Source organism: Arachis hypogaea, chromosome 8 (genome assembly GCF_003086295.3).
Source record: "Arachis hypogaea cultivar Tifrunner chromosome 8, arahy.Tifrunner.gnm2.J5K5, whole genome shotgun sequence".
In the NCBI taxonomy this organism is placed as follows: domain Eukaryota; kingdom Viridiplantae; phylum Streptophyta; class Magnoliopsida; order Fabales; family Fabaceae; genus Arachis; species Arachis hypogaea.
The window spans coordinates 26,573,698-26,645,786 of NC_092043.1; the positions used below are offsets into that span (position 1 = coordinate 26,573,698).

At 33.3% G+C, this 72,089-nt stretch overlaps 5 protein-coding genes across 7 annotated transcripts in view; 2 read left to right on the top strand and 3 right to left on the bottom strand.

The window, feature by feature from the left end:
• The first annotated feature begins 5,649 nt into the window (after positions 1-5,649).
• Positions 5,650-7,381, top strand: LOC112706636 (uncharacterized). The gene has a single exon (XM_025758043.3). It carries the CDS (start codon positions 5,930-5,932, stop codon positions 7,052-7,054), a length of 1,125 nt encoding a protein of 374 aa, XP_025613828.1. The 5' UTR covers positions 5,650-5,929; the 3' UTR covers positions 7,055-7,381.
• A 1,317-nt stretch (positions 7,382-8,698) lies between these two features.
• On the bottom strand, positions 8,699-12,926 carry LOC112706637 (uncharacterized). The gene is made up of 12 exons (XM_025758044.3): positions 11,938-12,926; positions 11,581-11,783; positions 11,309-11,506; positions 11,144-11,215; positions 10,932-11,027; positions 10,757-10,836; positions 10,603-10,681; positions 10,325-10,535; positions 10,024-10,220; positions 9,813-9,921; positions 9,604-9,693; positions 8,699-9,493 (listed from the first exon to the last, which is right to left on the bottom strand). Exons 1-12 carry the CDS (start codon positions 12,413-12,415, stop codon positions 8,796-8,798), a joined length of 2,511 nt encoding a protein of 836 aa, XP_025613829.1. The 5' UTR covers positions 12,416-12,926; the 3' UTR covers positions 8,699-8,795.
• A 3,378-nt stretch (positions 12,927-16,304) lies between these two features.
• Positions 16,305-18,411, bottom strand: LOC112706638 (serine/threonine-protein kinase UCNL-like). The gene has a single exon (XM_025758045.3). It carries the CDS (start codon positions 17,677-17,679, stop codon positions 16,507-16,509), a length of 1,173 nt encoding a protein of 390 aa, XP_025613830.1. The 5' UTR covers positions 17,680-18,411; the 3' UTR covers positions 16,305-16,506.
• Positions 18,412-39,491: 21,080 nt separating this feature from the next.
• LOC112706639 (RNA polymerase II C-terminal domain phosphatase-like 4) lies at positions 39,492-45,064 on the bottom strand. Of its 3 annotated transcripts, none has more exons than XM_025758050.3 (11): positions 44,736-45,064; positions 44,290-44,416; positions 43,974-44,172; positions 42,543-42,685; positions 42,034-42,110; positions 41,844-41,956; positions 41,315-41,495; positions 40,469-40,758; positions 40,174-40,359; positions 40,047-40,082; positions 39,492-39,928 (listed from the first exon to the last, which is right to left on the bottom strand). In XM_025758050.3, the coding sequence occupies exons 4-11, from the start codon at positions 42,683-42,685 to the stop codon at positions 39,635-39,637; spliced, it is 1,320 nt and encodes a 439-aa protein (XP_025613835.1). In that variant the 5' UTR covers positions 43,974-44,172; positions 44,290-44,416; positions 44,736-45,064; the 3' UTR covers positions 39,492-39,634. The 3 variants fall into 3 exon arrangements, with proteins under 3 accessions (XP_025613835.1, XP_072057035.1, XP_072057034.1); XM_072200934.1 differs by having other exon boundaries at positions 43,974-44,139; positions 44,736-45,043; XM_072200933.1 differs by having other exon boundaries at positions 44,290-44,408; positions 44,736-45,014.
• A 24,332-nt stretch (positions 45,065-69,396) lies between these two features.
• LOC112706641 (AP2-like ethylene-responsive transcription factor PLT1) overlaps positions 69,397-72,089 on the top strand; it is a 2,999-nt gene continuing 306 nt past the window's right edge. The window contains exons 1-7 of the mRNA XM_025758051.3: positions 69,397-69,676; positions 69,760-70,156; positions 70,246-70,328; positions 70,445-70,453; positions 70,541-70,629; positions 70,923-71,047; positions 71,142-72,089. The exon at positions 71,142-72,089 is cut by the window's right edge and continues 306 nt beyond it. Of these exons, the coding sequence (XP_025613836.1) occupies positions 69,568-69,676; positions 69,760-70,156; positions 70,246-70,328; positions 70,445-70,453; positions 70,541-70,629; positions 70,923-71,047; positions 71,142-72,003 (1,674 nt within the window). The 5' untranslated portion in view covers positions 69,397-69,567 and the 3' untranslated portion in view covers positions 72,004-72,089. The remainder of the gene's footprint in view (positions 69,677-69,759; positions 70,157-70,245; positions 70,329-70,444; positions 70,454-70,540; positions 70,630-70,922; positions 71,048-71,141) is intronic.

A 72,089-nucleotide genomic window follows, 5' to 3' on the forward strand; every position in this document is an offset into this window, starting at 1 on the left:
AATTGTCTCTTAGGAGCTTAGTCAACCCTTGCTTCAGGGTTTCCCCTAGGCCGGCTCCTATGTTGGTATTCTTTCCTTCTTCTTTGCCGATCTGTATTTCCTCGGTTCTTCCCCCTGGCTGTGGTCGCAACTCTTCTTTAGCCCTTGCTCCACCGAGTTCTATGGTGTTGACTTCTTTGCCTTTTCCCCTTAGGTTCAGGCTTTCATTGTAGCACTTTCTTGCCAATTTCTGGTCCCCACGCACCATTGCTATCCCCGCTGATGTCGGGAATTTCATGCAGAGATGGGGGGTAGATACCACTGCTCCTAGTTGGTTTAGGGTAGCTCTTCCGATCAGGGCATTATATGCTGACCCCACGTCGATGACTATGAAGTCTATATTCAGAGTTTTGGATTTTTCTCCTTTTCCAAAAGTAGTGTGGAGGGGCAGGAAACCCAGTGGTTTTATTGGCGTATCGCCTAGCCCATACAAGGTGTCGGGGTAGGCTCTCAGCTCCCTTTCGTCGAGCCTTAGTTTATCAAACGCAGGCTTGAAAAGGATGTCTGCTGAACTTCCTTGGTCCACCAGAGTTCTGTGGAGATGGGTGTTGGCTAGGATCATGGTTATCACCACCGGATCATCGTGTCCGGGGATTATTCCTTGCCTTTCTTCCTTTGTGAATGAGATGATAGGAAGATCGGGCGATTCACTTCCGACCTGGTAGATTCGCTTGAGATGTCTTTTGCAAGAGGACTTGGTGAGCCCCCCTCCCGCGAATCCGCCTGAGATCATATGTATATGTCTCTCCGGAGTCTGCGGTGGTGGGTCTCTTCTGTCTGCATCATCTCGCTTTCTCTTTCCATGATTGTCCGACCTCTCCATGAGATATCTGTCAAGTCGGCCTTCTCTGGCTAGCTTTTCTATCACATTCTTGAGGTCGTAACAGTCGTTTGTTGAGTGACCATATATTTTATGGTACTCGCAGTAGTCGCTGTGACTCCCCTCTTTTTTATTCTTGATGGGTCTGGGAGGCGGCAGCCTTTCAGTATTGCAAATTTCTCTGTATACGTCCACTATGGAAACCTTTAGAGGAGTATAAGAGTGATATTTCCTGGGTCTGTCGAGACCGAGGTCTTCTTTCTTCTTTGGCTCCCTCTCTCTATCTTTTATCGAGGGGAGGTGTCCAGGTCACCAGCTTGACTCTCTCAGTCTGGCGTTTTCCTCTATGTTGATGTACTTCTCAGCTCTTTCTTGTACATCACTCAAGGAGGTGGGGTGTCTTTTTGATATGGACTGTGAGAAGGGTCCTTCTCTAAGCCCATTTACCAGCCTCATAATGACTGCCTCGGTGGACAGGTCTTGAATCTCTATGCATGCTTTGTTGAATCTTTCCATATAATCCCGTAGAGGTTCTCCGATCTCCTGTTTTATTCCCAGGAGGCTCGGTGCATGCTTTACCTTGTCTTTCTGAATGGAGAACCGCATTAGGAATTTTCTCGAGAGGTCTTCAAAGCTGGTGACCGACCTTGGAGGGAAGGCTATCAAACCACTTCATCGCTGCTTTCGATAAGGTGGTCGGGAAAGCTTTGCAGCGTGTTGCATCAGAAGCGTCAGCCAGATACATCCGACTTTTAAAATTGCTTAAATGATGCTTTGGATCTGTGGTTCCGTCATAGAGGTCCATGTCGGGGCTTTTAAAGTTTCTTGGAACTTTTGCCCTCATTATGTCCTCACTAAAGGGGTCCTCCCCTCCTGGGGGCGACTCTTCTCGGTCGCCATGGGAGTTCCGATTTTTGAGGGAGGATTCTAACTTTAAGAGTTTTTCTTCTAACTCTTTTCGTCGTTCCATCTCCTCTCTTAATTGCTTTTCTATTTCTCTTTGTCGCTCCCGCTCCTGTTCCAGTTGTTCCAAGCGACCTTGGTGGCAATGGAATAGCCCTATTAGTTCGGTTGTATGGGGTGGCTCATCCTTTTCCGATTCACGCCCCTCGGAGGAGTTCATCTTTGGATTTTTAAATCCGGAGGTGCCTTCCCTATGTTGGTCGTTGGTTCCCTGGTGAAGGGTTAGGTCTGCGTCATTGTTTCCGGTATCTAGATTCTCTTGTTCAGAATCTGATGCCACATGACCATCTTCCTATGACATGTCCGCCATTACTGGTTGATCTCTCGGGTCCCCGAAAACGGCGCCAATGTTACGATGGGTAACCGGAGATTAATGGGTTGGACAAGTTTAGCTGGCCCAATCGTCTGAACGATGAAACGTCCAAGTGGGTTTGTGCTCCGAGACCCCCGTCCGACTTGTGTAAGGGACAATGGGGGGTGGTACCTGTAAAGACACTCCGATGCCAAAGTTAGCAAAGGGGTAAAACAGGTTTAGAGAGTATTGGGCTTCTGAGATACCTGAGAGGTGTCAGTGTATTTATAGGGGTGAACCCATAACCACCGCTAAAGTAGTTCCGCCTTTTGAGACGGATAACCGCCCCCTTTATCTTAGGGAGGTTGAGATATGGCTCCTGGAAGTGGGTAGAGAGATTTTAGGGGCAGTTACTCATTTGAATGAGTGATTATCTGCCAGCTAATCTTCGTCCCCGACTTCTTTAGGGTTAGTCGTGGTAAGAACCAACTTCGTAGGGAGGAGGTCGGTATAAGGCGATGCTCAATCCTTTTGGGTTGGGCCTTTTGTTGGGACCTGGGCCTTATCATTGGGTCAGGGTATAAACACAAACTAAATAAAACTAAAATTTAAATTTTAAATAAAAATTAAATTATTCAAAATTCAAAATTTTAATTTTAAAATTCTAAAATAAACCTTAAACTATCTAATTATTAACTAAACCCATTCAAAACCCTCATAAAAGTAGAGAAGTCACATTTATCCCACATCCAAAACCCAGAGGCCAGGGTCACATCCAAAACTCAACGGCGCACTTTGAAAACTCAGAGAAGTCATCCTCTGCCGCCGTTCATCCGCGCCACCGTCCTCCTCGGCCCTCATCCTTAACGCTGCCTTCATCCACCTTGGCGCCTATCCACAACGTCACATTCCTCTCCTTCCAAGCTCATCTTCGTCGCCACTATCACCGGTCTCTACCCGCACTCTCCTCCTCCCGAGTCAGTCTCCTCCCCTGCGCAACTCTCGCACACCGCGCTCCTCCCCCTATGCAGCTCCGTCACGTCGTGCTACTCCCCCTGCGCAGCTTTGTCGTGCCGCCTTCCCCCTCCAGCCGCTTCTCAGTCGGGGCCACCTTCCTCTTCCACGCTGCTCTCCCGCGTCGGAAACACTCATCGGGTATTTGGATGTGACTGTGTTGATCATCTTTGTTCACTATTCTACATGATTTGCAGTGCTTTCTCTCCCCTGTCTTGTAGTCCTTTTTTTGTTAATAAACGTGTTTATGCTGTTCTTGCTGGCTTTTTTTTCTCGATTAATGAAAGGCATCATAATTTTAGATGTGTTTATATTATTTTTGTATTTTTAATTAATTAAAGTATAATTTTAGATGTATTTATGTTGTTATTTTTTTAATTTGGTTAATGAAAGGCTGTATAATTTTAAATATGTTTTAGATGTGTTTATATTGTTGTTTTTTTTTAATTCTGGTTATTGAAAAGTTGCATAATTTTAGATGTGTTTATGTATTTAATTGGAGCCAGCTGAGCTTGTAATCAAACTGTCGTAAAAGAATAATGACATTCTAGTTTTGGATGTGTAGATAATTTTTGTTCACTATTCTGCATTATTTGTAGTGGTTTGTCTCCTCTTTCTTTTTTTTCGATTAATGAAAGACAACATAATTTTAGATGTGTTTATATTATTTTTTATTTTTCTCTCGATTAATGAAAGGTAACATAATTTTGGATGTGTTTATGTTGTTCTTCTTTTGTTTTTTTCTTCTTAATAAATAATTTTGAATGTGTTTGTATTTAATTGGACCAGTTGAGTTTATAATGATATTCTAGTTTAAGATGTGTAGATAAAATACTTACATGAATTTTTTTTATTTGAAGCAGAGAATTTGCTATATGAGAGAACAATATGGTCTCTACTAAAGAGAGAGTATGTATGTGTGAACGAGAGATTGGTGATGATGACGTTACGAGAGAGGAATAAAATAAAGAAAATGCTTTATTATAGTGATAATAAGTTAGAAATTTTTGAGTTGTTAAAGTTTAAAATAAGAGTGGTTCCTTAAAAATAGGAAATATGATTAATTAAAAAATAAAAATAATGAAATATTAGATTTAAAGGCTCACTAAAGGCTGATTTGTGTTGTACAAATATTACGACTAGGTATCCTTTAAAATTAATCTTTTAATTAGTCTTTTATTACAATAATTTAAAAAAATTGAAACAAATACATTTAAATAGATTTAATGTCTTTTTAAAATTAAATACACATTTAAAATATAAATTAAATAAAATTATAATTTAAAATTAAAAATATAAAATATATAATTTCTGTTTCAATTTTAGTATTTTTAATTATTAATAGATTATCATTTAAATACATATACAAAAATTAAATTCAGTAAAATTTAATTAAGAAGGAAAAATACAAATGATGGAGAGGGTGATGATAAAATATAATGGGAGGAAGAAAAAGATACGATATGATGGGAGATATATTGTCCTTTTCGGACAGCTTGATCATATATATCAACATGACCCATATGCAAGATCTTCATGCAATGCTATGCAAAAACAAGTGGGTCATTTCTCATTGTGACCACAACCACAATGAAGCAATTGAATTCATTAACAAGGGTCCTCCATTTTAGTTTATGCATATCCAGATTATTCTGGCACGGTACTTATCCTACTGGCTACGGCTAATAAAGACTTGAATCAAGTACATTTAATTGATTACTATGGAATTAAACTTAACTCCGATCCAAATTAAAGTTGGGGGGACAAAGATTTAGGTATTTGTGGGGTTAGTTTTGATTGTACCATACTATATACTATTAATACTCATGAATCCATATTGGAGTATGACATGGTCCTAACTTCATTACTACCTTAATAGCAAGAACCCGAAACCACAAAATTTCATGAACCCTTTCCCAACTCACATGTATGTGACATCTTCTCTATCTCTATTATTTAAGCACGCCCTACAGGAATTGGAAATGTGATTGCTATATAAGAACGAACAATATATAATTAACTCCATAGTTAAATGAGACATTGGTCAATTTGAAGGATCTTAATCTAATAGTAATAATAATACCTACGCATACATGTAATAACTAGAGGACAATAAGCTGATAATATTTATTTATATTTAGGTCTGGAAATTTCATCTAATTGCATGTGAATGTATGTATGCAATTCAAAACCCTCAATAATCTGTGTACCTGTCACACCCTTGTATTAGACACAGATGCCCAAACTTATCCTCACTCCCATGTTCCTTTGCCTTGGTTAGACACACAGCTACCCCAAACCAATCCTCACTCCCATGTCCCATGTTCCTATGTTCTCACTAACTATACATTTTATCATATAATAGCGATAAACAATAATAATCCAAAAGAAGTTATTTGTATACAAGTAATGCTTATTGTAGTTAAACAATTGAAATATATTTTAATAATGTAGATGTGGAATTCAACTAGTTATATCTTATATATAAAATTACCAAAGATATTAAATTAAATAATTTAGTTAAAATATTAAATTATTTATATAGAGATAAACCTGCACATAATGAATATTTAAAGTTAAATAATGTGCTTGAAACTAATGATAATAGTTGACTAAACAGGCAAAGACTTCCCTGGATAGAAGCTGGGGAAGGGGGGCAAAATCGTAATAAAACAAAAGGCAACAGTATAAATTACGTTGTCAGAGATGCTCCATACTGCCATGCACATTTTTTTCATTTCACTTTGATAACTTCTTAAACAGCGTTTTCTTCCGCCAAAACTAAAAAAGCTTCCACCGCAATGGGCGGCGTTTCTTGTACACGACAGACTACGCCAGCAGCTGCAGCATTAGCTGTAGTACTGCTCGTCATGTGCTCCGCCGTGACTTCGTGTCCGCCGTCAGACAGGGCGGCGCTGCTTGCTTTCAAAGCCGCTCTCCACGAGCCTCACCTTGGAATCTTTAACTCGTGGACCGGCGCCGACTGCTGTAACAAGTGGTACGGCGTCAGCTGCGACCAGGAGACCCGCCGCGTCGCCGACATCAACCTCCGCGGCGAGTCGGAGGAGCCGATATTCGAGAGAGCACACCGAACTGGCTACATGACCGGATACATCTCTCCGAAGATCTGCAAGCTCAAGCGCCTCTCCAGCATCACCATCGCCGACTGGAAGGGAATCTCCGGCGAGATTCCTCGCTGCATCACCTCTTTACCGTTCCTCCGCATAATCGACCTAATCGGAAACCAAATCTCCGGCACAATCCCCTCCGACATTGGCAGACTCCACCGCCTCACCGTCCTCAACGTCGCCGACAACGCAATCTCCGGCTGGATGCCTCCGTCGCTAACGAACGTCACAAGCCTCATGCATCTCGACCTCCGTAACAACAAGATCTCCGGGCCTATCCCACGGGCCTTCGGAAACCTTCAAATGCTTAGCCGGGCCTTACTAAGTGGAAACCAGATCAGCGGGCCCATTCCTGAATCACTCACTCGAATTTACCGCTTAGCGGATCTAGATCTATCACGAAACCTAATTTCCGGGCCCATACCCTCATCGCTGGGTAAAATGGCGGTTCTCTCCACATTAAACTTGGATATGAACAGGCTTTCGGGGCCCATACCCGTGAGCCTGTTTAGTTCTGGAATAAGTGACTTAAACATAAGTCGTAACAGCTTAGATGGTAAAATCCCAGACGCGTTCGGTGTTAGATCTTACTTCACCGTTCTTGATTTGTCTTACAATAAGCTTAGTGGGCCCATTCCCAAATCCATAACTTCAGCTTCCTATGTGGGCCACTTGGATTTAAGTCACAACCATCTCTGTGGCCCAATTCCGACTGGCTCACCGTTCGATCACCTCGAAGCGTCGTCGTTTGTGTTCAACGATTGCCTCTGCGGAAAGCCCCTCAACAAACCTTGTTAATGTTAATGCTGTGTTGTAACTTGTATTATTAGCTCTACCATATAATTAAATTAAAACAACTCTCACCCTCTCATAAAAGGTACTGTAATATTTTAATTAATGATGGTTGCTTTTGTAATTTTGTAATAGGAATTTAAGAAGACATTACATGTGTTTATTATTAGTTATTAATTGTGTACGCTGAATAAAGTACTAAGCTTAATTGGATATATGCCCCATGCACGTTGGTTCTTTATTTTTGCATGAATGTGAATGCAGACCAAAACGAATTTAAGCTTTGAAAGTGATGATTACCTGAATAAAATGTGGTTCCAAAGTTGCAAGTCACTTTCTCCTTTGCCTTTTATTGTGCACTTATCGTTTTCTACTTTTTAGAGGACCATATTGGTGTACGATCTTAATGCATTATGTGTTAATGACTTTTTCATACTCACCATAACTGGCTATTTGAGGTCGTACCTTGATGTGTGAAAGAAAATGGATATTTTTTGTTCCTAGCTAGCTACTCCTATCTCGGAATCAAATCATACGTTGCTTTCAGTTTCATCACTTACTTTGTTTTTTGTTCTTCTATTTTTTATTGCAGGGGTTAAAGTTACAATTAACATTAAAATTGAAGCTGAGATTTGGCGAGATTGTTTTCTTCGGATTCTCTCCATTTTTTTTCAATTATATTTTTAGATGTAATCTTTTATTATATACTCTTTAGATAGAATCAAGAAAAAATATATGAAAAAAATCAAATATTAAATAGTAAAAGTTATACAAAACAAAATAATTGAGTTAAAAAGAATTTAATTAATGTGTCTATGATAAGATTATTATCATTAGTGAAAAGTTTTATTTTTTTTAAATAAATATAAAATAAATGTATTAGAAATTTAAATTTTTTGTATTTTTAATAAATTTTTTTTCAATTTATAATATTAACACACATTCTTAAAATACAAGATAAATAAACCCTTTTAAAAATTTAAATAATCTGAAAACTTTCTAGGATAATAAATATCTGAGATATTAGAAAAAGTAAACAAATGAGTGGATAAGAGCAATGGGATGATAGACAACACACGTGGGTGAGAGAATCACCAAAAAAACATAGTTGATGATGCATTAAAGGTCGTCAATTTGTAACGTTTGTCTGAAATGAAATGAAACATGTGTTGTTAATTAATTCTCAGTGGCTAATGTTTCATTCTTTTTCCACTTGCTTGTGACATGGACCAAACCAAAGTGCCAAATATGATTTGGTTAATCACTCTCATCACTACTTCAAATTAATTCCAATTTTCACATGTACTCATCCAATTCATGCTTCTTCTTCATAGCTATAACAGGAATTGAGTGACATATTTGTTGGCGGTGCCTACATGTGATGAATGCATGCAATTATGTTTAAGCTAAATCACTTTTTCATGTGATTATGATTATACATTAATCCATGGATGATAGACCACAGATAAAGGTTAACCAAAGGGGTGGTAGATAAGCCAATATGGGCTACCATGAAATGATTGATGTAGATTCATTGTGTAACAAAGTTGCAATGATTAATGATTCAATCATCAAAGTATATTCAATTATTTTCTCTACCTATGTCAGGAATTCATGTGTTACTAACTGCAGCAGATCAGATACATACTATTCACAGATTCACTCTCCATTTATTAGCTCTTCAATTGAAGACAAAGCACCAACTATTATTTTGTTTGATACTTGAACAAAGTTACACCCTTTTATTTCACTCTTGAATGTTGAAATAAACAGTATAATGCTCATCTCTGAAGGCCAATAATGGCTCCAGTAGAAAATTTCTATTTGCTCCCTTAGCCACAAAGCTTATAGGATCATATTTTCTGAGTCCTCTTCTAGCAATAAAGCTTGCATCTTTGTTGAAACTAGAAGCATCAGCATCAGAATTAGACTTGCATCTTATTTTTACTTCTTTACCAGAACTCATGCCACTATGCACAAAGCACCCTTTATGGCTTTTGGATTCTAAGGATATGCTTTCATTTCTTCCATCCAATCCTGCTACCAGAACAAAAACAGAACCTACTTGTGTTCCAGGATGATCAAACGGTTCTAACATCACTGATTTGCCAATAAAATCTCTCAGTGTAGTTGAAAGCCTTGAGGAATGTTTTGCTTGGATATTAATGATTCTAAAGGTTGCATGAAGAGCCAAACTAGTCCCAGGCTTTGGTGATTTTTCCATTGTCAGTGAATTGTTTAAACTTGTTAAGACAAAAGATGATCCTGAAAAGTGTTGGTAGAATGAAAATAACTGAGTATTATAAATGGCTGGAATTGGAGTAATCCAATCTGTAATAGAAGCATTGGAAGCAGTTTTAATGTCCCAATCAGCAGTGCTATGTCCAGCAAGAAGGTAGGGACCAAAGAGAATTGCTCTAATGGAGGCATATTCAGGCCTGTCATCTGAATTTAACAATACACAAGGTATCACCATCAGTAACATTTACACTGTGACATAAGAATAATTTGATAAATTTTAGAGATGGAAATTAATAATAACTTTGTGAAGGTACCTTTGATGGCCTCTGTTCTTAGGGGAATGGGAAATTGAAGGGTCAGCTTGTCACTACCACTCCATTTCCGGGTTATTGACACAAAGTTTCCTGCACAATGGGTTACAGTCAGTGCATTAAAATTAAATATTATTGTTATTTGTTATATGTTTATTCAATTTTTTTTTTTACTATGCATAAGACACGAGCACAAGGTAGATTCTTCACACCTGGAGAAGGCAAAGGTAAAGTATCAGAATTTAATGTGAGTTTAGCACCATGGATATGTGTCCAAGTTGGTAACCGAAGGTTAAGAGTAGATGAAGTACTACTAGTTTTCTGCAACATAGGCATTAGAAGAAGAATAATGAAATAAGAAGAGAAATTTGGAGAATCTTAATGGCTTGATGGTATTTATCTGCAGCATAAAGATAAGACAACCTTAGTAGGAGAAAAAGTGAGTGAGATTCTGAGAAAGGAATCCATTGAAGATGGAGGAACAACTGTCTGGTTAAGCATGATTTGAGCAGATTTCCAGTTTAATGAGCTTGATATGTATTGAATGATGTAAAGACTAGGATTTTCCCCTTCCTCTTCAAAGTAGATGGAATCTCCAAGCTTTGAGAATGATTCAATTCCTATTGAAACATGACATAGCCTAGTTTGTTATACTCAACTATTTGTAAGATATGATAGAACAAACAAAGCATGTATATATGTATATATGTATATATGCGCACACCGGTTCCATAGCAGCACCAGAAAGAGTTAAACTGAGTTCCCCAACCGAATTTTGATATAGCTTTGGAGGCCCCAGGACCTTGTGGAAGATAGTATAACATAACTCCAGGTTCTGTTCCTCTTTGAATGCTTAATACTCCATTTGTCAATGCACGTTCATAATAATCAGCATATGATATCTCCTTAGTCCATCTAAACAGGTTGCGCGAAACCTGACATTCACCAACATTACTAATATCAAGTGTCACCAAGAAACTGATGCATGATTGAATAGTGTACCTTCAACATGTTATAAGTTGTGCATGATTCTTCATTGTTTCCTTCTTTTAGGGTCTCTGTCATTCTATTTGGATCAGACCTATGCAGAAAAAGTATCAAAGTAGAAACAAAAAACTTTGCAGCTTATATGGAGTTATTTTGAAAGCAATGATACCAAAACTCATTCACTGATGTTCCTCCAGTTGCATAGCTGTGTGAAGAGTTAACAATATCCATAAAGAATGTTCCAATTTCCTAACACCAAATAAAACACAAATATACAAATATCAAGCCTTTGGAATTTAAATCAACAATGTAATGAACATACAGACAGACAGAAAGCAATTCACCTTATAAAGCGGATCACCGGTGACTTCATATCGCATTTGAGATCCAACAACAACTGGGATATGTGTATTAGCATGAAATTGAGCTATATCATTAGCCTACATATATGAAAAAAACATAATTCTAGAACCATTAGTCCCTTAAATATCTAGTATTGTTGGTAATAGGTTCATACTTTATATAATATAGTAAAAGAATCAATTTAACCCCTTACCTTTACAGCAAGCAACCCCAAAAAGCATGGCTTGTCAAAAAGATGAGCCAGTAATAGATGCTTTGGATCTCCCTGCATACATTGAAGTATTCACAATTCTAAGTATATACACCATTACTAATAGATTGTTAAAGAAACCAAATTGGGTATTAATTTAAGCTATACTGTAATGGAATATAGTCTGTAAAGGACATCATTCATTCCTCCAGTTTCCTCATTCAGGGTTTGATAATGCCAATCTATGCTGTACTTTCTGATCACATTCCTCACTCTCTTGTAAAAATAATCAACCATCCATGTCACCATTTTCAGAGCTTGAGGGTTCTCAGCAATAGAATGTTGATCCAAAAGGCCAGCCATGATCTGCATAAATTAAGTAATTACTCCAATTTTCATCATGTCAAAGTCACACATGGTAGTTGTAGTAGTTGTTGTACCTTGTGAATGGTATAATAGGGAGCCCAAACATATTGAATTGCTTCAAAACGATCAAAGAACTCAGATGGAAATGCAGAAAGGTATCCTGTCCCAATCTTCTGCTGACAGATAGAGAGATTTGCAACAAGTGCTGACATTTTCTTCTTCAATGCTTCATTGTGTGTGCTGGCCCACATAAGAGCTGATGCACTCAAATAATGCCCTGAACAAAAATGCTTGCACACCATCAATGAAATGAAATGAAATACTTGTACACAAAAAATCACCCACCAAATCAGTAACCCGCATCCACAAATACAGTGGCTGATTTTAGTGTTCACGTAGCATTTTTGTTGTTGGAAATAGGAAAGACTAACCAACAAAATGACCCCGGACTTCTATGGTTGGATCTTCCCAGCCTCCATATGGTGTTCCAGGAGTAGGGAGACCACAAGTCTTCCTGAAGCTCCAAATCAACCTGTCAACATCCAACATTAACAGATACTTCAAGTTTGTGTTCTGTGCTTGACCATGGATTGAACCTCCATGCAACCTCACATCATGCAACGAAACTTCTTTCAGTAAACCCTCTGGTTCCTTCTTCATCTTCATTCTCCCAAACAGCATTGTCCAATCATCATCTTCTTGTTCCTCATTCAAGGACAGGTTCCTTATTGGAGTCAAATGATAGCGTGAATGTGACATTACCTCTTGTTTCCATGTTTGGTTTTTAGATGTTAACAAATGGTAACGAAATGTGTGTGTTTGTGTAGGCTGGTTTGTGCACTCTTTACCCTCACCACCACCACAACCCAACACCAAAACCATGCTAACTAACACTAATTCAAAACCCATCTTCCTCCTCAATAATTCAACTAAACAATTTTAAGCTCCCCAAAACCATTATCATGCATGAGTTGAAGTTCAACTAGTAGAAAAACAGTGAAAAAAAAATGTTGCTTTTGGTTTTCCCAAGTGAAACTAGAGAGAAATAAGAGCAGAGAGTACAGAGCTTAAGAGAGACATGTGAGTGGCTATGTACTACTGATATATACAGTTAAAAAAAATTATAGCTTTGAGTTTGCAGCCATTGGAAGTAGTCACATTTAAAAACTAAGCAACCAACATAGAAAGTCTTTCTAAATTCTAAGTCTAAAAGCTTAGTTTTTAAAATAAACCCAAAATAAAAACATCATTTTGTGAAAAGCAAGGTTACAGTTTGGGATATATATGTAATTTCCAGAGCCGGTTGGGTAAAAAAAAAGGACCTTAAATTGAAGTGTGAATATTTCTTACTCAAGTGCAAGTGTGCAACTTACAGCAGCATGCGGAAGAATCTTGGGAAAAAGCCAATAACAACAGCTTGCTTGCACCACCCGAAAAAAGACATAAGAAATCAATTTAATAAAACACTAAAAAAGTGCAACACTATCCTACATAAATATGTTGTGGTCTTTTTTGTTTTTTGGAAAGATAAATGTATCATAGTATAGAGTCGAGAGAGGACATACATGGAGGATGTATATGGTGTTTTGAGAAGGTGATGATGGCATTGGCATGCATGTGAGTGAGTAGATGCTAGGAATCTGCTTTAGAAAGCTATGTTTGGATTGAAGCATCATCTAAAACTAAATTGGTTAGTGTTTATTATTAGTTATGATGAATGAGAAAGCATATGTTGTTTCTTGCTTGTTGTAGCTATCCGTGTTTCGATGGATATCATTGCTTGTCTTGTTTCTATAGATTCGGAAAGTTATAGGAATTAGGATAAAGTGCAAAATGGTTGCCTCACAAGGTAAGTTCTTTTTGTCCGGGGAGGCATTCGATTTCATGATCATAGACATAGAGTAGATTATAAGGGAAAAAAAATACTACCCCAATTCATATCCTCTGTCATTCATGTATTATCTATAATGTTTATATATGTAAGCTTTAGTGTTTGCATGTAAATATTCAATGTAGATGTTTATGTTATAACTTCGTTGGAAGGTCAAAGCTCCACATGTGATGTTACTTGCTAGTCTAGATTCCTATAATACCCCTAAGATCAAGTATATAAATTATTTGTTATATATATATATATATATATATATATATATTATTTTTATCATATTTTTTCTTTTGTCAAAGATTTTTATCTGTTTAGTTTTTAGGGGTAATTTATTTTAGTTTTCTAAGATATATCCCAATCCAGCAAGCCAATATCTATTTTATCGCAGATTTTAGCTAAGTTTGTCGTTAACTAAAATTGGTATAATTTAACTGGTCTCTAAACCATTTTGTCTCTAAGACCTTCCAAACACATGGCCCAAGTCCCAAAGCTCATAGAACATAGGAGACAGAAATGGAGATGGATCTTGGCCCAAACTAAGATTTCTTTTTTCGTAAATCCAAATTTATAAGCCCAATAAGAGATCACTGATATAGTTTAGTAGTTTACGGTCTTTCCGGCATGTAGCTTATAGATTATCGTGAATTAAAAAATATTACATACGTATTAAAAATTACTCATCTATTATTTATTTATATATATATATATATTAATTAATTTATTTTAATATATATTTTATACAAATAATTGAGTTTTAGTGTGGATTATTATCCAAAATAGGGTAGGGTGCGTTCTTGATTGTTGAGAAAGATGCTACTCGAATTATTAATGCAAGTACCGATTCTGTAATGGAATGTCTCTATTCTCTAACGTATGGTCAAAAAAAGCAGCACAAAACTCATGATAGGATGTGGCCGTGCGATGAATATAATGCATTGAGGTCCAATAATATCTCTTTTATTTGGACCAATCATAGTTTGATTTGCGTTTCCTCGTTTTGACGGTAAATGGCATAAACTTATATTAGAAATTACTTTATGTATAATCCAATGCTTAAAGGTAGTGTTTCTTATATAAAGCTTGGACTAAATTCTTCCTTGGCATAATTACACCTATATCTTTCGGCAACTTACTCAAAAGTAAAGGAATTAGATCAAAGCCCAAACTTGGAATAAGACAATAACTGTCACTATTGAAGGATAAGAATTTGTTAGTGGAAAATTATAAATTAAACGAAAGACGTGTATCTATGTAGTACACTATTATGTGTGACCTTAATAGTATTCCAAATAAAGACACAATAAAACCATTTAGGTGTGGTAATAGAGATTGGAGACCGTAGAAGGAAAGATAAGAGAATGAAAACAATTTAACAGGAGGAAATTTATTTGTAGTTGTCTTTTTTATAAAGTTTAATTTATAATAAAAAACTATAAATAATTTAATAAATTTAACTAAATTATTATCAAATTTATATGAAGATAATTAGAGGTGACTCTTCACGGTTTAAAAGCGACGTTGGTCGAGTAGGGAAATGTCATAAAGGCACTAAGGGCCACACCAGGAGGCATGTCTTGTTATTATTGTTGCTATTCAATCCAAAATAAAACACATGAAGGAGCATGCATGTGCTTATTGCTACTAAATGAAAGTGAAAATCCATTGTGCAACCGAATACGTACAATAAATCTTTATAGCTTGATTGAGGCATCAATTGGAAGAAGACAAACAGCTACGTGAAACAATTAATTACTTTAGAGAAGGTCCTTATTGATCCTTATACAAGTGGTCTATTTTTCTTCATGTACTAATTAATTACACCTTATATCATCAAACGCTAGAATAAAATTGGCCGACACAAAGAATACTCGTTCACGTTGTTGTCTCTTGCAATTCAAAAATATTATTACGTGTATATTAAAAGTTAATTATTATATATTTATATATTTTTAATATATATTATTTTATAATATGACGAAATTTGTGATTAATATATACGTAATATAATTGCTTTCAATTTTCCACTGAAGACCTTAATCTCCGCATAATAGATAAGGAGTGAAGGTGACACTATATATAGCATTTGTCACTACCTTAGCAGTTAGCAACACAACCAAGACTCCACATATTATTCATACATTCAAATAAAGAAAATTCCACACTTTGACAAAAAAAAAAAAAAAAAATAATGAATGATTGAGATTTTTTATTTTCTATACCACCGTACCACTTTTTTATTTTATTCGAGGTTTGCAATAATTATCTATTTCCGCAATTTCGTAGTAATTTGTCCTCTTATCATAACTGCACGTTTCCTCCGATTATTTTTTTCCCCTCAAAATATATAAAAACCGTGTATAAATAAGAGAGGACAATAATAATCCACGAACTCAACCTTGATTTCTCCATAATTGGCTCTCTGCTTGAATTGAAATGATACTACAAATCTATTTCTCAATTTTTAATGGTACACCAGTAGCCATATAATATGTTCATTATTATTTTGATAAGTATGTTAATCAACCAACTTAACATAAAGAAAGAAGCACCTTAAGAAGAGGGATTATTGCACATCATATTCATAAGTTTCTAGAGAGAACATGCTTGAGCACATGCTTTTAGAATTAAAATAAGTGGATCCTGATAATAATTCTTTCTTCTGAAAAGAGAGATGCCTGCTTTGAAAAGAAGAAGAAAAGAGAGATGCCTTTAGTCCTTTATATATAGTGTATGCTTTTTCCAGTTGTCTTAAAATTCTATTCTATATATATTAATAACAACCCAACTTTATATATAAAGATCAAACCTATTTTGTGATCATACGTGAAGTTCAAACTGTTTAATTTGTACTTGTTAACTAACCATATCATGCATGATAATAAGATTTGATTCGTTGATATTAATCCTATACCATAGAAAAGACAACATTTCCAAGTTGTCTCAAATTGTATTATATACTGTTACTACTTACTATATGAGTAATAATTTTGCAACGCCGTTTTTCACGTTTCCCCCGTTACGTTATTTTCTATATACAGAGATTTGAGATTTACAGATTTAAAAAAGAATAACTATTAACTACCCCTATCTATGACGCGCCACCACCACTCAGAAATCAGAATTCTCCCCACGAAACATTCTTCCGGTGAAGCTCGCAAGAAGGCGACTGCGGAGCCTTCAACCTCTGGAAGTAATCCCTTACGTCCACTCCGCCAGCGGCACCGCCACCAATCAGCTTCTCCGTGAAGTGGGCTTCATCATCTCTGGATGGAATAAACGGCGGCCTCATGACCACCTCCGCCGTCAGGAGGTCCCAGTTGAGACCTCTGAAAAACTCATGGTCCTTGATCTCATCGGCTCCACGTACGGAACCCAATCTTCTAGAAGGTTCCTTCTCCAGCAACCGCGAGATCAAATCCGTCAACACCGTCTGCTTCCCGATGAACTCAGGCTTCTTCATCAACACGTTTCGAAACGTCTCCTTTCTGTTCTTCCCCTTAAACGGCGTCCTTCCGTACAGCATCTCGTACGTCAGCACCCCTAGGGCCCACCAATCGACGGCGAACTCGTGACCATCGCCGCGAACCACCTCCGGAGCCACGTACTCCTCCGTACCGACGAAGGAGTTCGACCTTTCTCCGGCGGAAAAACTCCGCCTGCGGCGACTAACAGGACTGACTCGCGCGGACTTAGGCTTCTTCAGTCCTTTTCGGCTCTGGTGGTGACACGTGTCATGTTTTCTGTTAGAGGCCTTGGGATCAGTTATGAGAACCGTTTTCGGTTTTGGAAGAGTGAGGTTGCGTGAGAGGTCGAAATCAGTTAGGGTGACGTGGCCGGTTTGTTGGATGAGGACGTTTTCAGGTTTGAGGTCGCGGTAGGCGATGCCCATGGAGTGGAGGTGGTCGAGAGCGCAGAGGATCTCGGCCACGTAGAAGCGGATGACGGCGGGGGAGAAGACGCTGTCCACTTGGCGGTGGCGGAGGACGTTGAGGTCGCCGCCAGGGCAGTAAGGAACGCCCCAGCCAAGCAAGTGGTCTGTTTCGAAGGTGCCGAGGAGGGAAGGGAGGAAGGGGTGGGAGAGGCGGGACAGCACTTGGGTTTCCCAGCGGGCACGGCGGTCGGAGTCTGGCTTTGCGTCGACAGAGGACTTGTCGACCACCTTGAGAGCAAGATAGGTGGCGGTGGTTGTGTGTTGGACGAGGAAGACGGTGCCCATGGCGCCTCTGCCTAGAATTTTGAGTGCTTTGAGGTTGTCGAGATCGAGCTCCGGCGAGGCTGGACACGTCATGTTATGTTATGTTGTTTGTGTTTGAGGAGAGAGTGACCTGAGTGGGAGTGGGAAGAGGTGCATATCATTTCATTGTTCAGATTTGGTTTTTATATCCATGGAAAAATGTTAGGCGTAATGTAGAAAAAAAAGTTAAAAGATCGATTGGTGATAATAATTCAAGAGGTAGGGTTGTTATAGTGTTTAAAAAGTGATTTTTAATTTATTTAAAAAATTAAAATTTAATATTTAATTTAAAATATAAAAATAAATAATTTTTAAATATTTAAAATTTATTATAAAAAGTAAATTAAACACCAAGTAAGTAATAGATACCATACGATTGACTTAATTCAAATATGAAAAGAAATTATATAGAGGTTTTATACATTTGGTATTTTTTAAGATGAATACTTATGTAATTATTTTTATACTAAGTTGATAGTTAAAAGTTGTTAGATAATAATTTAATTAATAAAAATATTATTTATACACTAAAATTAATTAATAATATATTTGTATATAAATATATATGTAATTTAATTTATCTTCAATGTGTATTTATATTTTAATATATATTTTATATTAATAGCTGATTTTAGTAATTAATTTTAGTATATTTATACTGTAACTATTTAGTTAAATATATGATAGGGTTAGTATTAAGTTAGTCCAATTAAAAAATTATATTATAAATAGGAGTACGATGTAATAATGTGAACTAAATATGATGTAATTAAAAATTCTATTTTCTCTCTTTTAACCCTAATTTTAAGAATTACTCATTCTCTTTTTTCTAATTATCTCTAATTCTCTCTAATTTTTGATACAACTTCATATCAACATATTAAATTATTTAATAATTCTTAACTAACGGTTTTATAAAAAGACAATATTTTTCATCACTTTTAAACGGTATTAATTATTTTATTTTATTATGTATTTCTATAATTTTAGTATATTTTTGGTACGGTATTTAATAATTTTTTACTTTTAAGAGCAATATATCCATATCTTAGTTGACCAATTATCATTGAAACCTGATGGATTATAATGCATAAGAAAAAAAAAAGTTAATTTTAATACATACGCATCTAATTACATAATGCTACCTAATAAAATATATAACTCTTTTATATTAATTATATACATAATAATTAGATAATAGTATAAAATATTTTATATTAATAATATATTAAAATTAAATTCTAAAAAAATATTAAGAAGTCAATATTCTTAGCATAAAATGTGAAAAATTGACTAATTTAAATATAAAAAAATAAAAAATATTAAAAACTAACATTTTTCATACATGAAACTAGTGTGTCCTTAGCTACAAATATAATCATATGAAGTTCAATAAGACCCATGGTTGCATGAAAGGAAGGAGGCAGCTTGATTATATTGCAGAAGAGATGAGAAAGGATAGAAATGAGAGGGTCACACGTGTGAGACATAGATAATCAAAGATTAATATGATATATACTACTATTCTTTATTTGTAGTATGTAGTGCCAAACAAAATGACAAAAATGAATTGATCATATGGTTATCACATGGGGCACCCCCTATTCTAAGGAGAACGTGAATGTGCACCGTATATAATTATATGTTCTTGCTTCATGTTGGAACCTATTGTCACCATGTTTGATATGGCAATATCTTATTTTAGGTAGTATTTAATTATTGTCTTTTTATAAGACAGCGGAGATACAAGAGATGCTAAAACAAAATATGCATGCTTTGAAAGAATAATGAAGATAAAAAGTGAAAAATGTTTATATCCGTCCAAATTTTGTAACAACAAACTATGTTCTTCCCTGCTATGTTATTAAATAGGGCATAATTCACCTATATCTTCATCACTGTTTCTAATTCATATAATCAAATCAGAAAATAATGTGTTCTTTCAATTATATGATCTGCCATGTGTGTTGCACTCACGTAGAATAATATATTATTAAACTCATTATTTATGAAATTTAGATTTACCTATATGTTAGATGCTTTTCTCATATTTTATTTGCTACATAGTACATACAATTATGTTGTATATTCAGCATTAGTAATATTGTTGATGTACAATGTCCTTTTCTATATTAATCTTCATCTTCATTATTTAACTCGGGAAATGTTTTTGTCTTGGAATATAATGCTAATCATTATCACTATTTTTTAAAGGAAAATAGGGTGCTTCAATCATCAACACTGTTGTATATATATGTTCATTCGTAAATGCTGAACATGACTATGAGCAAGGGTAGCCATAGAATATATATTTATCATTCTGTTGTCAACAAAGGACAAAGCAATTAATGGAGTTTCACATGCATGTTCAATGTTCCTTAGTTGTTGTTGTAATTAATTTAATTAGGTATGGTTAAGACACTTGAATGTGCAATTTTACAACTAGGTCCTATTTATATGCAGTGCCAAAATATTTTTTGTCGCCCTAACATTGTGGTAATCCATTAATAAGTAGTGATGGTGAATTAGAAGTAATTGGCTTCAATTCATTGTCGAAAGTGTGGGCTTTATGGCAACAGTACTGTTGTGACTTGTGACATAAAAAAGATCAAGATAACATATAAATTAGAACAAAGCCTATGGTTTAATTAAAACACACCTATGTTATCATTCTAGAGGGTAGACAAGAGTGGAAGACAGAATGATTATGCTTCCTTTATATAACACACTATGAATTGACAAATATGTTAAATTAAAGCTTTTTTTTTTTATTTGCAAATCTTCTACTTCGAACATTGAATTTAAGGAAATAGAAAGCTATATTTTCCCTAACAAATGTATATTAGATGATCTTTCTTAGTCTTTTTAACTTTCTAGTTTCTTTTCTTTGATTACATTATTATACTATGTAAAAGAAAAAGAAGATAACTCTCTAATTATTTTGGATCAAATGCTTTATTATTATAGCATTACCTACCAATTGCAAAAGGGTGTGTAGAAAGCTAAGAGATAATTAATAAAATTATATATTCTTTATTCTGTTCCATGTGATATGTGGTGGGGATTATTATGATTATTGTGGAGCGGGTAATCACAACCTTTCGTGCATAATTCTTAGATGCTTTCTTTATTTCTTAGGACTTTAATTTACACTCAAACCCTTGCCTTTTATTTATAATAATATCTTCAAAAAAAATATTCATTTTGGATTTCGTAAATTAATAAAGTATTATGTAAAAATGGAAATGAGAAAGAAAGATAAATAAAAGATGAGACTAGTATTGAAAGTAGAATAATCAAAGCATCAAGCATGTGTTCCACGGTGCACATATTTATGTATTTAAAATTTTATTCATTTAAAAGTTATAAGAATAATTAAAAAGATAAATGGGTACTCTTAATTATCTATCTCAATGCATATATCCATCTAGACCAAAACGTATATATATGATGTTGCTGTAATAATTTTTCATATATTATTGTTACGTTATCGACAAAAAATGTGAAGTAACTAATAATAAGGCCATAGCTAGTTATTAGACTCAAATTAATAAACACTGTTAAAGATTCTCAGAATCAACCAATGTGCAGTTTGTACTATGCCCTTACTGTATTTTTTTTTATTTTTTCCCCTATATAAAGCAGTGTAATTGGCATTGAACTAATAATAATTTTTTATCAATAAAAAATGGAAGCCCAATTCGATTGCTTAGTTATTGACTTATTGGCATTATTGTACACACAATAAAATCGGTTACTAATTCAGCCATAATATATTTATATATAAATATTATATGTATTATTTAATTTATATTTAGTGTATATTTTATCTTTTAGGTTTTAATATATATTTTATACATACAAAAATATTATTTATATATTAAAATTAGTTATTAAAATTAACTATCAATATATTTTTATATATTATATATAATTTAATTTATTTTTAATATATATTTATATTTTAATATATATTTTATATTTTAATAACTGATTTTAGTATATATATATAGCAAAATCCTTATACATAGGATTAATTAAATGACATGTTTTTTATATTAGTGTAACATAATTATTAATTAAATGGATATTATTATTAGTCTTTTTTACGTGAGATACATATACATCAGAAGGCTACTGGCTTATTAACTACTACAAAATGCTGACTTGTCTTTTGAAAGTGATTAAGATTTGATTTGGTAAAGTTTTTATTTTTTGAAAATAGGTTATGAAAGCTATTTTTTAAGAGTGATGTTAGGTATCCAAAAAATAATTACAATATAAGAATATTACATAAAAAATTTTATTCTTTTGATAAGCAAGTGACACACACTTCTTTATCACTTATCTTCTTTATCACCTACTATTTTGCTACATGTTTGGAGTCATTAATGTTCTTTTCAAAATTAATTTTAATTTCTTTCAAATCAAATCCCTAACATCTCTCAATCACATTATTATCCATTAAAATACAATAATTCTCTGCAAAAAATATGGAAATTAAATTAAAAAGTTTTAACAACTTCTACTGTACAAATTATATTTTACATATAGACTATTCAAAAATAAAATATAAAATATAAAATATAAACAAAAATTAAAAAATAATTTTTTAAAAAAAAGTTATTAACTTGTGATATTAAAATCAATAAATAAGCATACATATGAATATTAAATAAAAATATTAAAATAATTAAAATCATGACCTATTAGTGCACATATGAGATCATTTGAAAAATACAATAAGACGTATAGTTTAAAATTTGATAATATTAATTATAAAAATTTATTAATTATAAACATTATAGGTATAAAATTATAAATATTATGAATACAAATTATAGATGTTATTAATATGAAATTATGGATGTTATGTGTATGAATTTATAGAGGTTATGTGTAAATTAAATTTATCAATTGAATAAATTAATTTAAGAATTTGATATTTTTTAAATTCAATTATGATAAAATTAAAAAAATATCTGTATTAACTTTATATTTACATATGCAATAACTAAAAAAGAGTTAAACCTCAAAGTGGTCCCTGAACTTACACTCGACCCTCAAAGTGGTCCTTAAGCTTGCACTGGCCTCAATATTATCCCCGAATTTAACACAAGTGTTTCACGGTCGTCCCTAAAGTATTTTCCGGAGAATATTTCTTAACGGCGCGCTGACGTGTATGGAGAGGGGCCACGTTGGAGAGGTAACAGTTATCTGATGTGGCAGTTATCTTTATTTAACTCAATTTAGTCCCTGAAATCATTTATAACCCTAATTCCCAATTTATTACGAGAAAGCAAACTGTTTCTTCTTCTCTGCTCTCCTTCGTCTTCCTTGGCACCGTTGAGCTTGATTTGAGTGGGTCATGATGGGTGGAGGCATTAACCATGTTAGTAGTTTCAGTAACCGACGATCAGAGAGAAGCTGTGGGAGGAAAACCACTAGAAGTAGTCACGAACGAGTTCCAGATAAGTGTGGGTGTGGTAGTCGACCCGTCCTGAAGTGGTCAAGAACAGAGGCGAATCCAGGGAGACCATTTTATGGTTGTCCTAACTACAATGTAAGTGATTTTTGTTAATGAATATACCTAGCGTCGTTGCTTATTAAATTTGTAACATTTCTTCTCCATGGGCATGAAATGTGGTTGCAGAGTGTTGGCAAGAGGTGGTGTGGTCTCTTTATGTGGGCTGACAAAGTTGCTGATGAAGAAGAAGAAAATGACAGAGATAATTTTGGCTTTGAAATGGAGGAGTGGAGAATAAAATTTGCTTGAAAACTTGGAAGCTTGGAGTCTGAAGTTAGGACTCTAAAACTAGCATTTTGTTTGTTGTTAGTTGTTGTTACAGTAATTGTAATTGTTGTTTGTGTAGTATGAAAGCAGTGATTTCCAGTTGAATATTGTGTAAAACAAAAGTTGTAATTGTTGTACCTTATGATGAAGAAATGTATAGATTTGTGTAATTCTATTTTAAGTAGCTAAGGAAGTGTAATAAAATTTGAAACATTCAACAATAACATTTCTATATTGTTAATTATTTTCCAAAGTTGTCTGTGTCAAACTAGACACGATCAAAAGACAACATAGAGTATTTAACTATCATAATCCAAAACACATACACCCTGACACATGGAACTCAGAAACCATAAAGTTCAATGTTTAAAAGCAAAATATCCTAACAGAAAAATAGTAAAAATATTCATTTGTTGAATTTTCTTGGTGGTTTGAACCCCGGAGTTGGAACAAAACGTATGGCGTTACGCAACTTTGAAGCTGTAGTTGCTGATGCACCAACCATTGGATCGATACAAGCACTTGTCGTAGGTGGAGTATTTGAAATTGGAACAGTGGCTGGTGGAGGAGTATTTGAAACAGTTGGTGGAGGAGCACTGGTTGTTGCTGGAGGAATCGAAGCTATTGCAGGTGGTGGAGGTTGTCTTCTTTTTTGAGGGAGCTTTCGTGGCCTTGTCTGTGGCTGATTTACCTTGTGGGATTCTTCATTTTCATTTTCTGACACCATTGGTTGACTCATGCCTACCTCAATCTCAGTAGGATTGCCCTCATCTGGGACTTCAGGTGCAGCAGGGAGAGGTTGTTGCTGATTTCCTATATTAGCTTCACTAGCAGCAGCAGCTGCAGTAGCTGCCACAGCTGCAGCTTCATCGTCAGCCTTCTTTTTAGCACAATTTCTCTTATCGTGACCCTTGCCACCACAATGATGGCATGAACCCTCTTTATATACCCTCTTCATCTTGGTGATCTTCTGCTTCTTGCCTCCAACCGGGCCTTCATCAACTCCCTTTCTTCTTTTCTTCTTGGGTGCCTCTGGCATCTTCTTAAATTTGGGTGCTTGTGGTCTGTTGTAAAGTGACTTCTCCCATAGTTTCTAGCCAGGAATATGATTGATATGGAATGCATAGGTGTCATTGTATGCATCCATTGTCAACCATCTATGACAGAAGTCTTCGGGCTGCCTGCCTGCCTGCCCTAGCCATTGTAGCACAAGCATGGACACAGGACATCCCTGTTTCAAATCAATAAAATGCATCCAAGTTACTAAGTAACCAATTTCAATTCTGGTATGCAATCCACAATAAATTAAGAAAAACAATTACAATATCAGAATAATTATTGGAAGGGTAGTGACAATTAAAGTAATACCACTTAGTTGCCAAAGTCCACAGGTGCATATTCCCTTTCCGAAGTTCACTACCATGTTTGTTGGCCACCCATGTACCTTGAATTGTTCATAGTCCGCATCTCCGGACCACATTGGCACCCAATGCTTTGAAGCATTCCTGATCTTTTCCAATCGGCTACGTTGAACAGGGGGTAGTAGCCCAACATGCTTCTTGAATTTTATTTTGTTTCGGGCTATCGTCCTCATGATATACATTCTAACTTCCTCGAGTAGTGTGATAATTGGTTTAGCCTTTGCTTCCTTGATTCTTACATTGAATACTTCGCAAGCATTGTTACAGATGTTGTCACATTTTGGTTGGGTAGGGAAGAAGGCCCGACTCCATGCATCTCTTCGCCATTTGGCAAGGTACTCTCAGGCTTCCTTCTTAGCTCTCTGAATTTTCATCATCCCCTCAACGAATCCCTCTTGAGTGGTAGATCTTGCACACTTCCACAGTAATCCTCTGAGTTCGTTGTCTTTCCACTGCTTATTGAAGTTTCTCCACAAGTGCCATACACAAAATCTGTGGTGGACATTAGGAAAGACCTCCTGGACAGCTGTGATTAGTCCCTACAGGAAACCACAAAAATTATTAACTTACAATATCGGGACCCAACATGGTCCCTCAACTTACATAAGTGACATAAACTTAGTCCCTACATGTACATAAGTGTTATAAAATTAGTCCCTACACATACATAAGTGACAGTAAACTCGTCCCGACGAGATAGTAAGTTCTACTCCTATCCCATTCTATTAATACAGGCATATTGAAACAGAATCATGAAAGCAAAACATGACAGCAACAATGTCTGAAACAAACCAGTGCATATTGAAACAGAATCATGAAAGCAAAACATGGCAACAAAAAATACATCAACCTAAATAGTTCAACCATTTCTAAATTACAATAACTAGTGTATAACAAATTCATCGTTACCTTTTGCATGTCCGAAATGAAAAAGCATCCATTTTGGGTGTAGCTCCCTAGATCATCATGCAACAGCTCAAGGAACCACCTCCAATTATATGTGTTCTCTACTGGTACAATGGCATATACAATAACATAAATGTGATTATTGGCGTCTTGTCCAATGGCTGCCAATATTTGTCCACCAAATCTGGTTTTCAGGAATGCTCCATCAAGCCCTATTAGAGGTCTGCATCCCGCCTTAAACCCCTTCATGCATCCATCGAGACAAATGTACATCTTGTCAAAAGTGGGCTCTTTTGATTGGTTGGGATGAGGAATTGTTGTGATGCGCACAGTAGAACCAGGGTTGCACCTCAGGAGAGTCTTACCATAATCTCTCACCATCCCATATTGTGCAGCAGTATCACCATACACAATGTGCCTTGCATCTCCGAGTGCTCTTGTCAGCGAAGATTTATTTAACTCCAAGTCACATTTACTTTTAAAGTATGTTAAAGCTTCAGAGTGCTTCAGATTCGGAAATTTCCTAAGCTTCTTGACCAACTTGCTAGCTAACCACCCTCTATTAGCTAATCTATTTTTTGTCTCCCTTGGGCAGGTATGATCATCATTGAAGGTTTTAACTTCCCAGCAAACACTCTCACTATCCTTAGAGGCATAGATAACCCATGGACAGTCCTCAACCTTACATAAAGCCCTGCATCTTATTTTATCATTTTTCTTGAATCTAACTCTCCTACCTTCATGGATGCAATACTCCCTCACAGTCTCCTTAAAATCCATCTTCGTGTTGAATTTCATCCCTACCTCTAATCGAAGTTCCTCGAACCTTATTCCTTCTCTAAAAACAGGAAATGCGTCGTCATCCTGAACTTCAGCAAATTCATCCTCTGAGTTGGGGGGTGTCTTCATTTCTTCGGAATGCCAAGAATCTGCCCCATCTGACTCATCATGATATTCATCATGAGCATCATAACCCCCAATATCAGGACTATGGTTTCCCGATTGTCCAAAAAAGAATTCATCACCGGAATCATCCTCATGTACTAATCCATCATCAGGTTCTAGTATCTCCTTCCACAATTTACTGAGTTTAACTTTTTTAGGATGCTTCCTGTTTACCTCTTTCCTTTTATCTTGCAGTATTGTATTGGTGACCTCTTCATCACTCAAACTTTCCTCAGCTCCAGGCTTGTAAGCACTATCCTCCGCACTTTCATAACTGTCCGAAGAGTCTGATAACACAACCGTATCAGCTTGCTTTTCCTTACCCTTAGTTGTTTGCCTCGCCAAATGACCTTTGGCTAGACCCCTGGTTATATATCTCATATTCAGTGTTGTTCTTGATTCGCCTTTCTTTCTAGTTTTTTTCAAAGCAGCACCTTTTTTCTCTATCCCATTCTTTGAGAGCACTTTCGGTTGAAAAATCTTACCCTGTTTTGGCTTAGGCACCAGTGTTGAAGTACTTTTAGAAATTGGTGTTGATTTTTTGGTTGCAGCTGGTTCTTGAGTATGACCCATGTCTTGGTTGGGTGGGGCAGGGGTAGCAGCCATAGAAATTGGGGTCAGAATGGTGGATTTGGAGGTTGGGGTTGATTTGGTGGTTGCAGCTGGTACTTCAGTATGGTTCATGTCTTGGTTGGGTGGGGCAGGGATAGTTTTCATAGAGGTTGCCTCCTGGGTGGGTTCAATAGTACTCGGACGTTTGATACATGGGGTTGGAACTGGGTCTGGAGGAATGGCCCTGGAGCTTGGTCTTGTTCTCAGCAAAACTGGTTGGGTAGGGACTTCAACCACCACCTCCTCCTTGTCCTTTCTGAATGGTGGTTCTTCCAAGTACGTTGGAATAGATACCGTATATTCATAGTACACATGCACCTCTCCATGGTTGCTTTCAGCAAGGAAGCACATCTCCAGGAGCTCAGCATCAGAATTAAGTTCCCTTAGGCCAGTCTCTAAGGGTCTGTTTGGAACCAGCCACCAACAGTGTTCCGCCTTATCATACCCAAGTTCTTTGTAGTAATTCCTGATGAAAAAGACATCTAGCCTATCAGGGTCAATCTTCGGAATCTCTGAAATATGGTTCCTGGTGTATGACACGACACCGTCTTCACTCCTCACAAAGGATCCCCCATGGTGACACACAATAGTTTTGAGACCCATCTGAAAAAAATAACAAATGATCATCAAAATTGCCATCAACCAGGAAAGCACAATAACCCCAGACCCTAACCATCCATGAACACACATAAACTGCATACATAAGCAACCTACATTCTTCTATTTTCAGCACATTACAACCATAGCTACCATCATTACAGCAAAAAACAATAACAAAAAAAAAAGCAACAACAACATACGGAGAAAATCCTAACAAAAATTTTCAGAAAAATCATATAAAAAAACGATGAGCGAATAAATATATAACGACTTAACAATGTACAAAAAGTCATGATCAACAAAAACAGAGGAGTAGATGGTAGCTATTTTGTTTATCCTTTCTATTTTGGTTATCTCTAACAATCAAAGTGCTTTCCGTCAGACCACTACGTGTGCGATAGAGACGAGATAATCACAATATACTTGATTTCGTTGAGAGAGAAGGGCAGCGAAAATCCCTCTCAAACTGACGCCATTGAAGAAAATAAGGAGAAGAGGAAGAGACCGTGTTGGCTTGAGAGAGAAGTAGTCACTACATGTTAAATCCCTTCTACAAACACTAACCGACGACGTTTCAATGCAATTTGGGCGCCAAATTAAAAATGACGTCATTTTGGGAGTCCAGCCTGGCTTCTAGCGTGGCATCCGTCAATCCAAGTCATCTTTCTGTCACCGGAAAATGCTTCAGGGACAACCGTGAAACACTTGTGTTAAATTCGGGAATAATATTGAGGCCACTGCAAGCTTAAGGACCACTTGAGGGTCGAGTGCAAGTTCAGGGACCACTCTGAGGTTTAACTCACTAAAAAAATAATATGTATATGGATGTAATATCTAATAAATATGAATTTAATTTTAGATGTTAGTTGTATGTAATTATGGATGTTATGTATATGTACGTATGAATGTTATGTATATGAACTTAGTTAGTATACAATATAATTATAAAAGCACATAAAAGCACAAAAAAATAAATCAGTTTATTACCATACCTCATCAAAACTAGTGTGGTTTTTCATATTCTCGAGAATTGGTTGACTGATAACAACCTCGTCGGGTGAGTCCGTCTGTTATTCAAATTCTTCATCAGCACCTTCTATCATAGGTACCATATTAAGGTCGAATTCGAATGCCATACTATTTGCAACAATAAACGCGACTTCTTGTAAAATTTCTTGATTTATACACTATCCTGCTTGTAATGGTATTATAGTCATGATTTTTGAATGATCATAATTAAATTAATGTAAGGTATATATTACAAAGAATCAAGTGCAAGTAAATGCCTTAACGGAAACAAAAAGTTAATGATTTTTTCGTTTCTCCATTCATTGATATTAAATGCCTTAAGGAAAATAAAGAATCAAGTGTAATTAACTCAATTAATGTATATTATCATTAGCGTCCATTCTTCTTATTATTATTATTTAATATATTCTTAAATAAAAATTAATTATAAAGGGAATATTAAGTATTGATTACAAAAAATGTCTAATAATAAGGAATATGATATTATACTTAATATCATTAATAAGTAGAATTGATAAGAATATGATAAGTGGAATGATAAGAGAGTAAGATAAAAAATAAAATTGTTATTAAGTGATATAAATGAAGTAAATTATAGAAACTTTTGGCTAATTATAGCTGAAAATTTTTTGTTACCAAACTTTTTCCATTTTAAAAGATAATTTTTAAAAAGCTACGGTACTTGTGTTTAGTAAAATTAAATTAAAGATAACTTTTAATAAGTCCAAGTACTATAATCGTGTTTGATAAAACAGTTTTTAATAATTAATGAAAGTAATTTTAAATATTTATTATTATATAAGGTAATATTTAATTTTGATAAACAAACTTTAAAAAACTCCCTTTTAAATACAAATACCTCTTTAAAAAAAATTACCAAATCAAATCTAATTAAAATGAGAATTACGCATTTAATTAATTAACTTATTTTAATTCTTAGTGATAAATACATGTACAAATAATTTTTTTAACTAAGTTTAATCAAATTCTCACAAATCTAATAAAAAAATATACCTTATACATTATTGGTTTTTATTTCTTTATACTTACTTCTGCAGCACAAAAAATTATTGGAGATCACAGTGCAAAAAACGTTTAAAATCATCAAATTTACCGGTAAAATTCTTAAAAAATTTGATGATAATAATATTACTGTCAGAATGAATCTAACAATATAAATGTCTATATAACTATTTGCCAAAATTGATTTTAATTGCTGTTAGAATTTTATAATAATAATTACTTTTAGAATGAATATTTTTATTTGTGATTATTGTCGAAAAAATTCTGACTATAGTTTTAGCGTCATTTTAATTTTTTGGCGCTCTAATTAGCGTTGGAATAATATTATTTAATAAAATAAATTAAAAAACTAAATAATATGGTCAAATTTATTTCACGCAAAATTTTATGATAATGTTATTTTTATAAAAACTAATTTTTATTTAATATTTTTTAACTATAATTATCGTAACTATAACCTAATAAAAACTAAATAATCTTATGATAACTAACATTAAAATAAAAAATTATAATATAATTCGAAATAATAACCGCTAAAAATATAATAAAGTAATCTCATCAATTAAAAAAAATGATATTAACGTCAAACTACACAAAAAAAAACCCATTTTTTATAATCGTCGTCCCATCTTTTTCTTGATAATTTTGCTGCCGGTGCTGATTTGGCGACTTTGTGACTTGTGAGTGTCGGTGTCTGTGCTAGCTATCTGCTGTCACATGCACTCTATCTACTCCAATTTTTATCTGAATTCCTGCTTTAAAGATTTTGTCTCCTCATCTCGAACACCCTTAATCTCTGTCATATATATATGCAAGGAGTTCGTTGTATCTCTCTTCAACTAAATGAAATTAGTGACCGCTAATGGCCATGATCCTGCAGGTTTTGAGTCAGACTATGAACCTGCTAATACAAATTTACGTCCTGCAGGGTTGATCACCGAGGTGAAGAGAGCCCTAAAGGTGATAAAATCTAGCGCATCTGAGTTAGGCTCTTCCTTGACATTTTTTGTAGTTTGAACCCCAACTACATCAAAGACCATCTTATTGTATCTCTCACGGTTACTCTACTTCTAATTTATGTCTTCCATATTTTTTTCTCTAACCAACTTAACCCTCTTTGACCGACCTTCAGTATTATTGGCAATAGGTGCAAATTGATTGATTTCCTACTCATCAACTTCTCCGTATTCAGTCCACACCCAATACCTATTCTTGAACCTATTATGATTAAGGTGCAGGGTTATATCCAAAATTCTTAGCCACTTAATCAACCGATACTTATAGCATGGACACCTAGATGATCTTTGAGAGCTATATGATTTTGAACACATATGCAACAAATTGATCAACCCCTTAAAGAACACATGTTTTATTCTTTTCTGTTGTCTATTATCCCTATTGTACATATACAAACGATGGTAAGAATCATTTTACCACAAACAACTTAGAATTCAACCAACAATACAACTTAATTATTAAGTTTTTTTGAAATTTCAGCAGAATTTTGGCTATAATTAGTGACTTCCACCAAATGTAATTTTCAACTTTTACAAGATAACCATGTCTTTAAAAATTTTAACGAAAATTCGTGAGAGTTTCTTCTTTATTCAGAGACCTCCACCAAAAATCTTTTTTCGTTTTCACAGTTTAAACAATTGCAAACATATAAAACAAACAACCAATACATGGTTTTTAATTTTTTTTAGAAAATTTAGCAGAGTTTCGACTATAATTAGCAACCTCTATCAAATTTAAGTTTTCAATTTTTACAAATCTAACATGTCTTTAAACAGTTTTAACTCAGCAGAAATTTTTCTTAGTTTAGAGACTTACACTAAAAAGTTTTTTTAGTTTTTACAGTTTAATCAATTGCAAGCATATATTAAACAAACAAACATTCAAGCAAATATAAAATCTTAACCATTCTAGTGCACATTTCTTTGTTATTCCACAATTTTTTAGCAAATAAAAGTTTCGAGAATGTGTTACTAGGCAAATTTTTTCGACGCAAAATTCAACGGTAAAAAGTATGTCATTTTAATTTGAATACACGTCATCTGTTACCGTCGAATTTTTTGATGAATTGTTCAATTTGACAGTAAATCTAATAGTTTGAAAAAACTACCACGCTAACCACCACAAAATCCAATGGTAAAACCACCGGTAAAAGTCATTGCAAAATTTTACTGTTTACTGTTCATTTTTGTGTTGAAAAACTTATTGATATAGTACAAAATTTTTTGCATGTAGCATAAATTTATCTGATATAGTATGAGAATTTTCACACATAGCACATAAAGTTTTGCTGCAAATATATTTTTTAGTTGGGTGAATCAATATTTTAAATATGTGATTTTTTAAAAATTTATGTACTAAACACAATTTCTGTATTATTCACCAAAATTTCTGTATTGTATACCAAAATTTATATACTATGTATATTTTGTTGATTAAGTGTCAATATTATAAATATATAATATTTTAAAAATTTGTATTAGATACTAAATTTTTTTGTACAATAACACCAAAATTTTAATATTGTACATTAAAATTTCTATACTTTATTTTTTGAATAAAAGAACGTCGTTAAAGAAGTCCGTATATATAGTATATACCAACAATATTTAATTAGACTTAATTTAAAAAAAGACTTAGTTATCCAACTTTATTGTTTTAATTTATTTATCTAGTAATAGCCTTATTAATTTATAACGTGGTCGGTACATGATTTGAATATTATAGGCCTAATTTATCGTTAGAAGTGAGGTCAATGGATAAAAATTGTGTATTATCCTTATAAAATTATAAACACACTAAATAAAAGTCTAATAAATCGAGGGAGTAGTCCATTTTTATCTCATATATAGGCTGTATTATTACAATAATAGGCTAAGTTTCCATAATTTCATATGAGCTATCCTTCCACACAAGGAGTAACATTGTTGAAGGAAACCTTAATTAGGCCATATCATAATGTCCTATTTTTTTTCCTCTATTTTATCTTCAATTAGATTATATATAGACATGATTGATTTTTCTGGGTAATGCTTGAATCCACCTGGAAGGCTCAACTGAATTTGCAATGGATTATATATAATGATGAAGTAGAAGACAAACAAAAACAACTGAAATATCTGCTTTTTGCTGCCTTTATAGTTCCATTTGCACTACCGCAAATGGTTGAATCTTTGCTTTTCCATTCTTGTATTTATCTTTGCCTTTATTTAATTTCTTCTTCATCAATAATAATGTTATGGTTTTGGAGACTGATGTGTCATAAATGAATTCAAAGTGTATTATCATTACCAAGTTTTGTTGAGGGACATTGTAAATGGACAAATCATAGTGCATGCATGTGATGTGGCTGGGAAACATGTAGGTTAGTTTTCACTTTTCTTAAAAAATTATATTTTTTTGTGACTAAATAAAAAAGAAAAAAAATAGAGACAAAGGCAAATTAATTAGCTAAATTCATATCTAAATCTATTAGATGTTGAAGCTCATTCCATGGTTGGCTCCAATTCGAGTGAATGTCCGCGCCCGAAGCAGCTGCTTTAGCCATACAATCTGCACTATGTGCATTCCTCTGAATTAAAGGAATAGAAACTCTCCAATCCCAATTCATAACCTCCTGTATATGCTTTGCCAAATTTCATTCCGGAATATCTTTACCAAGCATTCTTTGGTTTACCAAAAAAAGAGCTTCTAAACAGTCTGTTTCATAAATAACCTCACGAAATTCACTCTCCCAAACAAGAAATAAACCTCTCAAAATTGCATACAATTCAGCAAAAAGAATACTGCATACTTCGACTTTTCTAGTGGAACATTTCAACTAACATCCATCAGGATTGCGAATGATACAACCAAAACCAGCATAGTCAAAAGGAGCAAAATAACTAGCATCACAATTCAATTTAACAGAATGAAGTGGAGGTGGAATCCAATACAAACAAAACGAGAGAGGAGATAAAGATTGATGCATAACAAAAATAGTGTGAAAATCCCTTACTGAATTACGAATCAAACTCACCATTTTACTAACACTTCAAGAATCATCTATATTAAATAAGTCATGATTCTTGCTTCTCCAAATCCACCAGAAGTACTTTAGCCAGAAAAGAAATGTACTTGGTATTATAGAGTACTCAATAATTATGGTAACTTAGTGCTGATTTATAATAAGTTGTATAGAATAAGAGTAGGTCTATCCCATATGGACATAGAGTACAAGTAAACTAAAAGAGATAAAGAACGAGGAGATATCATTCCTTTGAGTTATAGAAATAATGAACTCCGAGTCTAAAGCGCTATCAATTTTTAATAATTTTAACTATCATTTGATTATATAAATACTAAATTATAATTTATATGTATAATATATAAAAAAATTTTGTATTATATCAATAAATTTTTATACTCTATAACAATTTTTTTGTAGTGCAAAAGTGCAGAAAAGAAGAAATAATGACATATGTGCGCAATTATTTTTTTAGTTGGACTTGGGCCAATTTAATTAGACTTTAGTTATAAAAACGCGTGTACATGTAACATTGATAATTAAATATTTATGTAAAATTTTTATATTATCACTATAAGTAAATTTAATTTTTAAATATATATTACTAATAAAATAGTTTAACTACAACAATGTTATTTACACACTAAAATTAGTTATTAAAATTAACTATTATAATTTGTCTATAAATAAATTCTGCCTATGTTACATTTACGGTACATAGCCGGTCCCAAACTCGGATAAAGAAGGAGGGTTGTGTTAGGTCTTCGGCAACCAACATAAAAATATAGCCGAACCCCCATGACATGAATCAAAGACATTATTGCGCTAAAGCTAGGTCGTTGCCCGGAAGCAACGCGCCGTATGGCTCGAGTACGGTGTCAAAGCAAGAGCCGCTGCATCGGTATCCAGATGTAGTGTTAAATGAGCAAGGGTTCTCACGTTTTCATGAACGGACGAGGGTAAATAAGCTAGTTCACAAAGTAAAAGGTAAAGGTCGAAGCGACAGAAGGTTGAGATTTGGGACATGGAACATAGGCACTCTAACAGGAAAGCCCATGGAGGTGGTGGACACCATGACAAGGAGGAAGATTAACATTATGCCTACAAGAAACGAAATGGGTTGGTGCAAAGGTTAGGGAGTTGGATACTTCTGGTTTCAAACTTTGGTATACATGAAAGATGAAGAATATGAATGGGGTTGGAATAATTGTGGATAAGCAGTGGAAAAAGGACGTAGTGGATGTCAAGAGGGTGGGAGATCAGATCATCTCTATCAAACTTGTGGTGGAGGGAGGTGCTTTCCATGTGATTAGCGCCTATGCACCGCAAATGGGTTCGGACGAACAACACAAGATAAGGTTTTGGGAGGATCTAGAGAGTTTGGTTCAAGGCATACCTTTGGGAGATAAGATTTTCTTAGGAGGAGATTTAAATGGCCATGTTGGGAGAGAAGTGACTGGATATGGGAGTATTCACGGAGGCCATGGTTTCAGGGTGATCAATGCCGAGGGTAAAACTATTTTGGACTTTTTCTCAACCTTTGATCTTCTCATCACAAATACATGTTTTAAAAAGAGAGACGAACATCTTATAACCTATAAGAGTGGCATGACAAGTTCTCAAATCGACTTCTTCTTGTTGAGGAGAGTCGACCGAAAATTTTGCATTAACTGTAAAATTATCCCGGGAGAGAGTTTGACAACACAACATAGGGTGCTCGTCATGGATTTTCACGTTGAGCAAAAGTTGAAGAAAAGACATCATACGAAGAACCCAAGGACGAGGTGGTGGCAGATGAAAGGTAAGGAACAAAGAAGCTTCCTAAGACGGGTAGGAAAAGAGGCAAAGTGGGATGGAAATGAAAGCGCGGAAGAGATATGGAGGGAGATGGCAGAAGTTATTAGAAGAACAGCAAAAGAAAGTTTTGGTGAATCTAAAGGAATAGGACCAAGAGACAATGAGTCCTGGTAGTGGAATGCGAGTATACAAGAAAAGATAAAGATAAAAAGGGAATGCTTTAAAGAGTGGTCTTTATGCCGTAATGCAGATAACTGGGAAAAATATAAGGCGGCTAAGAAAGAGACAAAAGTGGTTGTAAGTGAAGCAAAAACAAGAGCATATGAGGGTCTCTACCAGTCTTTGGGTACAAAAGAAGGAGAAAAAGGTATATATAGAATCGCAAAGAGCCGGGAAAGAAGAACGAGAGATTTGGATCAGGTTAAGTGCATAAAGGATAAGGATGGAGAGGTGTTGACTCAAGAGGAAAAGATTAATGAAAGGTGGAAGATCTACTTCTACGAGTTATTTAATGAGGGACAGAAGACTCTTCCGAGCCTTGGTCGATTATGCACAAGGGAAGAAGATCAAAACTTTGACTACTATCGAAGGATTCGAGACTTCGAGGTAAAAGAGGCTCTAAAGCAGATGAAAAATGGCAGGGCAGTAGGACCTGATAATATCCCGATTGAGGTTTGGAAGGGTCTTGGAGAAAAAGGCATCAACTGGTTAACCAAGCTTTTTAATGAGATTTTAAGGTCAAAGAAGATGCCTAATGAGTGGAGAAAGAGCACCTTAGTACCTATCTACAAGAATAAGGGGGATATACAAAGTTGCGGAAACTATAGAGGGATTAAGCTTATGAGTCATACTATGAAGTTATGGGAAAGGGTGATAGAATGGAGGTTGAGAAAAGAGACACAAGTAACAGAGAACCAATTTGGATTTATGCTAGGAAGATCTACCACTGAAGCGATATACCTATTAAGAAGGATGATGGAGAGGTATCGTAGTAATAAAAGGGATCTACATATAGTGTTTATTGATTTGAAAAAAGCGTATGATAGGGTACCAATGGAGGTCTTATGGAAGGTTTTAGAAAAGAGGAGAGTAAGGATCGCATATATTCGGGCAATTAAAGACATGTATGATGGGGCCACAACTAGTGTGAAGACTCAAGGTGGTGTGACGGAGGAATTTCCTATTGGTATAGGATTACACCAGGGATCATCCTTAAGTCCATACCTTTTTACATTAGTCTTAGAAGTACTCACAGAGCACATCCAAGAGCCTGTGCCATGGTGCATGCTTTTTGATGATATCGTCCTTATGGGAGAGTCAAGGGAAGACCTAAATAAGAAGTTGGAGTTATGGAGAGAAGCTTTAGAAGTGTATGGTCTGCGCATAAGCCGTAGCAAGACGAAATATATGGAATGTAAGTTCAGTTTGAGAAGGGAAAACCCCAATATAGAGGTGAAGATTGGAGAAAACATCCTAGGAAAAGTTAAAAGTTTTAAGTATCTTGGGTGCATCATATAGAATAATGGAGAGATTGAACAGGATGTAAATCATAAGATCTTAGCAGGTTGGTCAAAATGGCGGAGTGCATCTGGTTTTATATGCGACAAAAAAGTGCCTTTAAAACTTAAAGGTAAATATTATCGCACCGCTATAAGACCGGCTATGCTGTATAGTACGGAGTGTTGGGCGGTTAAAGAGGAGCACGAACATAAGCTGGGTGTGGCAGAGATGAAGATGTTGAGATGGATGAGTGGTCATACGCAATTGGATAAAATAAGGAATGAAGATATAAGGGAGAGAGTTGGAGTAGCACCCATTGTGGAAAAGATGGTTGAATCGCGTCTCAGGTGGTTTGGACATGTGAGAAGAAGACCGATAGAACATCCAGTCAGGAGGGTGGATGAGATGGAAGATGGACAAAGGACGAAAGGCAGAGGAAGACCTAAGAAGACCATCCATGAGGTGGTCAAACGAGATCTACATGTAAACGGTCTCTCTGTAAACATAATATATGACAGAGCACAATAGCGTCGTTTGATTCATGTAGCCGACCCCATTTAGTGGAACAAGACTTTGTTGTTATTGTTGTTGTATATTTATCTATAAATACATGTATAGTTTAATTTATTTTTAATATATTTTATATTTTAATGTATATTCTATATTAATAACTAATTTTAATATACATTTAATATTATTAATTTAATTATTTTTTATTTTTATAATTTTACTAAATTCACAATTAAATTCTTTCTATTTAAAAGTTTATAATTGAGTATTTATCCATGTAAGAGATACTGAGGGCAAGTACATGAAACACGCGTACACCATTAGTTTCAAATATTTGTTGGACTCTTATATTGATATCTTAACAATTTGTAGATATTAAAGTACAAATTTACCTTTTTTAATAGTTTTAATGTCTTTTCAGTTAATTAAAATATTTTAAATATTTTTTATTAATAATTAATTATATACATTATTTTCAAATTTTTTTTTATTTTAAAATAAATTCTTTTTTGCTAAGATATAGGTAGATGGACAAACAATTAAAAAAAATATTATATTTAAAATATATCTAATAAGTAGATAATTTAGCAAAAGATATGTTATATATATAAGTGTTTTTATAGCTAAATTCAATTAAGTTGGTGTAAGGCCAGCAAAAAAAATGCACGCACTACTGTCTATGTCACTATTTTTTTGTGTGCTTTATATAGCACATAAATTTTCGAAATATAACACATAAAATTTTACACATAACATAAATTTATCAAATATAATACATAAATTTTTGCACATAGCATACAAATTTTCGAACATGACACATTTTTTTACTGCATAAGTATTTTATTAGTTAGATGAGTCAATATTTTGGTTATGTAATAATCCTCCAAAAATTTGTGTGCACATCAAGATTCTGTGCTATGCTTGTGCTATACACCAAAATTTATATGTTGTGCGTATTTTATTAGTATTGTATATAATTTTTTGCATATAATACATACATATTTGTATATAACATATATTTTTGTATATAGCACACAAATTTTTGTTACAAATTATATTTTTTTAGTTAGATGAATTAATGTTCTAGGTATGTAGTTTTCCAAAGAGAAAGATAAAGACGATGAGGACCATGATGATGATAATAAAAGAGGATGTAGAGAAAAAAAAGAGAAAAAAAATAAACAACAATAACATTAACAAAAACAAAAAGAAAAGACAGTGGCAGTATGACAATAATGACATTAAAAAAAGTACGCAAAAAAAGATGATGATAATGACGATAATAACGAAAGAGGAGAAAGAGGAGCGGTAGAAGTAGTAACGACGACAACATTAAAAAAAAGAAGCAAGCAAAAGAAAAGATGAAGAAGAGGAGGAAGAAGAATGCACAAGGATTTAATTATGATATTCTTAAATGAAAAAAATAAAAGATAGATTCCCAAGTATATCTATCTAAAGTAAAATTACTTAAAACACCCCTATATTTACGTCTACTTCCATCATTATCATTAGTATAATATAGACTTAAAAGAAACTTCCAATTAATAGTTAATGGATTTAACTAATTTGTATGCTGAGAATATGTATTAAACTTACTAATAATAAAAATTTTAAATCTTTTTAATAAAATTTCTAACTCCTAAAATTTAGTATTCAGTATTCACAGACAATACACTACAATTTAAAGATATAGTAAAGAATTAAACAATTAAAATGTAAATCGCATCAAAATTAAGAACTATAAAATATGTAATATGCAAACAATGGACTTGTATATATATATATGAGTCGAAGAATATAACATCTAAACAGACTATGAACACAGCAAAGTGTGTGATGCTACAAGATAAGTTACTGCTTTTTCTTGAGGACGAAGTTCTCCTCAGGTTGCTTTTCCCAAAAATAATTTGCAGCCTCTATCCATCGCGGATGAACCAAAAACCTCTTCTCTTTCACTGCCCACCGGGCCTTCTCAGTTCCGGCATCAGTAGCAACCACATGTGTCACGGAGGGGTCAAGTTCCGTTAAACAAGTGGCTCCCAACTGCTCAGCCATCTTCCGGAGTGATGGTAATGCTCCATGGAAGATACGGCTGAAAACAATCACGCATCCGCTCAAGACTTCCCTTCGAAGGGATTTCAAAACCTGGGGAAAATGAATTGATTGTAAAAACCAAACTAACTAATTGACTTAAGTTTCATATTAGAATTACAAATTAACCATAAATTTGCAATGAAAAAAGATATATGACCAACATAATTACCTGCCTTACATCTCGTTCAGCAATATCTTCAAGTTCCTGCAAAAGATTCACCACCACACAGTTTTAGCTTTATATTAGAGATATCAAACTTTTTTTTCCCAGATTGACAAAGTGAAAAATGACATACATAAAAGAATTTGTAATGAATTTGTTTAAGAACTTTAAGGATTTTAGAGAGTGCTCCTTCAGCTTCGTCTTCGTCACTCTTCAATTCAGCTAAAGATTTGCAATTGAAACCAAATTGCCGGCAACTTGAACCAAAAAAGTGGTATCTTTCCATCAGAATCAAATTATCTTTATGCTTCACCCATGCCTACATCATTAACACCGCCATTAAAATGGAAAGATCTTAGCACACATATGTCAAAGAAGCACTTGAATTAAGTAATTCAGCATTACTTGACAAGTGTCGATGCACTTACGTGTTCTGTATCATCAAGAATCACAACAGCACTTTCTTGCCCCAACACAATATCAAGACCCTTCTGATGCTTTTGAGTGCCATCATCTCGAGAAATCACCTTTGCATTGAAGTATTCTCCTTGAGGATCAAGCAGCTTAGCCATCTCTAATGCATAGGGTCGATCACCCATGGTGTATATGTACATCTCAAACATTTCACTTGCTTCTCTTAGAAATGTGCGGACAAAAGGCCTCAACTTGGTCATCATATGCATTTTCTCCAATTTGAAAAGGCTACTCTTGGAAACACCTAGTTGATTTATTACATATAAGTTCAGAAATACAACATAAATGAAGAGCCATGAAAACCCACGAGGCCAAGCACATAGCGTCAAATAAAGTAATCAACTAATAGTTGTTAGAAAATACACACATCATAAAATGAAGACTGCAAGTGAGTCTAGATGACCCAAATTTAACAAAATACAAGAAATCAAGTTAGCAACATGCCAAACTATTCAACAATTTAAGAAATGCCAGTTTTAGAACATGACTTTAGTTTTATAGTGACACGCTATTCCAAAGATGATTATATATGCACCATAGTCCTTGCAATTGCAAAATAACAAGACATTTGTGTTTATCAACATAGTGACACACTAAACATGAAGAAATCATTCATATGTCCAGAAATTACCAAACAAAATCCAAAAAGTATATCATGCCAGCATAACAATATTTGACAAACAGATATTCTGATCAGAACACAGCAGAACTATAGCATGCATCTAGCATTCACATTGAACATCAGGGTCTTTGATATAAAAAATACATATCAACAGCAAAGCACATCGAATGACATATACCTCCAACAGAATCTGCCTGGGAAATTAAATGCAACTCTTCAGAGTTTAAATGAGCAAGATGAGTGGAATTTAACAGAGTGTGATCTAAATCGAGGATCAAATAGAGCTTTCTACGACTACGCAGATTATTCGCATCTGTATTGCGCAGTCTAGATATCTCCTGATCATGAAGTCTCAGTCCCTGCAAATACAGAAAATTTCCATCACTATGTTTTTGTGAACCAACTCAACCACATGGCTGATAAAAACCATGAAAAGGAATATAGGATTTCAGATATCCTAAGACTACGAAATGTATGTGCAGTTCAAAATCCACTAACTTAATAAATGTAAATACCTATAAAGCATAAAGAAGGAATTAACATGTAGCCTCAACAATCTAACTTGGACCTGATTCATTGTTTGTAAACTTATTGAATACACTAGCATATTATGTTTTACTTATATTAGGGACAATTATTTCAAATACACTAGCCAAATTTGTAAATCTACAAACTATTGTGCATCATTCCTTCTGAGATGTGCATACCTTGTGTATGTAGCCAAATGTCACACCAGATTCACCATCCAACTTTTGCCCACAACGTATGCACATGTCTCCAAATGAACCAGGATGTGAGCATACATCTTCTACAGATTCTTCTGCAATAACCAAAAAAAAAAAAAGCAAAAGCTACAGCACTTCCGAGAAAAGATAGTAACTAAACATTTAAAATTACCTAAACTCTGTTTCACGCTTCCTTCTGAAGTAGACTCCTCAGTTTCCTCGTCACTTTCAAACTTGCGCCTTTTTATTCTGCTTTAAAATTCATCGATTAAATAGTAGCCAAAATTATTAAACCAAAAAAAAAAACAAGATCCATATAGATATATAATATCTCTTGGAATAATTCTACATACAACAGTGCAGATACCAAGGGCAAACTGCGGCTAAGATATATTGTAATGTGAGTAGTTATGAAGGTGTGGTTCCTTACTTTCCTTAAGTACTTAACACATACCATCTGATTTACGTAAAAGCAAAACCCTAATGTAACTCAACCCTTAGATCCAAGTCGTATCCAACTAGAGTGTGACAGCTAAAGATATTTACTTAAACATCAGGTATTTAGCCCTCTAATGAATCATGACCTGATATATGAATATGTCTTACGGCACATATACCTAATCCACAGCAATTAATTTGTGAAATTAACATATAAATTGTAACAGCTATAATAAGGATTACCTGACACTTTCCAGCTCATCTTGATTTTCAACTTCTTTATCGGATGACGCATCTGGCAAACTTGCAGCTAATGCTTCATCAAGATAGGCAATGAAGTCATCACTACTGGATGAATGTATCGGAGAGTCTGGTGCACCACTCATCTGCATCCAATAAACCAAATTACAAAGTAAAACCCATAAACAAAGAGATTCCACAAAACAGAACCAAATGGAAAAATATAACAGGACATCACACAGCAGCTAGATTCATAGAAAGCCAAGTGTAAACACAGATAATCTTCAAAGGCAACAAAGACCTACCATAAGATATAACAGTTCAACCATTCATGTATCTCTGCCTATTAGGACAAGGAATTTCATGACATGTATTGCAAATCATTCACCCAAGTGAAGTGGGGTAACAAAAAAACAACAGTCTCGAATAAAAGTTTAAAATAAAATACAAACCAACCCACCAAGCAACCACATTTCTATAATGCCAATCTGAAGATAATTATGCCCAAAAATACAAAATAACAGTGATACGATAGCATGAAGTACATGAAATATGAATGAATAACAATCCATAAACTATATCCAATGAGTAATTTAAGGTTCTGAAAACCGAACCAGTCATCGAACCGCTCTAGCTACTGGTTCACTAGTTCATAACGGTCGAACCAAAAAACCATTTTATAATAAAATAATCATTAGAACATTTCTTAATATCTCCACCAATCTTCGCCAAATGCTTTTTCATTCTATTAATTCCCCCACCCCCAAAAGTACTCAGACAAAATAAGCATTGGTAATGTGGTTTTTCATTTATATTTTGTAAAGCAACATATCTCCAAGCAGAATCAGTTTTTCCTCGAACATTAGAAGTATGTGATTGACTTTCGTTAGATCCGGGAGGAAGAGAAGGTTCATTCGAAGCCGAGTTATTCTCAACATTATTATTCCTAGGTTCTTGGTTGATACTCTTATGCATACCTAAACAGTACCAGCAATCCAAAATGATTTTTTCCAACTACAATTTACAATATCACAACCCACTCCAACCCAATAATCTCAAGTTCACAACAAACAACATCCAAAATTATTCAAAATTATTCACAATTATTCAACAAACAACAAAATTCAGTTTTGTAAAAGAAAAATCAGTTCAGTAAACAACAATTATTAAACAAATTTCACAGTTCAGTTCACAGAGCTTCACAGACTTCACACTTCACAGTTCAGTATCACTATATCAGATTATCAGTATATCAGACTTCAGACTTCAGACTTCAGTTCACAGAGCTTCATAGATTCAAACAATTATTCAATCATACTCATTAGGGAGACAGAGACATGCAACAGTTATTCAATCAAACAATCATTGTAACGAGGGACAGAGACAAGGAGCAGAGTGACCAAGACGCCTTCAGTTCACAGTTCAAAAAATTACCTGAAAGCTCGACGACGCCTTCAACAGAGCATGCAAGAGGGAGACAGAGACACCGAGTGACCAAGACAAGGAGCAGTGGTGGAGCACCTTCGAACCGAGTGACCAACAGAGCTAGGGACGGCGGCGGCGTGGCTGCGTGACGGAGGCTTCGACGTTCCCACGGTGGCTGCACGATGGAAGGGGAGGAAGCTTGCAAAGTCTAAGCATTATTTTCAGAACCGGTTTTCAGAACATTATTTTCAAAGTCTAAGCATCTAAATTAATTAAGTAAAGAAGGCAGGAGAAATTTAATAAAAGAAAAAATCCGAAAATTTACCTCATGGAAATCACTACTAGGGGAATGATTAAAATTTATCAGCTCGCCATGGGAAGTGGGCTCGGAGTGATGCAAAAGGGTGAGGAGTTGGCTAGGTTCCACGCGATCAGTTTCAAAGTCTGAGCATCTAAAAAATTTCGACATCATTACAGCAGCAACAATCAACAATCAACAAAACCAACTCGTATTCATAATCAGCAAAACCAATTCATAAACTAATTCAACACTCAGCAAAATCATTCATAATCAGCAAACCCATTCATAAACCAATTCAACAATAAAATTAACAACAACGACTTTTTGACCATTTCAGCAGTCCAAGTTGAACCTCTGCCATATTTTAATCAGATTCATAAATCAAACAACAATAAAATTAACAGAAATAACATCAATGAATCAACTATTGACGGGTGTGGCATCAGTAGCATCATTGTTTAGAGACACACCTGAACCGAATTAGGGATTTAACCGGCAACCATAATAGGTCTTTCTCCACCGGTTCGAGAGGGAGAACCCTAGCTTCAGCCTCAGCGGCAGGAAGCACAGCTGCAGGAAGAGAGGCAAGACGCGAGCACTGGAGCACACCAGGCGTTGGGTGCAGTAATGGCAGAAGAGCAGAATACGAGGCAGAGGGAGCAAGACCGCTGGCGATGAGCACGCGAGCGACGAAGAGTGGGAGGAGAATTTTAATCCGTCCCGCCTGGCTTGATGAGGCGATTTTGAATTTTTTTTTTTTTTTCATAGCAGATTGATCGATTAAGTTTGTCCATTTTTTTATTTTTTATTAATAAATTATAAAATATTAAATAATATATAATTTTATAATTATTTTAATAAAATTATAATTTTTAAAGATATAAAAAAAATTATAATTTTTAAATTCACAAATATTAAAATTGTTATAATTTTAAATATATAATAAATATAATCATCAACCTAATTTTTTAAAATAAAATAATAAAATTAACATTGTAAAAAGTAAAATATTGTTCAAAACATTAATTAAACATATTTAAATCTTTAATCAATTAAACATATAACATAATCTAAATTATAACTTAAAATATCTTCAATTATCGTCTTTAATTACAAAAAATGTTGTCCCGTTCCGCCGAAACCCGACAAAGCCCATCGATTTTTGTCAGTTTTTTTCTTAATCAGTTCCTTGATCTATTCAGACTTATCTCATAGCCAATTTACCAGTTTTTCGATCCAACCGGCGGATTGGTCTGATTCTAACAACTACAATATTTGTGTATTTCTTGTCAGAAAAGATACAGAGACACTAATAAGAGATAACTTTTTTATTATTCTCATTAATTTTTCATAATTATATTTTTATTACTATATTTTTCTTCTCAAATTTATTGTATGAAAAAAAAAGAGTAAATTAAAATTTTATAATTTGTTTTAGTTTATCACTAAACAAAATATAAAAATGGGTTAATAGTCAAATTCATCCATAAAAGATCACTCATTCTTCAAATTAATCATCAAATGATTTTTTTAGTCATATTAGTCCTTGAAAGATAAAACGTAAGTCAAATTGGTTCTTTTGTTAGTTAGATCATAACGTGTCATGTTAAGTGTCACGTGGCATGATAACATCATAGGTTAATGCCACGTGTCACAAGATGATTGATTAACGTGTCACTTGACATGTAAAAAAGTTATTCAGATGTAAGTCATTTTCATTCTTAAAATTTTAAAAACATTAATCGAATTAATCCTTATATAAAATTTTTTTATTTTTTTCATAATATTAAATTTATTTTTTTTATAGTACTAATTTTAATATTATTTTTAGACCTTAATAAACAAAATTCTCTTTACATAAAATAATAAAAATAATTAAATTATTATAAAATTATTTTGTTATTTATATTTTAAAATTTTACATAAAATAATAAAAATTAAGAAACTCAATAATAACTAGACTACAAAATACATACTATTTGATACAATAAACCTAAACTTATGTATGAATTCTCACATTACTGTTAAACAAGTAGTTGTCTCTTTTCTTACAACATGACAAATTATATTGAGGTCTAAAATTTCTCAGATTAGAGAACAATTACAACTGTTTTAATAGTGACATTTTTAAAATTTAGAATTTTAATTAATGTTATCAGCAGAAAATTCAGAAATTAATTGCAAATATTAACAGTCAAATAATAAAAAAACACCAATTTTCTTTCTATAGTTCAATTTAGCCATTAATCAAGAATAAAGTACCAAAAAAAACATAAAAAAGATGATTGTACAAGATATAATAATACATAATCGATAACTATGTAGTATGTACACATTGTTGGCATCCTTGTAAGAATCATAAAAGAGTAAAGTATCGTTTTTGTCCTCAACGTTTGGGGTAAGTTTTAAAGTTGTCCTTCAATCGTCTTATTTAAGTCCCTAACATTTTAAAATTGACTCAATGTTGTCCTGCCGTTAGTGATCCGTTAACAAAATTGATGGCGGGACAAAATTGAGACGATTTTGAAACGTTAGGGACTTAAATAGGACGAAAACGTTGTGCACAAAAATGATACATAGAAATAAATTTTAATTTTATCCTTCAATAATATCAATTTTTTACTATACATAGTATTTAATTATTTTTTAATCACATATAAGTAAATCACACTTAATCATATTACTTTCATTTTAAATAAATTAATTTTTTTATAATTTTACTCTTAAAGATTTTTAGTTATCATAAAATATTTGTAGAATGACTAGTATATAAACTTGTAGAAAAGAAAAAAATAATATATATACAATAAAATATAAATTATACTTTTTGTCTCTAATGTATCAAAATTCTTTAAAATTATAAAAAAATAAATTTATTTAACATAAAAGTAATGTGATTAAGTATAATTTATTTAGATGTAATTAAAAAATAATTGAATATTATATACAGTAAAAAATTAATATTATTGAAAGATAAAATTAAATTAAAATTTATTTTTATGTATCGTTTTCGTCCTATTTAAGTTCCTAACGTTTCAAAATCGTCTCAATTTTGTCCCGCCGTCAATTCTGTTAACGGATCCCTAACGGCAAGACAACATTGAGTCAATTTTGAAACGTTACAGACTTAAATAGGACGATTGAAACGTTAGAGACAACTTTGAGACTTACTCCCAAACATTGAAGACAAAAACGATACTTTACTTATCATAAAATTTGACTAGATGTTTATGGCTAGATCAGATAGAGCTTTTAATAGCTTTACCTCTCTACGAACATCTTCAATTGCTGTTGCCATGGTTGTCTGCCACAAGTCATATATTGATTCAAATATTTATTCATAAGTGTGAGAATAAAAGAAAGGTTAAGAGCAAACTTAGGGAGTAAAATAAGGTTTGCAAAAAGTTTTAATAGAAAAGAACTTGTAGAGAGTTTTCGTAGGAGGATTTTATTCTCATTCATTAAAATTATAGCATAGATGATATTATATATATTTCTGTAACAATGTAGTTGATACATCATAAAAAGAAAAAAGAAAGTTAATTCACGTCCTATTTTCTCGTATTGGCTTTGTTATAGTCAGTGCATTATTGTGGGTAGTGTTCAATTTCATATTACTTTCTATTTATTAGAAGTCAAAATTCCGTTGCAGACTCAACAATTGATATCAAGAGCCAACGTTATATTATTCATTATTTGAGTGGTAAAATTCAAATTTGAATATAATGGCTTCTACTAGTAGTAATGTCAAAGTAGGCAAATATGAAATCAAGAAGTTCAATGGGAAAAATGATTTTTTCTATTGGATGATGCAGATGAAAAATCTGCTTATATCACAAAAGTTACACAAGGCACTAGCGAAAAAAAAAGTCGGAAGGAATGAAAGATGAGGATTGGGAAGAATTAGATCTTGAGGCACGGGCTGCAATAATCTTATGCCTTGAGAGGTGATGTGTGGAAAACGATCCAACACAAAACTCACCGGCAAGTGTACCGGGTCGCATCAAGTAATAAAACTCACGGGAGTAAGGTCGATCCCACAGGGATTGAAGGATTGAGCAATTTTAGTTTAGTGGTTGATTTAGTCAAGCGAATCAAGTATTGGTTGAGTGATTTTGTTTCCAACAGTAAGTAAATAGCAAGAAATGTAAAGGGAGAGGGATAATTTGCAGAAATTAAAGAGACTTGAAAGTAAAGGCACTGAATCTTAAAGAACAAGAAACTAAATGACTGAAACTTAAAGTGCAAGAAATGTAAATTGCAGTAACTTAAAGTGCAAGAAATATAAATTGCTTGAATGGAAAAGGGATTTGAGGACTGAGAATTCAGAATTTAAGCACGGGAAATTAAATTGCAACAATTAACTAAACAAGCGATGAATTGAAATTGACTAGATCTCAAACAGCAAATGGAAATTCAATTGCAGCAGTGGTTCAACAGAAGAACCAAAAAGAGAAAATCAGATCTCAGGACTTCAGAGACTAGATAGCAGAGTCTAGATCTCAATTGCCTTCCCAGATCCAAGTTCACAAAGTAATTAAAGAGAAATTGAAGATTGAAGCAGCAAAGGAAATTGAATTCAACTCAATTATGCAGTAGGAAAATCAAAGAGATCTTAAATGGAGATTGAGACAGAAGTTCCTCAATTCTTCACACTCAAGACTCAACAAAACCCAGTAAAGAAAACAAAACGAACAGAGGAAGAAGAAGTGAATTCTCTCCTCCAATTCTCAAGACAAGTTTGCAGAAAGAAAAATGGAAAGTGCTCTCAAGTGACTAAGGATGAAAATTCAAAATGAAAGTAAGCTCTCAAAAACACCTAGAAAAACTCTCCTTCTAATCCTAACTAACACCTATTTATATACTTTCCATTTTGGATCTAAGAATTTTGAGTGGGCTTTTTGATTTGGTGAAGAATTGAATTAAGTTAGATTTTTGAGTGAAATTCAGCCCATGTTACTCCTAGGAGGCTGCCCTGCCCTTGTGGAAGGCAGAGCAGGGAAGTTGTGTGAGGAAGCATGTAGCGTGCCAAGTGTTGGAGAGGCATCAGGATGCTGCCCTGCCCTTGTGGAGGGCAGGGCAGTGTTGTCATGGTGCGCCTTGCCTTCCTGCCCGTGCGTCCAAGCCGTGCGCGCCCAAGCTTCTGGCCGTGCCAATTTGTGTGCCATGCACCAAGAAATGCTACCCTGCCCTCCACAAGGGCAGGGCAGGCTTTCCTTGTTCTTAGGTGAGGTCCCAAGTTCGAAACTTGCTGGATGGCTTTTGTTGCCTTTTTTTCTTGGTTTTCTTGGTGCCAAGGTAGCGCCTAGTTCTTTGCTTCCTCAAGGTGCTATGTTCGATCCTTGGAGGTTGAAAACAAACCAATTTTTGCTTGTTTTCCTTGTATTTGAGCGCTACTTCTTTCCTTCTTGTTCTTGGGTTCGAAACCCATGGGTGGCACTTGGAGACAATTTCCTTTGATTTATTTTGGTGAGAGCCCGATATTGCTCTTGAGGGGGGCAGGGCAGAATTTTTCCTTCCCTTGTTTCTTGGCCTAGAATTGTGCTCCGCCCTCAAGGAGGGCAGGGCAGTGAGGCCTTGAGTGCTTGGTTCATTGTTGTGCTCTCTTGGAAGGCAGTGTGCTCTTGTAGAGGGCAGTGTGGCTTCCTCCCTTCCATGCGCTACACTCTTTTCTTCCTTGGGCCACGCTTTCTTAGGCCACGCTTCACTCCTTTCTTCTTTTCTTCTCCTTCAAATAATCAAAACAACCAATCAAAGTACCACTAAATTCACAAGGTTTATAAATCAATTAAAATTCAATTAAATTTAGCTTAAACCTTATGATTTAGCATCAATTAAGTGGTGGTTGATTGATTCAAATAAAACATACAATTCCACTCTAAATTGCTTACTTATGGTGCAAGAAAGTGCATAAAAACTAGTGAAACAAGTGAAATTAGCTTGAGAAATGGGTATATGATGACTTGTCATCACAACACCAAACTTAAATCTTGCTTGTCCCCAAGCAAGCATCAAAATTAAGAGGAAATGAAATGAAAAAAAGAAAAGCATGCATATCCTTATTAGGCATATAGCAGAACTTGGTTTATGGAGTTTTTATGCAGACAATGATAACTCAGTTATTGTTTGCTGTTACATAATGTACACTCTTCCTCAAAGGCTTATTAAGCTTGCTGTTGTAAGGTTTACTTTTTACTTGCTCCCTTGCTAACTTTTCTTTTCTTATTTTGCTTAACAAGCTTATTATTCTTTGAAGGCTTGGTGTCAAATGTTGCAGTAGCCTTTGGCTTTATTTTGCTCAACATCTCTTCACCACAGACACATGGCTCACTATTTCCTCCTAGGATCATTGATGCCCAGCATCTCTTTGGATAACTAAATGTTCTGTAGCTAGGTTGCTCTTTATTGTGGACTTTCAATTGGTGATCCCAAATCAGTTGATCTAAGTGGCCAGGTTTTGAAATACCCCTTAGAATTTACTTATCCAAGCATATCCTAGTACAAGAACACCATAGGCATGTATCCTAGGGTCCAAGCTATTGGTGCCCAGCCTTTATTCTTCGTTTTTTTCTTGCCACATTGGCTTTTTCTTCTTCCTTTTCTTTCTATTTTATTTTGTTCTCAAGGGAATTTTTTTTTTCTTTACTAATAAGAACCTTTATGACAGCAAGCTAGCTCACACTTCAATGAAAATGACATTATGCAGCAATTATTTCATGAGTTATGCATTTAATCAAGCACATATACCACCATTAACTTCCATTCTAACTTATGCAACATTGGATATTTACTTTCTAATTCAAACGTTTCTCTTTTATTCAAGCATATGGGAAACAAAACAAAATTTAAAGCTAAGTGATGAATGACAAGCATTATGCAGATCAGCATACTTAATCAAACAACTTCACTTGCAACTAGATGAACACTTTAGCAAGACATACAAGAATTCCTGAATTAAAACTTTTCACAACAACAAGGATCAAGTGTAAATACAACCTTTTAAGTTGCAGCTTTTCATTCTTCCTCCTGTTGCCTCCCTTTTGAGTCATAATGCAAATTGTCTTCAAATGTTGGCTAGTTTTCTGCATAATTCTCAAAAGTTGCTTGCATCTCAAGCCCTTAAGTGAATGGTTAGTATGCATGAGTTGAGTATGTCTTTTGGATTTATTTTGGTGTGGGAACACCAAACTTAATTCCTTACCACTGCCTCTGATGCAACAAGTTAACCATATGTGAAACCTTGTGTCCTTGCTAAAGGTTATGGAATTAAAGCTAAAAAGTAGTTAAATAGTTGAATAATTTGTCTGATTGCTTGGAGCTAGCATTGTGCAGGAAGTGAGAATGTTCTTTTAAATGAGATTTTGGTAAAACACCAAACTTAGAATCCTTCATTTTCCCTTAAATTGTTTTGGTGTGCAACACCAAACTTAGCTCCTTGCAATACAGACCAATTATTTAACCTTTTTATTGAAATAGCTATGAAAAGAAACTAAATCAGGTTAGGTTGCCTCCCAACAAGCGCTCTTTTAATGTCACTAGCTTGACATTCCTTATTCTTGCTCAACTTCCAAAGTGTTTCAGGATCAAAAAGTGTGGATTCATTGCTCTTTCCTCCTGTCACAAAAGCAGAAACACAAACAGAGCCAGAAACTAAAACAGAGCACTCTGTAACTTGAGTGCAGTTAGAGTTAGTAGAGGCAAAGTCTCGAACAGTTAGTGTGTTAGTTAAAAATAAAGAAAAAGTGCTTGATCTAGACCACCACTTCACTTAATCATTGTCAATCTATTTTAATCCCCGGCAACGGCGCCAAAAACTTGATGTGTGGAAAACGATCCAACACAAAACTCACCGGCAAGTGTACCGGGTCGCATCAAGTAATAAAACTCACGGGAGTGAGGTCGATCCCACAGGGATCGAAGGATTGAGCAATTTTAGTTTAGTGGTTGATTTAGTCAAGCGAATCAAGTATTGGTTGAGTGATTTTGTTTCCAACAGTAAGTAAATAGCAGGAAATGTAAAGGGAGAGGGATAATTTACAGAAATTAAAGAGACTTGAAAGTAAAGGTACTGAATCTTAAAGAACAAGAAACTAAATGACTGAAACTTAAAGTGCAAGAAATGTAAATTGCAGTAACTTAAAGTGCAAGAAATATAAATTGCTTGAATGGAAAAGGGATTTGAGGACTGAGAATTCAGAATTTAAGCACGGGAAATTAAATTGCAACAATTAACTAAACAAGCGATGAATTGAAATTAAATAGATCTCAAACAGCAAATGGAAATTCAATTGCAGCAGTGGTTCAGCAGAAGAACCAAAAAGAGAAAATCAGATCTCAGGACTTCAGAGACTAGATAGCAGAGTCTAGATCTCAATTGCCTTCCCAGATCCAAGTTCACAAAGTAATTAAAGAGAAATTGAAGATTGAAGCAGCAAAGGAAATTGAATTCAACTCAATTATGCAGTAGGAAAATCAAAGAGATCTTAAATGGAGATTGAGACAGAAGTTCCTCAATTCTTCACACTCAAGACTCAACAAAACCCAGTAAAGAAAACAAAACGAACAGAGGAAGAAGAAGTGAATTCTCTCCTCCAATTCTCAAGACAAGTTTGCAAAAAGAAAAATTGAAAGTGCTCTCAAGTGACTAAGGATGAAAATTCAAAATTAAAGTAAGCTCTCAAAAACACCCAGAAAAACTCTCCTTCTAATCCTAACTAACACCTATTTATACACTTTCCACTTTGGATCTAAGAATTTTGAGTGGGCTTTTTGATTTGGTGAAGAATTGAATTAAGTTGGATTTTTGAGTGAAATTCAGCCCATGTTGCTCCCAGGAGGCTGCCCTGCCCTTGTGGAGGACAGAGCAGGGAAGTTATGTGAGGAAGCATGTAGCGTGCCAAGTGTTGGAGAGGCATCAGGATGCTGCCCTGCCCTTGTGGAGGGCAGGGCAGTGTTGTCATGGTGCGCCTTGCCTTCCTGCCCGTGTGTCCAAGCTCTGCGCGCCCAAGCTTCTGGCCGTGCCAATTTGTGTGCCATGCACCAAGAAATGCTGCCCTGCCCTCCACAAGGGTAGGGCAGCACAGGCTTTCCTTGTTCTTGGGTGAGGTCCCAAGTTCGAAACTTGCTGGATGGCTTTTGTTGCCTTTTTTTCTTGGTTTTCTTGGTGCCAAGGTAGCGCCTAGTTCTTTGCTTCCTCAAGGTGCTATGTTCGATCCTTGGAGGTTGAAAACAAACCAATTTTTGCTTGTTTTCCTTGTATTTGAGCGCTACTTCTTTCCTTCTTGTTCTTGGGTTCGAAACCCATGGGTGGCACTTGGAGACAATTTCCTTTGATTTATTTTGGTGAGAGCCCGATATTGCTCTTGAGGGGGGCAGGGCAGAATTTTTCCTTCCCTTGTTTCTTGGCCTAGAATTGTGCTCCGCCCTCAAGGAGGGCAGGGCAGTGAGGCCTTGAGTGCTTGGTTCATTGTTGTGCTCTCTTGGAAGGCAGTGTGCTCTTGTAGAGGACAGTGTGGCTTCCTCCCTTCCATGCGCTACACTCTTTTCTTCCTTGGGCCACGCTTTCTTAGGCCACGCTTCACTCCTTTCTTCTTTTTTTCTCCTTCAAATAATCAAAATATCCAATCAAAGTACCACTAAATTCACAAGGTTTATAAATCAATTAAAATTCAATTAAATTTAGCTTAAACCTCATGATTTAGCATCAATTAAGTGGTGGTTGATTGATTCAAATAAAACATGCAATTCCACTCTAAATTGCTTACTTATGGTGCAAGAAAGTGCATAAAAACTAGTGAAACAAGTGAAATTAGCTTGAGAAATGGGTATATGATGACTTGTCATCAAGAGGGATGTTGCTTTCTTGGTGAATGAAGAAGCAACTGCAGCAGGCGTCTGGTTAAAGTTAGAGAGTAACTTCATGATAAAGACTTTAACTAACAGGATCTACTTAAAATCCAAATTGTATACATGCAAGATGGAGGAAGGCACCTCAATCCGAGAATATATCAATAAGTTTGATAGGATCATATCAAACTTAAAGGATATAGATGTGAAGGTTGATGATGAAGACCAGACACTCATATTGTTACTTTCATTACCAAAGTTCTATGAAAATCTGGTGCAGACATTGATGCTGGTGGGTGATACTCTGACCATGGATGAGATGAGGGCATCACTTTTAGCAGATGATCTACGTAAGGTTGCTACAAGTGTAATGTCATCTTCAAATGGAAGAGAGTATAATGATCAAGTACAAGGATTGTTCGCGGCTAGAGGAAAGACTAATGAAAGAGGAAAAGGTAATAAGCGTGAAAAGTCTAGGCCAAAATCTAGACCTCACGCAGAGAGAACATGCTTTAAATGTGGTGAGGTTAGACATTTCAAAGCAAATTGTCCAAATAAGAAGATAATTTTCAAGAAACAAAACAACGACAACCCAAAAGAAAAGCAAGAAGCAAGCTACGTCTCAAATGATGAGGAGGATTGTTACTCTGTAACAGAACAATCTTATGAAATCTCCGGTAAGTGGATTCTTGATTCAGGAGTCTCTCACCATATGTGTCCAAATAGGAAGTGGTTTATTACTTATGAAAGCATAAATGGTGGCACAGTTTTAATGGGCAATGATCATGCTTGTAAAACTGTGGGGTTGGGTACTATAAGAATCAAGATGCGTGATGGAGGAGTAAGAACCTTAAAGGATGTGAGGCATATTTCAGACTTACGAAAAAATCTTATCTCCATAGGTTTGTTGGAGAAAAATGGCTGCAAAATAGTTGCGAAAAATGGGGTACTAAAAGTTGTTCGTGGTTCTTTGGTAGTGATGAAGGGAGTTTGTCACGGTAATCTTTATTCTCTTTTGGGGACAACAGTCACAGGTGAGTTAGCAGTTGGAATCGGTGAAAGTAGAGATCAAACAAATTGCATAAGAAGATGGCACATGCGGCTTGGATATATGTCAGAGAAAGGTCTATCATTACTTTGTGGACAAGGTTTGCTAAAGAATATAAAGAAACCACAAATGGAATTTTGTGAGCATTGTGCGTATGGAAAGGCATAAAGGGTGAAGTTTTCTACAAGCAAGCATAAAGTAGAGGGTTGTTAGACTTCGTGCATACTGATGTTTGGGGCCCGGCTAAAGTTACTTCCAAGGGTGGTTCCATGTATTTTGTTACTTTTACTGATGATTATTCCAGGTATGTTTGGATTTACTTCCTCAAACATAAGAATGAGGTATTATTCGATACTTTTAAGCGGTGGAGAGCAATGGTTGAAAACCGAACAGGTAGGAAGCTGAAAACTCTACGATCTTATAATGGCACAGAGTACACGGATGGAGCTTTCAAGGAGTTTTGTGACCGAGAAGGCATTACAAGACACTCGACAGTTAGAAAAACACCACAACAGAATGGAGTCGCCGAACGACTGAATCGTACGCTATTTGAGAAGGCAAGGTGTATGCGCTTTAATTCCAGGTTAGGCAGAGAATGGTGGGTAGAATCGGTTGCTATAGGTCGCTACATAGTGAATAGATCCACACATTCTTCTCTAGATAGAGACACACCTTATAAGGTATGGTCAGGGGAACATGCAGATTACGAAAAACTCATAGTCTTTGGATGTACAGCCTATTATCATGTCAAAGATAATAAGCTTGATGATAGAGCTAAGAAGGCAATTTTTTTAAGGTATCCAAGAGGGGTTCAAGGTTATCGCCTTTGGAGTGTAAATGATTCTAAGTTTGTAATTAGCAGAGATGTTACCTTTGATGAACGATCTATGGTAGCTTTGTCTAAAGATATAGTGCCAGACGATGGTGATGTTGAAAAAACTTCAAATACTCAAGTGGTGGAGATAGAGTCTAAATACCAACAAATAGACTCTAGTAATGTTCAGGTGGAGCATCCTAATGCTACTCGAGATGACGCAAAGGATGAACTTGATCATGAGAAAATTCAGCGAGAAAATGCACATGCATTACAACAGCAGCAGCAGGATTTTTTGACATCTATTAGGCCAAAGAGGAATTATAAATTTGTTCAAAAGTTTGAGTGAGACAAGCCTTTGAGACATTATGGGTAGGTAAACTTGGTAGATTATGCACTCTCAGTGGAGGATGATGAGCCGGTCACCTTCAAACATGCTATCAAATACGAAGATAGAGAGAGTTGGTTTGTCGCTATGGAGGAAGAGATGCAATCTCTTCATAAGAACAAGACATGGGATGTGGTCCCATTGCCCATGGAAAAGACTGCAATTGGTTGTAAGTGGGTGTATAAAAGAAAATAAGATCCTATTAAGTCAGATGGTACAAGATTCAAAGCTAGGTTAGTACCAAAGGGATTTGCACAGAAAGAAGGTGTTGATTATACTGAGATATTTTTTTCTGTGGTGAAACACACTTCCATACGGGTGTTTTTAAGTCTTGTCGCTCATGGTGATCTTGAGTTAGAACAACTAGACGTAAAGACTATATTTTTGCATGGTGACTTAGAGGAAGAAATCTACATGTATCAATTTGAGGGTTTCAAGGTTGAGGGTAAAGAAAGTCAGGTATGTCACTTGAGGAAATCGCTATATGGATTGAAATAATCTCTTCGACAATGGTATAAGCGATTTGAGTCCTTTATGTTAAAACAAGGTTTTTCCAGAAGTAATTATGATTGTTATGTATACATTCGTAAGCTTCCTGGAGGTGATTATATCTATCTTCTATTGTTTGTGGATGACATGTTTATTGCCTCTAAGAGCAAGGTAGAGATAGATATGTTAAAGGTTCAACTTGGTAAAGAATTTGAAACAAAAGACTTGGGTGCTGCACGAAAAATATTAGGCATGAAAATTAAAAGAGAGAGATCAAGCCAAAAATTGTTCTTGAGCCAAAGAGGATACATTGAGCGCGTCATTGAAAGGTTTGAAATGAAAAATGCTAAATCGGTGGTAACACCGTTGGCTCTACATTTTAGCCTCTCTGGTAAACAATCTCCCACAACAGTAGAGAATAAGGCTTATATGGAAAGTGTACCTTATGCTAGTGCAGTCGGTAGCCTAATGTATGCTATGGTGTGTACACGCCCAGATATTTCACATGCAGTTAGCGTTGTTAGCAGGTTCATAGCAAACCCGGATAAGGCACACTGAGAAGCAGTCAAGTGGATATTAAGATACTTGAAGGGTACCATTGACACAAGTTTATGCTTTAGTGAAAAATCATGTCAAATCAGCGGCTTTGTTGATTTTGATTATGCTAGTGATCTAGATAGAAGACGTTCTACGACTGGTTATGTATATAAAATACAAGGTGCTCCAATTAGTTGGCGATCGATGTTACAAGCTACAGTGGCACTATTTACTACAGAAGCTGAGTACATGGTAGTAGCAGAAAGGGTGAAAGAAGCATTGTGGCTAAGGGGTCTTCTAGATGATTTGGGGTTGAAGCAAGATTGCATGAATCTGAGTTGTGATAGTCAAAGTGCAATTCATTTGGCTAAAAATCAGGTTCATTATGCTCGTACCAATCATATTGATGTAAGATATCACTTCGTGCGCGATGTTATAGAGAAAGGTAACATTTCTCTTATAAAAATACACACAGATGAAAATCCTACTGATATGTTGACTAAAGTAGTGTTAGGAAACAAGTTCCAACACTGTTTGAAATTGCTTAATATTGCTTCATGTTAGGCATTACATGGAGAAATAGAGGAACTACGATTGGTTTGATCCTGAATAAGGGTACGTAGGCAGTCATTATAAAAATGATGCAACTAGATATGAATACCACACTTTGATCGTCCAAAATTTGAGTAGATTTCAAATTGTGAGAATAAAAGAAAGGCTAAGAGCAAACTTAGGGAGTAAAATAAGAGCAAACTTAGGGAGTAAAATAAAATTTGCAAGGAATTTTAATAGAAAGGAACTTGTATGGAGTTTTCATAGGAGAATTTTATTTTCATTCATTAAAATTATAGCATAGATGATACTATATATATTTCTGTAACAATATAGTTGATACATCATCAAAAAATAAGAAAAAAAAGTTAAGTCACATCCTATTTTTTCGTATTGACTTTGTTATAGTTAGTGTATTATTATGGGTAGTGTTTAATTTCATATTACTTTCTATCTATTAAAAGTTAAAATTTCACTGCAGACTCAACAATAAGTGACAACATTTAATCTTTTATGATAGGATGAAGTGAAAATAATACCATAGCTACATAAACATCTAAATTATTTAACCTGAATAACAAATGTATTTTGAGACATATTCTCTAAGATATTTCATGAAGTATGGGACAGAAGGAGTTGCTCCAATTGTTATGTAATTTGCAAATACAATAACTGCAAGTTCATGAACAGAAATTTTAAAGTTTAAAAGGAAAACATAGGTATTTTAAAATATATAGAATGAACGTATAAAGAAAAAGATCAGATGAATAGTTAAAATAAATATCAATGTCTAAATTTTGAACTCAAATTTAAGACGGATCAACTTATGTTTAAGACCTCTTGTAAGACAAATTTATTATTATTACCTAGCTACCAGTCTACAACTACAATTAGTCCATTGATTATTCATGGTTAATTTTATAGTGTCTATTATTTAGTATTTAATTTTTATTTATTTATTTTTTAATTTTAAATATTTAAAAATGATTTATTTTATATTTAAATTAAATATTAATTTTTAAATTTTTTGACTAGTTAAATCATTTTTTAAACACCATAACAATCACTTCAAATCATTATTAATCACTGTGTGTATAGCATATGCTAAACTTTTTTCGAAGAAGAATTATATAATATTAATCCTTAATAAGTACAACAATAAGCATCTATCAAAATTGTAAACACGGGTTTCGCACGTGCATAATCAATTATATATCTACTTAACTAAGTAATATAGCACTACTGACATTTAATTAGTCTCATCACAACCAATATTTTTGCACCTAATAATATTACAAAAATATAAATTTTTTAAATTACAACAATTTTATTTTACTATTGTAGATTATAATAAAAAAATTTATAAAATCAAATTATTTTTATAAAAAAATTGTATAAATCTAAAAGACAAAAGTTTTTATTGACTAAAAAAATTAAAATTTTTAAAAAATTAAATAATAAATTTATAATTATTATTTTTATGTGAAAGAGTTTAATTTTCTAGTAATAATTAATTTTAAATTTATTATCTAAAACTTAAAAAAATTAATGTGTATATTTTTATATTTAATTAAATATTAAGTCTATTACATAAATAAAAATAATTATTTTTTATATTTATTATTTAAAAATAATATTTTTTCTCTCTATATATAAAAATATAATTAGATATTAGTATAAATAAATTTATATTGATTTATAAAATTAATTCAAAATTAATTTTTTAAAATAATTAAATCTTAATTATAATTATTAATCACAATATTAGTATTCTCTCTGAATTATATGTAATCAATTTTAAAAAGAAGAAAAGTAAAATTATAAATTAGAAATATAAGCGATAAAAATTAGAAACTAAATAAAAAAATTAAAAGGGTATGCATATAATAATAATATATTTTTATTAAATAATATTATGGAATTACTTTTTAATTATTTTTTACTACAAATTTAATACCTTCCTTATAATTTTATAAATTTATTTGAATGATATTATTTTATTATTTTTTTGTAGAATAAAAAAATAGAGAAATCAGAGATAGATAATAAGATAGAAAAGAGAGAGAAAAATAAAGAATACGAAGACGAGAGGAGTTTGTTAATTTTGGAGGAAAATATTTATTTTAATGGTAATAAAATAATTAATATCTCGTGATGCATTTTGGTTTATCAATTTAGTAATAATATAAAATATAATTATAAGTTATATATAGAATGGAAAGGGTAAAAAAAATATGGAAGAAGAGACTTTATTAATTTTAGAGGAAAATATTTTATTTATATTTTATTAAAAAAGTGTTATGTGATACATTTTATTAGTTGTTAAATTTTAATATAATATAGTTATATTTTAATTTTAATTTTAATTAAAATAGAATAACATATTTATTTTAGTTGTCAAATTTATAATTAGTCATTAATAATATGTATACACTAAAATTAATCATCTTAAATATATATTAAAATATAAAATATACAATAAAAATGAGTTAAATAATATATATATATATATAATAACTGATTTTAATAGTTAATTTTAATATATAAATAATATTAAGTTTTTATATAAAAATATTACGTAAACACACTACCAGAAATACGGTGATTAGCCACGGAAAAAACCGTGGCTAAAATCAAGAAAAACCGTGGCAATCAAGCGTTAGCAACGAATGGGTATCCGTGGCTAACAAGGGCGACGCATTTTCAGTTAGCCACGGTTTTTGGCCTGTTAGCCACGGTTTTGTGACCCGTGGAGACATTTAAATAGCCACGGTTTTCACTATTTTAGACACGCTCTAAACCGTGGCTAAATGACAATAATATAATCAACAAGTATAATTTTGCCACAATTTTGTCCGTGGCTAATATTGGTGGGCTGGGTTTTTTTGCCACAATTTTGCCCGTGGCTAATGTTAATGGGTTATTTAGCCATGGTTTTTTCCGTGGCTAATCATAAAAGATAAATTAAAATATATATATATATATATATATATATAATAAAGATGCTACTTAGTACAAAATTATATTGTATAAAATTAAAAAAAATTAGCCATATCCATATAAGTAGAATTCTTATTAATAAAAATATGAAATTTAAGTAATAATGTTGAAAAGCAAATATCCTGAACTAAATGAGTTTAAACTATTACAAAATCAAGTATCAGAATGCATCATTATTAGATCTCTAACGTCTTCATTGGAGTACCTACAAAAACATTCAAATAAGATTGTGTTATCTCTTAATTCATGAAAAAAATGTTCCAAGACATTATTTAAAATAATAGTTTAATGTAAAAAAAAGTAAAAATGCATACCCAATAAAACTGAGTTTTCATTTTCACAACATAAAACATATCATTAAACTCCTCATCAATCAATATATTATATATTGCTAGACTTATATCCTACTAAACAATTTTCAATTCAATTGTTTCATGTAAGTAAGTAAGATATCAGATTACAATCAAAATCATTTAGAGACAGAATTTAAAAATAAAAATAGAAATGTATTAGCAATTAACAAGATCAATATTTTAGAGTAGAAAGTTGAACTTACCAGGTAAATATTGAGCATATCGAGCATGCGGATCTTCCAGGTAAGTGTCCCTTGTTCCATGGCAACATGCATCCATTACTCTAAGTTACCATTGTTCACATATTCATCCATTAGTAGCTTAAATACTGAAACAAAAACAAATAAAAATGCTATTGATAATACAAAGAAATAGATACTATGTACTCAGGAGTTGTGAGAGCATAGATAATAACTTAAAATGATTTACTTTGCTAAAAATAAATACCTGTTAACTCCCTCCAAGCAGGCACATAAGATGTTTATGTCTAACATGACCTATAGCCTCCACTTCAATTATGAATTCACTTTTCTTATTCTTTATTAAATAATTTCAAATTTCAATCACACAACAACTTCGCTTTAATAATTGAAAGAAAACAGTCTCAACTACTGTCTAGTGTTATAATGAGAGAAAGGTTGAAAGAAGCAAATCAAATAAAGTATCCTTACAATTTTTTAAGAAGTTTTTTTTACTACCACCTCATTTCTATTGATCAACGTATAGAATGCTTCTTACCATTCTTGGAAATTCCTTCTTCTTCATACATCAAACTAAAATCTCTCTCGTTTGAGATAGTTTGATCTACACTGATTAACATTATTATGATCACAAAATAACACTCATATAAAAAGAAATATTCACAAAGATTAGGCTCTTAAGTATATAAAAAATTACAATGTTTAAAGAATGGATGCTACCATAGTGATCTAAATGGTGGAACTTCTTATGCATAAAGTTAGACTCAAAAATAAGAAACACAAGAAATGATAAGAAATGTAAATAATAACTCTTATTTGCTACCTTGCTATGGCTATGAGCATTACCAAAATAATGTTGATTTTAGGAATTTTAGCATATAAAGGAGAACTAAAGTTAATTAGGAATATAATTAATCACATTAGTACGTACTACTAAGTAGATAATTATATTTATGCATTTAAATTATACTTTATACCAAAAATTCATTCTCTATACCATCAAAAGGATAAATGAATAAAACATGCAAATCCAAGACAATGCATTCATCTCCACCAACAACAAGAAGAGAAAATTTAAATCGACCAGTATTTTAGAGAGGCAAGATTCAGAGCACTACCTCCAGAGAGAGTGACAGTGAAGAAGGTGCAATGAAGCAACCTAGGGTTCCTTCAAGTCTTCTTCGCGATTTGCCGTAGAATCGGATTCTACCGATTTTGCTTGCTTCTTCGGCGACTCGAACTGACGGTACTCGAACTGCTGCAAATCATGGTCCTTTCTCTTCCACAAAATGTCTAATGCGATCGTACTCAGAATTTAAACAGGAACGGATTGAGCATAACGGATTTACTCTGAAAGTTAGTTGCAGGAGCTAAGAAATTACGGATTTGGAGAAACTGAAGAGAATGTTATTAGCGAGAGGGATAGGTTGCATGTTATCAAACTTGAATCAATTACAGGAACTAACAAATAGGGAATTTGGAGAAAAAATAGTGTGAAGAAGTTATCGTAAAAACTGGGTGAGTGCGCTACTAGTTACATTTAACATTATCGCTAAAAATTTCATTTATCTTATTATAAATGTTAATTTGAATTTTGTTTAGTGAAGTAACTATCATTTTTAATTTAGAATAAAATTTAATTTTAATAAAAATATTAAATTATAAATTTTATAACTTTAAATTATATTTTAAAAATTTTACATACAAATTAGAATTTAGAATTTTGACCCGTTAGATTTAAAAAAAATGGCATCAATAAAAATTAAAATAAATAAACTTAAAACTTAAAAATTTGATACCGTTGAATTAAAAAAGAATAAAAATGTTGTACATAGTTAAAAAATATCTTCCATAAAGTTTATTTTATTTTATTTTTTTATTAAATTAATAAAATGTTAATAAATAGATAGAATAATAAAATGTAGTTATAAAACTAATATTCTGAATTTTAAGAGTTAGAACTTTGTTCATTAATATTGCACTAAATTAATAGTGAGTAATTAAATTAGTTATTATTCTAATCAATTATAGTTAATATTTTTTATTTTTTAGAATTAGCTAGAGTTATTTTATTAAAGATAAATATGTACTTTTTTTTGTACTCTTTTGATACTCTTTTTATAATTTTAACATTTATTTTTAATTGAATCATTTTATTTTATTACTAAAGTCTCTAAATTAATGCATAATGTGAAATTGAACACTGAAACTGTATTTGGTCAGAAAGAATACGAATAAAAAAAAGTGACAACTAAAAAATATAAATAGTAAAATTGTATGTATATGAATTAGTCTTTTTTTATTATATTACAATATGATTTTTATAAAGTAATGAACAACACAACCACACAAAAAAATTATTTTTAAATCAAGAAAGAAAAATTAAAAAAAGATTCAGAGATATGGCAGAGTATAATTTTTCGACGGTAGCACTAGAAAGGAAGAAGGGAGAAAAAATTAACAATTGGAGAATTGGAAAAGCCTGCATAAAAATTGAGAAAAAGTATAAACTGCATAAAAATATTTTGAAAGAGATGGAGAAAAACGCCAAATTAAAGACAATTTTGAAGTGAAAATCGTTTGAATTCATCACGGTGATCATTAGGTCTGTGGTAAATGAGGAAAGTCATCTCAAGTTAGCCACGAACAAATAAAACCGTCGAAAAAATCCACAAAATTTAGCCACGGAGATACAAGACGTTGCAAGTGATTATCACGATCATATAATTTGCCACTATTTTTTATTCGTGGGTATCTTCCCGTTGGTAATACCCGTATTTCTGGTAGTGACAGATTAAGTTTTTAATTAGTTTTTTTAAATAAAGTTATTTTTTTCCCTTTTTCGTCTGTTCTTCTTAGCAAATTAAAGCAACACAGAACATACAAATTTTTTTGAATAATATACAAAGTTTCAAAAAATAATACAAAATATGTATAAATAACGTAGAAATTAAATTATATATAAAATACAAGAATTCTACAGAAACAACAGAAAAAAATATGTTAAAGCAATATAAATAAGAAGAAAGAAAGAAGAAGAAAAAGGAAAAAGACTACACAGATAAAAGGAGAAGAATAAGAGGAATTAGAAGAAGGAAAAAAAGAAAAAAGACAAAAACAGAAATAATAAATTAAAAAGAGAAGAAGAAATAGGAAATAAACATTTTTTTTCTTACTAAAAGAATCACTTAACATAACAGAGAATCACATAAAAATCTGAGTCATCAATATAAGAAGAAAATTAAGATTAAAAAAGATAACTAACTATTAATTAAGAAAAAATTACTTTGCAATCTTTTAAATTTTCTTTATTATGTTGGCACAAATAGAAAAAAGGGTTACGTTGAAGCGAGAGATGTGGTAAAATGCTCCCTTATTGTGCTGCACTCTGGTCAAATTAGCCATTTCTTTATGTGCATATATATATATATATATATATATATTTGGCGGGAAACGTGTGTCATCAACAATAGGTATTCCCAATTGTTTAACATACACTTCTCTGTCAGTCACTGAGACTAGCTCTCACTTATCTTATTCTTATTTGTTATAATATTTTCTCTTTTAAATTTTTGGATTCATATGGCTTCTCTGCACGCAGGATATATAATTATTGATAAGTTATTAATTTATATAGATTTGAATGTTAATCTGACAAACACACACACATATATACACCTAATGGAATCGTTCTTCTATCTCTATATAGCGGCGCTTAATAATTTTTACACTAGGTCTTCTGATCTCAGTCAAACATACATTTTATATATAATTGTAGGGTGCATGCATGCATGACATAAATGTGAGATTCTCTCATTCTCTCGTGAGTAATAATGAAATTTCTCTTATGAATCCCTAAATTATTAACAATACTTTTTTTTATCACAGTTATACATACATATCTTTCTTCATAGCAAGGGAATATAGTTTATCTATAGAATCTACCAGCAATAGTAGAAGTGGCAGTTTCATTTATTGAAGGATGATGATAGTAGTTCTATTACATAATTATGATATTTTCTGGTCCAATAAACTAAAAATTAATTTATAAATTAAAGTTTTATTTGTCATTAATCAATAAATTTTGCATATATACGAAATAAAGCTCAAATTTAAAACTTGCTTAAGTATAAAATTAGTAAACTAATTACTAACTCAATCCAAATTAATTTTACTACTGCACTAAACATTGTTGAATACCAAGCGTGAGATATTAGTCACACATATTGGGCCTGTGGCTCTTATCAAACGAAAATATTAGTAGCACATTGGAAAAAGGATAAGTAAAGAGTGGACAAAATATTTAATAAAATTAGTCTTTAATTTATAAAAAATAACATAATTATATAGATATAAATTTAGCAATAAGAACAACATTTTGCAATTTATTAAAGGAATAGATGTTATGCTATGATGTATAAACGTTAATATGAATATGGATAGGACACGACTTGGGACATTGACATGGATATGAAACAGGATACGATATGGGACATATTGACATGCAAATTTTAAAATCTTACGAGATACAAAAACATGATGAATACATATAAAATATAAAGTATTTTTAGATAAATTGTAATGATATTTTGATATTTTATTATATTAAAATATAAATTAATTTTTTAAATTATTTTTAATATCTTATTTTAATTATATCAAGTATTTAAAATATTTTTTATTTAATAAATAATAATATATATTGTATTTAAATTTATTTCAAGAATATATGTTAAGAATAAGACTACATACGTTGACACGTAATGGTATTTAAGTGTGCCCAAATATGTTCGAAGAAATTTTTTTTTATTTTTTATTAAAACACAGTTAAATATAACAAACACGCGTGTTAGACGAGTATCAATAAATGTCGTGTCCAAAAGGCGTCTAATACCCAATTGTCAATGCTTCATAGATACTATGTCTACTATGCTGAGCTTATAGAATAACTTAAAACAAAAAAAATATATTTAAAGCTCATATTATTAGAAATTTATTACAAAAACAAAATAAAAATAAAAAAAATGGTGAGATATTTGTATGTGCTACTCCAATTGCGTGCGTTACGAGATCCAAGCCTAGGTTGAAACTTGTCCCACACTAGACGTCTACTACTTGAACATTCCACATAAAAAAATTTAGCTAGCTATAGCAAGCAAACTTATTATTAGACATTCCATAAAAATAAAATATATAGTAATATGCCATGTTCTACAATCATTTTTCATTCAGATTATTAGATCAGGATCAGAAGCAGATATGCTAATGCTATTACTGTTCATACATTAGAAGATAGATATGGTTAATTGATCATATCATCACAAGATCTGTCCTAGATTATTTGAAATAATGAACCCAAATCAAATCAGAATAGAATACAACCTTCTTCTAACGTGTGCTTGTGGGACATCAAAACCTGACCACGCACCCTAATAATAAGTATTTAATTAATTAATTAATCTCTTGCTTAGTGGGGTTTTGACCGGTTCGAAAACCGAGTGGGTGGTCAACAGATTTTTACTTGGGCGTAACAAACGAAATCCTTCATTATTCGAATTATTAACATTTTATTATTATTATTATTATTATTAACAATTTTAATTTTTTTTAAAAATTTGAAATATGGAACACAGCTTAGCTTTGTGTTATATATTTTGAAGAAGGAGTAATTTTTACTCTTAGTTAGAGTACTTTTAATATTTAATATGTCGGATTTTTGTAATATAAAATTGCATGTCCGTACCCATGCATCTTCAACACATGCAGGACTCGGGGATCCACAAATTGGGTAAATATTATTTCACGATCTTCACATACAACTAACCCTAATACATTACTTCAATTCATCTCTATATATATTTGCACATTATTTGAGTTGTTTAATATTATTCATTAAAAAAAAAAAGTGTTGGTAGAGAGAGAAGGTCGGTTGTTAGTGTTAATTAACTTTACGTAGAGTCGTCGATTTTGATAGTAAGAGATGATTTGCAGAGTGTGGGAATGCTGGGCTTTCGGGAGTCATTTATTTCGTAGAACGAGGACGTGAGTTCCAATAAACCAAGTGGGAAGACACACACCCACTCTACATTCATTTTCAAATAAATATCTAATACATACTCACTATTTGCTCTCTCTTTTTTATTCTTAAAAATAAATTTTATCATTTTCATTCTATTTTTTTTTCTAAAAATTATGTAAAAGTAAATAACATTTTTTATCAATGAGATATAACTCAAATAACATAATCTCTCCATATTTATTTAAGAGGTCACAAATTTGAGTCTTCTTATTTTTAATAAAAAAATCAACTTCTTAAATTTTGCCAATAAATTATAGTTCAAATGGCATAATCTCCCTATACTTAAAGTTAAATTATTAACAAAATATCATATTACATAATATAAATAAATGTATTGATACATTTACGGTTAATTTTGTAACTCAAGAGTTTGTATTTATTCTCTAAATTATCGATATTGTTCTTGTATTGTTGTTATGTAAGATATTTCGTTAATTATTTAATTTTGATCTTACGATATAACTATATTGAAGCGGGAGTAGATCCTCTCCAGTGAAAAAAAATTGGATAGTGTGCAGTGTTTAATCTAACCATTCATTATTCTCTTTCTTTTATTTATTTTTGGTCTCACTTATAGAATCAAAGATGAGAGATCACACTGAATTTTGTCAAGTGTTAAAAAAACTAAAAAGAATCCATTTTCTATTGAAGTTAAATATTTTTTTTTTAAATTTAAATAAGATACTTTAAATTAAATTTTAAAGACCAAAATAAAATTATATTCAAATATAAAAAACCAATTTAATATTATATCTTTTTATTAATTACTTGATAAGTTTTTGACCGATTTTTGAATGTATGTATTCTAATAGTAAAGAGTAACTATAGCCATTTTTTAGGTAAAAATGAAATGATAGGATTTAACGCTCACACAAAAAGATAATTTAAGATAGCGCTTGTTTTAGAGCATTAGAAATGCGATTATTATAGTGATAGTTTAAAATTAAAGTTTTAGTTTTTCAGTATCTTTAAAAAGTGAGGACACATGAGATTGAATTTTTTAAAAATAAAAATTAAAAACTAATAATTTTTTTAAATAACCTCATTTAAAATTTATATTTTAAGTCTATTTTTCACTTTCACAACCTTTGTTTCTCACTTCCAATCTTATCCCACCTCTTACCCTACAAAATAAATATAAAACATATTAATTATTTAATTTTTTTAAAGACAAATATTAAACTAAATTTATTTATAAGCATGAAACACTAAAATAATAACATAAAAATACAAAAATATAAAATTATATTTGATAAATAAAATATATATATATATATTGTGTTTAAAAATATTGAAAAATAATAAAAATTAAAATACTAATAAAAGATATAATTTTTTTATTTTTATTAAATTTTTTTAAATCTTTGATATAAAAAATAAATTAAATTTTTATAATTTATTTTAATTTATTATTAAATAAAATATAAAAATATTAATGTTTATGTGTTTATTTTTAAAATTTTTATTCTTTTTATTCTGTTTTATCTCATTCTTAGAATCAAATACCGCTTAGGTTGGCAAATGGAATGGTAGGTTAGAAGAATGAAAATGAAAAATATAGGCTCCTAATATAACACTCGCTAGTGTCGTGTAGAGTAGATAATATAATTTAATAATGATTATAGGGAGATTATAAGTTTGTATTCTTGTGTTGGAAAGGGATGAGTCTACAAAAGGGGTAAAACAGTCACATCCAATTTGATTCATTTATTAATAGTTCTAATAATTCAAATTTAATGTAAATAAGAGAAAACGGAAGAGATCATGTATGTAATGCAATGTATCCATGGTGACTTTAAATATATATTGTGTGGCTCACTAAATGTTTTCCCTTTTCTCTTCACCACCCCTTCCTCTTCTCTCTTCTCTCTTACAATTAAAGCCTGAAACTTCAAACCTCATCACTTCACTATATATACTCCTTTAAACCCTACCCAGTTTTATTTATTTTCTTACACTAACCCTATAACTATTCTTCTATTCTGATCTTTGAACAATGAATTCAAACAACTGGCTATCATTCCCACTCTCTCCAACTCATTCATCACTACCACCTCTGGGAACATTGGTGAATGACAACATCGATAACTCCTTTCAAAATCATGGTACTATGTTTTGTTTTGTTTTGTTTTGTTTTATGTGAGGTGATGATATATATAAACATGATGATTGTGTGCACTAAATACAGATTGGAATCTGATAAACAATGAGAGCAGCAGCAGTAGTCAAGTTCCGAAGGTAGCAGATTTTCTTGGTGTGAGTAACAAGTCTGAGAATGAGTCAGATCTTGCAGGCTTGGATGATGACTCGGATTACTTGTTCAACGCAAACACTACCCTTTTGCCTCTGCAAGTTCTTTCTAATAATAGCAGCTATGACTACCAACAACAACAAGAAGAGAGTAACAACAATAACAGTAGTAATCTTCATCAGTCACTCACACTCTCCATGGCTACTGCCAACAAGGACTCCACTACTTCCGACAACACTTGTGCCACTGCCATCGTTGAAGCTTCAGCCGCTGCCCCGAGAAGAGCTTTGGATACCTTTGGTCAGAGAACTTCTATTTATCGTGGTGTAACAAGGTGCTACATAATAATCAATATTCAATAATCTCTTTCAAACAATAATTTCTAGCCTCTAATTAGTTACTTATTTATTATATTATATATAGACATAGGTGGACTGGAAGGTATGAAGCTCATCTATGGGATAATAGTTGTAGAAGGGAGGGTCAATCAAGAAAAGGTCGCCAAGGTAATTAAATTAATTAATTAATTAGCTTCTCTTCTATATATCTAGGTCTCTTGCTAACACCTCTTTCCTTTTTTTTATGTTGTCATGCTTAATTTAATTACATCATGGATCATCAGTGTATTTGGGTAAGTGTGTTCGTTGCTTGTGTTTTCAATTTTCATTCCCTCTCTTTTTCATTACCGGAGATAGAGAAATGATAAAGTGAAGTGTAGGTGGATACGACAAAGAAGAGAAAGCAGCAAGGGCTTATGATTTAGCCGCACTTAAGTACTGGGGAACTTCCACCACTACCAACTTTCCCGTAAGATTTAAATAAATTGTTCCAATTAAGATTATTAAGTGTTGTTGTTGTTTATATATAATAATAGGTGGATACTACAATGAAGATGGCAAAAATATCTTCTCATGAAGATGCTTTGGTTAAAAGTGTGGTTTATTTATTTAGCCACACTTTAAACAAAAACAACACTTTTATAAATATCAAAATCTAACCATACAATCCATCATCCAAAGGTCAAAAAGAAATATACTCATATGAAGACAATTATGCCATCTTCATTGTAGTATCCACCATAATAATAACCCTACATTCAGATGAGTAACTACGAGAAAGAGTTGGAAGACATGAAGCACATGACAAGACAGGAATTCGTAGCAGCCATTAGAAGGAAGAGCAGTGGATTCTCAAGGGGAGCATCAATGTATCGTGGAGTCACAAGGTACAATGCAGTTTGTTGATAAATCTGTCAAATCACTTGTATGAATAAATAATGTACGAGTTTATTCTGTTAATGTTAATTAATAATAATGAAGGCATCACCAACATGGAAGATGGCAAGCAAGGATAGGAAGAGTGGCCGGAAACAAAGATCTGTACTTGGGAACTTTCAGTACCGAAGAAGAAGCTGCAGAAGCTTATGACATTGCAGCCATAAAGTTCAGAGGTCTAAACGCAGTTACAAACTTCGACATGAGTCGCTACGATGTGAAAGCCATTCTTGAAAGCAACACACTTCCCATTGGAGGAGGTGCTGCAAAACGCTTAAAGGAAGCTCAGGCTCTAGAATCTTCTAGAAAGACTAATAGAGATGACATCATAGCATTGGGATCCACCTTTCCATACGGATCTTCTTCATCAACCACAACCGCCACCAGATTTTTGCAGCAAGCAACTGCTTATCCTTTAATGCCACAGCACCACTTCGATCATCATCATCATCAACCATTGTTAACGTTACAGAACCATGACATATCACAACATTACAACACTGATCCTGCTTCTTCGTTTCATCATACTAATTCTTATCTCCAAAGGCAGCTTCAACTCCATCATCAACAGCATCAAACTACTTCTTCTTCTTCATCTTCATACAATAATAATAATGCTCAATTTTACAGCAGCTACCTTCAGGGATTCATGGACCATAACAATGGGAATGGAGGAGGAGGTTACCATCATCATCATCATAACACTAATAATATGCTTGGGATTGGAATGGGTTCTAATAATAACTCCTCATCGAGCAATGCCACAGCAGTGGGATCAGCGGAGGAGCTTGCTCTTGTGAAGGTTGATTATGACATGCCTTCCGCGGGATACGGCGGCTGGTCGCCGGCAGCAGACACCATGCACGGTTCAAACGGCGGTGGTGTCTTCACAATGTGGAATGAATGAATGAATGAGTGGAAGCCTTTGAGGGAAAAAGAGAGGGACTCAACACAACACAACACAAAACACCACACCCTAGCCTATTATTAGCT

Bases quoted from the DNA above. Each gene is read 5' to 3' on its own strand.
- LOC112706636 (XM_025758043.3), top strand. From the start codon at position 5,930: ATGGGCGGCGTTTCTTGTACACGACAGACTACGCCAGCAGCTGCAGCA.
- LOC112706637 (XM_025758044.3), bottom strand. From the start codon at position 12,415: ATGGGTTTTGAATTAGTGTTAGTTAGCATGGTTTTGGTGTTGGGTTGT. The intron at 10,221-10,324 runs GTGTGCGCATAT...ATGTTTCAATAG, and splicing joins CTGGTGCTGCTATGGAACCG to GAATTGAATCATTCTCAAAG. The intron at 9,922-10,023 runs GTTGTCTTATCT...CCTATGTTGCAG, and splicing joins TCACTTTTTCTCCTACTAAG to AAAACTAGTAGTACTTCATC.
- LOC112706638 (XM_025758045.3), bottom strand. From the start codon at position 17,679: ATGACGTGTCCAGCCTCGCCGGAGCTCGATCTCGACAACCTCAAAGCA.
- LOC112706639 (XM_025758050.3), bottom strand. From the start codon at position 42,685: ATGAGTGGTGCACCAGACTCTCCGATACATTCATCCAGTAGTGATGAC. The intron at 42,111-42,542 runs GTAATCCTTATT...ATTTTAAAGCAG, and splicing joins GATGAGCTGGAAAGTGTCAG to AATAAAAAGGCGCAAGTTTG. The intron at 40,759-41,314 runs GTATATGTCATT...TAAATCAACTAG, and splicing joins CCAGGCAGATTCTGTTGGAG to GTGTTTCCAAGAGTAGCCTT.